Source organism: Bombina bombina, chromosome 5, assembly GCF_027579735.1.
Source record: "Bombina bombina isolate aBomBom1 chromosome 5, aBomBom1.pri, whole genome shotgun sequence".
Lineage (NCBI taxonomy): Eukaryota > Metazoa > Chordata > Amphibia > Anura > Bombinatoridae > Bombina > Bombina bombina.
This window is the reverse complement of record NC_069503.1, coordinates 1,128,225,981-1,128,298,069: the sequence shown is the minus strand read 5'-3', so window position 1 is coordinate 1,128,298,069 and position 72,089 is coordinate 1,128,225,981. Positions and strand designations below refer to the sequence as shown.

Below are 72,089 nucleotides of genomic sequence, written 5' to 3'. Positions count from 1 at the left end.
CTGAAGGCTTTACAGGCTCCTCCATTTGAGCCTATGCATTCTTTGGACATTAAACTACTTTCTTGGAAAGTGTTGTTCCTTTTGGCTATCTCTTCTGCTAGAAGAGTTTCTGAGCTATCTGCTATCTTTCTTGTGAGTCTCCTTTTCTGATTTTTCATCAGGATAAGGCAGATTTGCGGACTTCTTTTCAATTTTTACCTAAGGTTGTGAATTCTAACAACATTAGTAGAGAAATTGTTGTCCCTTCTTTATGTCCTAATCCTAAGAATTCTTTGGAGAGATCCTTACATTCTTTGGATGTGGTAAGAGCTTTGAAATATTATGTGGAAGCTACTAAAGATTTCAGAAAGACTTCCAGTCTGTTTTATTTTCTGGTCCTAGGAAAGGTCAGAAGGCTTCTGCTATTTCCTTGGCTTCTTGGTTGAAACTTTTGATTCATCAAGCTTATTTGGAGTCAGGTCAAGCCCCGCCTCAGAGAATTACAGCTCATTCTAATAGATCAGTCTCCACTTTGTGGGCTTTTAAGAATGAAGCTTCAGTTGATCAGATTTGTAAAGCGGCAACTTGGTCCTCTTTGCATAAATTTAATAAATTCTACCATTTTGATGTATTTGCTTCTTCGGAAGCAGTTTTTGGTAGTAAAGTTCTTCAGGCAGCTGTTTCAGTTTGATTCTTCTGCTTTTGATTTAAGTTTTTTTCTTTCAAAAGTGAAAATAAACTTATTTTTTTGGGTTGTGGATTATTTTTTCAGCGGAATATGGCTGTTTTTATTCCCTCCCTCTCTAGTGACTCTTGAGTGGAAGACCCACATCTTGGGTATTGATATCCCATATGTCACTAGCTCGTGGACTCTTGCCAATTACATGAAAGAAAACATAATTTATGTAAGAACTTACCTGATAAATTCATTTCTTTCATATTGGCAAGAGTCCATGAGGCCCACCCTTTTTATGGTGGTTATGATATTTTGTATAAAGCACAATTATTTCCAAATTTCCTTTGTTGATGCTTTCTACTCTTTTTTTTTTTTATCACCCCACTGCTTGGCTATTCGTTAAACTGAATTGTGGGTGTGGTGAGGGGTGTATTTATAGGCATTTTGAGGAAACTTTGCCCCTCCTGGTAGGTTTGTATATCTCATATATCATTAGCTCATGGTCTCTTGCCAATATGAAAGAAATGAATTTATCAGGTAAATTCTTACATAAATTATGTTATATAACATATAAATATTACCTGTCTGATTACAGTACTGTACTGTCTGTCTGAGGGTGCTGTGTATAAACATGATATAAAATTACCTTTAGGTTACATGTGTAAGCTGTATTATATAACATATAAATATTACCTGTCTGATTACTGTACTGTCTGTCTGTCTGAGGGTGCTGTGTATAAACATGATATAAAACTACCTTTAGGTTACATGTATAAGCTGTATTATATAACATATAAATATTACCTGTCTGATTACAGTACTGTCTGTCTGAGGGTACGGTGTATAAACATGAAATATAACTACCTTTAGGTTACATGTATAAGCTGTATTATATAACATATAAATATTACCTGTCTGACTGAGGGTGCTGTGTATAAACATGATAGAAAACTACCTTTAGGTTACATGTATAATCTGTATTATATAACATATAAGTATTACTGTCAGATTACAGTACTGTCTGTCTGTCTGAGGGTGATGTGTATAAACATGATTTCTTTCATGTAATTAGCAAGAGTCCATGAGCTAGTGACGTATGGGATAAACATTCCTACCAGGAGGGGCAAAGTTTCCCAAACCTCAAAATGCCTATAAATACACCCCTCACCACACCCACAAATCAGTTTTACAAACTTTGCCTCCTATGGAGGTGGTGAAGTAAGTTTGTGCTAGATTCTACGTTGATATGCGCTCTGCAGCAGGTTGGAGCCCGGTTTTCCTCTCAGCGTGCAGTGAATGTCAGAGGGATGTGAGGAGAGTATTGCCTATTTGAATTCAATGATCTCCTTCTACGGGGTCTATTTCATAGGTTCTCTGTTCTCGGTCGTAGAGATTCATCTCTTACCTCCCTTTTCAGATCGACGATATACTCATATATTTACCATTACCTCTGCTGATTTTCGTTTCAGTACTGGTTTGGCTTTCTACAACATGTAGATGAGTGTCCTGGGGAAAGTAAGTCTTATTTTCTGTGACACTCTAAGCTATGGTTGGGCACTTTTTTTTTAAAGTTCTAAATATATGTATTCAAACATTTATTTGCCTTGACTCAGGATGTTCAACATTCCTTATTTTCAGACAGTCAGTTTCATATTTGGGATAATGCATTTGAATAAAACAATTTTTTTCTTACCTTAAAAAATTTGACTTTTCCCTGTGGGCTGTTAGGCTCGCGGGGGCTGAAAATGCTTCATTTTATTGCGTCATTCTTGGCGTGGACTTTTTTGGCGCAAACTTTTTTTATGTTTCCGGCGTCATACGTGTCGCCAGGAGTTGCGTCATTTTTTACGTTCTTTTGCGCCATAAATGTCGGCTTCCGGATGTGGCGTCATTTTTGGCGCCAAAAGCATTTAGGTGCCAAATAATGTGGGCGTCTTATTTGGCGCTAAAAAAATATGGGCGTCACTTTTGTCTCCACATTATTTAAGTCTCACTTTTTATTGCTTCTGGTTGCTAGAAGCTTGTTCACTGGCATTTTTTCCCATTCCTGAAACTGTCATTTAAGGAATTTGTTCAATTTTGCTTTATATGTTGTTTTTTCTATTACATATTGCAAGATGTCCCATGTTGAAGCTGAGTCAGAAGATACTTCTGGAAAATCGCTGCCTGGTGCTGGAGCTACCAAAGCTAAGTGTATCTGCTGTAAATTTTTGGTAGCTGTTCCTCCAGCTGTTGTTTGTATTGAATGTCATGACAAACTTGTTAATGCAGATAATATTTCCTTTAGTAAAGTTACATTACCTGTTGCTGTTCCATCAACATCTAATACTCAGAGTGTTCCTGATAACATAAGAGATTTTGTTTCTAAATCCATTAAGAAGGCTATGTCTGTTATTCCTCCTTCTAGTAAACGTAAAAAGTCTTTTAAAACTTCTCATTTTTCAGATGAATTTTTAAATGAACATCATCATTCTGATTCTGATAATGGCTCTTCTGGTTCAGAGGATTCTGTCTCAGAGGTTGATGTTGATAAATCTTCATATTTATTTATTTTGAAAAGATTTTATTAAGTTTTCGTAACAATTATAGGCATGAATAATCAAACCAACAATACAGTTAGTAAAATTTCAGTAGTGTTCGCTTAAAGTAACAAGATCATAGGCATTAATAAAACAAAAATAAAAATAAAGATATGTATCCTCTAAATGGTAAAGGTGATGGCTAATTGGCAATCAGCAATCCTTCATATTTATTTAAAATGAAATTTATTCGTTCATTACTTAAAGAAGTCCTAATTGCATTAGAAATTGAGGTTTCTGGTCCTCTTGATACTAAATCTAAACGTTTAGATAAGGTTTTTAAATCTCCTGTAGTTATTCCAGAAGTTTTTCCTGTTCCTGGTGCTATTTCTGAAGTAATTTCCAGGGAATGGAATAATTTGGGTAATTCATTTACTCCTTCTAACCGTTTTAAGCAATTATATCCTGTGCCATCTGACAGATTAGAGTTTTGGGACAAAATCCCTAAAGTTGATGGGGCTGTCTCTACTCTTGCTAATAATTTTATTTGTGATGCCATCTTTGATATCATTAGAGTTGATGTCAGGTATATGTCTCTAGCTATTTTAGCTAGAAGAGCTTTATGGCTTAAAACTTGGAATGCTGATATGTCTTCTAAGTCTACTCTGCTTTCCCTTTCTTTCCAGGGTAATAAATTATTTGGTTCTCAGTTGGATTCTATTATCTCAACTGTTACTGGAGGAAAAGGAACTTTTTTACCACAGGATAAAAAATCTAAAGGTAAATTTAGGTCTAATAATCGTTTTCGTTCCTTTCGTCACAACAAGGAACAAAAGCCTGATCCTTAATCCTCGGGAGCGGTATCAGTTTGGAAACCATCTCCAGTCTGGAATAAATCCAAGCCTTTTAGAAAATCAAAGCCAGCTCCTAAGTCCACATGAAGGTGCGGCCCTCATTCCAGCTCAGCTGGTAGGGGGCAGATTACGTTTTTTCAAAGAAATTTGGATCAATTCCGTTCACAATCTTTGGATTCAGAATATTGTTTCAGAAGGGTACAGAATTGGCTTCAAGATAAGGCCTCCTGCAAAGAGATTTTTTCTTTCCCGTGTCCCAGTAAATCCAGCGAAGGCTCAAGCATTTCTGAAATGTGTTTCAGATCTAGAGTTGGCTGGAGTAATTATGCCAGTTCCAGTTCTGGAACAGGGGCTGGGGTTTTATTCAAATCTCTTCATTGTACCAAAGAAGGAGAATTCCTTCAGACCAGTTCTGGATCTAAAAATATTGAATCGTTATGTAAGGATACCAACATTCAAAATGGTAACTGTAAGGACTATCCTGCCTTTTGTTCAGCAAGGGCATTATATGTCTACAATAGATTTACAGGATGCATATCTGCATATTCCGATTCATCCAGATCATTATCAGTTTCTGAGATTCTCGTTCCTAGACAAGCATTACCAGTTTGTGGCTCTGCCATTTGGCCTAGCAACAGCTCCAAGAATTTTTACAAAGGTTCTCGGTGCCCTTCTGTCTGTAATCAGAGAACAGGGTATTGTGGTATTTCCTTATTTGGACGATATCTTGGTACTTGCTCAGTCTTCACATTTAGCAGAATCTCATACGAATCGACTTGTGTTGTTTCTTCAAGATCATGGTTGGAGGATCAATTTACTAAAAAGTTCATTGATTCCTCAGACAAGGGTAACCTTTTTGGGTTTCCAGATAGATTCAGTGTCCATGACTCTATCTTTGACAGACAAGAGACGTCTAAAATTGATATCAGCTTGTCGAAACCTTCAGTCACAATCATTCCCTTCGGTAGCCTTATGCATGGAAATTCTAGGTCTTATGACTGCTGCATAGGACGCGATCCCCTTTGCTCGTTTTCACATGCGACCTCTTCAGCTCTGTATGCTGAACCAGTGGTGCAGGGATTACACAAAGATATCTCAATTAATATCTTTAAAACCGATTGTACGACACTCTCTGACGTGGTGGACAGATCACCATCGTTTAGTTCAGGGGGCTTCTTTTGTTCTTCCGACCTGGACTATAATCTCAACAGATGCAAGTCTTACAGGTTGGGGAGCTGTGTGGGGGTCTCTGACAGCACAAGGGGTTTGGGAATCTCAGGAGGTGAGATTACCGATCAATATTTTGGAACTCCGTGCAATTTTCAGAGCTCTTCAGTCTTGGCCTCTTTTAAAGAGAGAATCGTTCATTTGTTTTCAGACAGACAATGTCACATCTGTGGCATACATCAATCATCAAGGAGGGACTCACAGCCCTCTGGCTATGAAAGAAGTATCTCGAATTCTGGTTTGGGCGGAATCCAGCTCCTGTCTAGTTTCTGCGGTTCATATCCCAGGTATAGACAATTGGGAAGTGGATTATCTCAGTCGCCAAACATTGCATCCGGGCGAATGGTCTCTTCACCCAGAGGTATTTCTTCAGATTGTCCAAATGTGGGGTCTTCCAGAAATAGATCTGATGGCCTCTCATCTAAACAAGAAACTTCCCAGGTATCTGTCCAGATCCAGGGATCCTCAAGCGGAAGCAGTGGATGCATTGTCACTTCCTTGGAAGTATCATCCTGCTTATATCTTTCCGCCTCTAGTTCTTCTTCCAAGAGTGATCTCCAAGATTCTGAAGGAATGCTCGTTTGTTCTGCTGGTAGCCCCAGCATGGCCTCACAGGTTTTGGTATGCGGATCTTGTCCGTATGGCCTCTTGCCAACCGTGGACTCTTCCGTTAAGACCAGACCTTCTGTCGCAAGGTCCTTTTTTCCATCAGGATCTCAAATCCTTAAATTTAAAGGTATGGAGATTGAACGCTTGATTCTTAGTCAAAGAGGTTTCTCTGACTCTGTGATTAATACTATGTTACAGGCTCGTAAATCTGTATCTAGGGAGATATATTATAGAGTCTGGAAGACTTATATTTCTTGGTGTCTTTCTCATCATTTTTCCTGGCATTCTTTTAGAATCCCGAGAATTTTACAGTTTCTTCAGGATGGTTTGGAGAAAGGTTTGTCTGCAAGTTCCTTGAAAGGACAAATCTCTGCTCGTTCTGTTCTTTTTCACAGAAAGATTGCTAATCTTCCTGATATTCATTGTTTTGTACAAGCTTTGGTTCGTATAAAACCTGTCATTAAGTCAATTTCTCCTCCTTGGAGTTTGAATTTGGTTCTGGGGGCTCTTCAAGCTCCTCCGTTTGAACCTATGCATTCATTGGACATTAAATTACTTTCTTGGAAAGTTTTGTTTCTTTTGGCCATCTCTTCTGCTAGAAGAGTTTCTGAATTATCTGCTCTTTCTTGTGAGTCTCCTTTTCTGATTTTTCATCAGGATAAGGCGGTGTTGCGAACTTCTTTTAAATTTTTACCTAAGATTGTGAATTCTAACAACATTAGTAGAGAAATTGTGGTTCCTTCATTATGTCCTAATCCTAAGAATTCTAAGGAGAGATCATTGCATTCTTTGGATGTAGTTAGAGCTTTGAAATATTATGTTGAAGCTACTAAGACTTTCCGAAAGACTTCTAGTCTATTTGTTATCTTTTCCGGTTCTAGGAAAGGTCAGAAGGCCTCTGCCATTTCTTTGGCATCTTGGTTGAAATCTTTAATTCATCATGCTTATGTCGAGTCGGGTAAAACTCTGCCTCAAAGGATTACAGCTCATTCTACTAGGTCAGTTTCTACTTCCTGGGCGTTTAGGAATGAAGCTTCGGTTGATCAGATTTGCAAAGCAGCAACTTGGTCTTCTTTGCATACTTTTACTAAATTCTACCATTTTGATGTGTTTTCTTCTTCTGAAGCTGTTTTTGGTAGAAAAGTACTCCAGGCAGCTGTTTCAATTTGAATCTTCTGCTTATGTTTTCAGTTTTTTTCATTATAAAATTTAAACTTTGTTTTGGGTGTGGATTATTTTTCAGCGGAATTGGCTGTCTTTATTTTATCCCTCCCTCTCTAGTGACTCTTGCGTGGAAAGATCCACATCTTGGGTAGTCATTATCCCATACGTCACTAGCTCATGGACTCTTGCTAATTACATGAAAGAAAACATAATTTATGTAAGAACTTACCTGATAAATTAATTTCTTTCATATTAGCAAGAGTCCATGAGGCCCACCCTTTTGTGGTGGTTATGATTTTTTTGTATAAAGCACAATTATTCCAATTCCTCTTTTTTTATGCTTTCGCACTTTTTTTCTTGTCACCCCACTTCTTGGCTATTCGTTAAACTGATTTGTGGGTGTGGTGAGGGGTGTATTTATAGGCATTTTGAGGTTTGGGAAACTTTGCCCCTCCTGGTAGGAATGTATATCCCATACGTCACTAGCTCATGGACTCTTGCTAATATGAAAGAAATGAATTTATCAGGTAAGTTCTTACATAAATTATGTTATAAAACTACCTTTACGTTACATGTATAAGCTGTATTATATAACATATAAATATTACATGTCTGATTACAGTATTGTACTGTCTGTCTGAGGGTGCTGTGTATAAACATGATATAAAACTACCTTTAGGTTACATGTATAAGCTGTATTATATTACATATACATATTACCTGTCTGATTACAGTACTTTACTGTCTGTCTGAGGGTGCTGTGTATACACATGATATAAAACTACCTTTAGTTTACATGTATGAGCTGTATTATATAACATATAAATATTACATGTCTGACTGAGGGTGCTGTGTATAAACATGATATAAAACTACCTTTAGGATACATGTAACTATAAGCTGTATTATATAACATATAAGTATTACTGTCAGATTACAGTACTGTCTGTCTGAGGGTGCTGTGTATAAACATGATATAAAACTACCTTTAGGTTACATGTATAAGCTGTATTATATAGCATATAAATATTACATGTCTGATTACAGTATTGTACTGTCTGTCTGAGGGTGCTGTGTATAAACATGATATAAAACTACCTTTAGGTTACATGTATAAGCTGTATTATATAACATATGAATATTACTGTCTGATTACAGTACTGTACTGTCTGTCTGAGGGTGCTGTGTATAAACATGATATAAAACTACCTTTAGGTTACATGTATAAGCTGTATTATATAACATATAAATATTACCTGTCTGATTACAGTACTGTCTGTCTGAGGGTGCTGTGTATAAATATGATATAAAACTACCTTTAGGTTACATGTATAAACTGTATTATATAACATATAAATATTACCTGTCTGATTACTGTACTGTCTGTCTGAGGGTGCTGTGTATAAACATGATATAAAACTACCTTTAGGTTACATGTATAAGCTGTATTATATAACATATAAATATTACCTGTGTGATTACTGTACTGTCTGTCTGAGGGTGCTGTGTATAAACATGATATAAAACTACCTTTAGGTTACATGTATAAGCTGTATTATATAACATATAAATATTACCTGTCTGATTACTGTACTGTCTGTCTGAGGGTGCTGTGTATAAACATAATATAAAACTACCTGTATGTTACATGTATAAGCTGTATTATATACAGGGCCGGATTTACATCTCCGGTGCCTGTAGGAACAAAAACCTGAAGCGCCCCCGCCCCCTCAAAAAAAAAAGTGAGGGTTTTTTTTTTTATTATTATTTTTTAGGACAACTAAAAATAAATATTAGATGTAAAACATTAAACTTAAGGTAATTACATTTTTCCTTTTATGGAGATACACAATAAATACACAATTGCAATATTTGTTGTAATGGAAGCTACACCAAAAATCAATATTCCCTTAACTCAAATGGCCATACAATTTGTATTATGTATAACCAAAACAAATCATGTTAAGCTTTTAATGCAAAACAGTTTGTAGGGCATTTTGTTATTACACTAGTGCTTGCACAGAAGTGTGTTAGCCTCTTGCAAAAGAGTTAAACACATGGTTGCTGCTCCATAACCTGTCCGCCTGCTTTGAGGAGGCAGACAGACATTGCCACAATTCTACCCGATCGAATACGATCGGGTTGATTGATACCCCCTGCTAGCGGCCAATCTGCAGGGGGCGGCGTTGCACCAGCAGTGCTGGTGCAATGCTGAACGTGGAGAGCATATTGCTCTCTGCATCCAGCCTTTCATAAATAGACCCCATAGTCAATGTCAGTTCTGAGACAGCAATACACATCTGTGCAAACCCAGCTGGGCTCATAGGACATGATTACTGACAAGCCATTAGTGTATTGCTTTTCTGGAGATGACTTTGACAATGTGCTTAAAGGGACACTGTACCCAAATTTTTCCTTTCGTAATTCAGATTGAGCATGACATTTTAAGCAACTTTCTAATTTACTCCTTTTATCAAATTTTCATCATTCTCTTGGTATCTTTATTTGAAATGCAAAAATGTACGTTTAGATGCCGGCCCATTTTTGGTGAACAACCTGGGTTGTCCTTGCTGATTGGTGGATAAATTCATTCACCAATAAAAATGTGCTGTCCAGAGTACTGAACCCAAAACATGCTTAGATGCCTTCTTTTTCAAATAAAGATAGCAAGAGAACAAAGAAAAATTGATAATAGGAGTAAATTAGAAAGTTGCTTAAAATTGCATGTTCTTTCTGAATTACAAAAGAAAAATTTTGGGTACAGTGTCCCTTTAATATTTTATTGGAGTTAAACACAGTTTTATGTAAACAATAGCAATATTAAAACTAGCAGCATGCAAGCTCATCAACAACCTGTGCAGCCATTGGAAGAAAATATAAAATGTAGGTCTTTTATCCACTACATGAAAAAAACTCTGATATTTTTGGTACAAATACACACAGATGTTACATTTATTTTGTTCTGTAATATAAATATAATATGATGTTACTCTCAAAGGAAAAAATGGAGTGTCAACAAATATGTTTAAAATTAGATGGCAGTAAGAATATTTAGGAGCTCTACTTTTAGGACCCAGACAGTGGTATTTGTATATAGATCTATAGTAAATAATGCAGAAAATTCAGGGGTAAGATTCAACTTACCACAAAACACAAACACACCACACTCACTTGATAAAAGAACAGATGAACAATTTTTAATGTGATGTGTATGTATATATTGTGTATATATATATATATATATATATATATATATATATATATATTACACACACACACACACACATATATATATATATATATATATTGCACACACACACATATATATAATTTATATTTTATTTTTGTTGTCAAAGTGCCCTAAAGGCTGTAAATCACAATCAGCAACTTTTAATAAAGAGCAGAACAGCTAGTCCACATAACCTGGTGGGTGTGCCTAGCGTCATAGGGACACCTCTCAGACCTAATCACATGATTGAAATTTTGAGATCACGTGCACGATTGCGGGATTTCAAACGTTGTTCCAATGTAGACAAATTAACCCTGTTATCAAAAGGTTAAAGGTAGTAAAATAAATAATGAAAGTATGTTACAAAGTTATTTTATACTAATCATTTATATTAAAATTACAAAGTGTAAACTGTCCTTTCTTTCATGTAATTGGCAAGAGTCCATGAGCTAGTGACGTATGGGATATACATTCCTACCAGGAGGGGCAAAGTTTCCCAAACCTCAAAATGCCTATAAATACACCCCTCACCACACCCACAATTCAGTTTTACAAACTTTGCCTCCCATGGAGGTGGTGAAGTAAGTTTGTGCTAGATTTCTACGTTAATATGCGCTTCGCAGCAGGCTGAAGCCCGGTTTTCCTCTCAGAGTGTAGTGAATGTCAGAGGAATGTGAAGGGAGTATTGCCTATTGAATACCATGGTCTTCCTCTAGGGGATCTATTTCATATGTTCTCTGTTGTCGGTCGTAGAGATTTCTTCTCCTACCTCCCTTTTCAGATTGACGATATACTCTTATATACCATTACCTCTACTGATTCTCGTTTCAGTACTGGTTTGGCTATCTACTTTATGTAGATGAGTGTCTTTGGGTAAGTAAGTCTTATTTTTATTTATGACACTCTCAGCTATGGTTTGGCACTTTATATGTAAAGTTCTAAATATATGTTTTATACTATATTTGCCATGATTCAGGTCAATCAGTTTATTTTCCTTCTTTCAGACTGTCAGTTTAATTTTTTGGGAAAATGCATATGAATAAATATTTTTCTTACCTAAAATTTTCATTTAATTTTTTCCTCTAAATTGCGGGCTGTTAGGCTCGCGGGTGCAAAAAATGCTAGAATTTATTGCGTCATTTTTGGCGCGAGATTGACGTTTGTCTGACGTCAATAACGTTATTTCCGGCGTCATAGTTGATGCCGGAAGTTTTCACGTAGTTGCATAATTTTTTACTCTCGTGTTTGTTACAGACGTTTTTGCCGCCAAAAAATATGTGGGCGTCATACTTGGCGCCAGTTTTTTTTACATTATTTAAGTCTCACTTTTTAGTTGCTTCTGGTTTCTAGAGGCTTGTTCTGGCATTTTTTCCCATTCCTGAAACTGTCATTTAAGGAATTTGATAATTTTGCTTTATATGTTTTTTTTTTCTATTACATATTGCAAGATGTCACAACCTGACCGTGGATCAGAATCTACTTCTGGAAAGACGCTGCCTGATGTCGGTTCTACCAAAGCTAAGTGCATTTGTTGTAAACTTATGCTAACTGTTCCTCCGGCTGTAGTTTGTGTTAGTTGTCATGATAAACTATCAAACGCAGATAATATTTCCATTAGTAATAATCCATTACCTGTTGTTGCTCCGTCAACATCTAATGTTCAGGATGTTCCTGTTAATGTAAAATAATTTGTTTCTAATTCTATTCGGAAGGCTCTGTCTGTTATACCTCCTTCTAGTAAACTTAAAACGTCTTTTAAAAATTCTCATAAATCAGATGAATTTTTAAATGACCGCTATCATTTTGAATTATCTATCTCTGATGAGGATCTTTCTGGATCAGAAGATTCTGCCTCAGATATTGACACTGATAAATCTTCATATTTGTTTAAGATGGAGTTTATTCGTTTTTTACTGAAAGAAGTGTTGATTGCATTAGATATGGAGGAGTCTAGTCCTCTTGATATTAAAACTAGTAAGCGTTTAAATTAGGTTTTTAAACCTCATGTAGTTATTCCAGAAGTTTTTCCAGTTCCTGATGCTATTTCAGATGTAATTTCTAGGGAATGGAATAGTCTGGGAACTTCATTTACTCCTTCTCCAAGGTTTAAGAAATTGTACCCTTTGCCATCTGATAGATTAGAGTTTTGGGAGAAAATCCCCAAATTTGATGGGGCTATTTCTACTCTTGCTAAACGTACTACTATTACTACGGCAGATAGTAATTCTTTTAAGGATCCTTTAGATAGGAAGCTTGAATCGTTTCTAAGGAAGGCTTATTTATGTTCAGGTAATCTTCTTAGGCCTGCTATTTCTTTGGCTGATTTTGCTGCAACTTCCACTTTCTGATTGGAGGCTTTAGCACAACAAGTGTCGGACCATGAGGCTTATAGCATTGTTAAACTTCTTCAACATGCTAATAACTTTGTTTGTGATGCCATTTTTGATATCATTAGGATTGATGTCAGGTATATGTCTTTAGCTGTTTTAGCTAGAAGAGCTTTATGGCTTAAATCTTGGAATGCAGATATGACTTCTAAGTCAACGTTGCTTTCTCTTTCTTTCCAAGGTAAAAAGTTATTTGGTTCTCAGTTGGATTCAATAATTTCAACTGTCACTGGGGGGAAAGGAGCTTTTTTGCCTCAGGATAAAAAATCTAAGGGTAAATATAGGGCTGCTAATAGTTTTCGTTCCTTTCGTCAGAATAAGGAACAGAAGCCTGACCTTTCCCCTAAAGGAACGGTCTCCGTTTGGAAACCTTCTCCAGTCTGGAATAAATCCAAGCCTTTTAGGAAATCAAAACCAGCTCCCAAGTCCGCATGAAGGTGCGGCCCTCATTCCAGCACAGCTGGTAGTGGGCAGGTTCCGATTTTTCAAAGATGTTTGGATCAATTCGATTTAAAATCATTGGATTCAGAACATTGTTTCTCAAGGGTACAGAATAGGTTTCAAGATAAGACCACCTGTGAGAAGATTCTTTCTCTCATGCATTCCAGTAAACCCAGTAAAGGCTCAGGCTTTTCTGAAATGTGTTTCAGACCTGGAGTCAGCTGGGGTAATTGTGCCAGTTCCAGATCTGGAACGGGCTCTGGGGTTTTATTCAAATCTGTTCATTGTACCGAAGAAAGAGAATTCTTTCAGACCAGTTCTGGATCTAAAAATATTGAATCGTTATGTAAGGATACCAACATTCAAAATGGTGACTATAAGGACTATTCTGCCTTTTGTTCAGCAAGGGCATTATATGTCCACAATAGACTTACAGGATGCATATCTTCATATTCCTATTCATCCGGATCACTATCAGTTCCTGAGATTCTCTTTTCTAGACAAGCATTACCAATTTGTTGCTCTTACTTTTGGCCTAGCAACAGCTCCAAGGATCTTTTCAAAGGTTCTCGGTGCCCTTCTCTCTGTAATCAGAGAGCAGGGTATTGCGGTATTTCCTTATTTGGACGATATCTTGGTACTTGCTCAGTCTTTACATTCTGCAGAATCTCACACGAATCAACTCATGTTGTTTCTTCAAAGACATGGTTGGAAGATCAATTTACCAAAGAGTTCCTTGATTCCTCGGACAAGGGTAACCTTTTTGGGTTTCCAAATAGATTCAGTATCCATGACTTTGTCTCTAACAGACAAGAGACGTCTGAAATTGGTTTCAGCTTGTCGAAACCTTCAGTCTCAATCATTCCCTTCGGTAGCTTTGTGCATGGAAATTTTAGGTCTGATGACTGCAGCATCGGACGCGATCCCCTTTGCTCGTTTTTACATGAGACCTCTCCAGCTTTGTATGCTGAACCAATGGTGCAGGGATTATACAAAGATATCACAATTAATATCCTTAAATCCCAATGTTCATTTTTCTCTGACTTGGTGGTTTGATCACCATTGTTTAGTTCAAGGGGCCTCATTTGTTCGTCCAACCTGGACTGTAATCACAACATATGCAAGTCTTTCAGGTTGGGGAGCTGTATGGGGATCTCTGACAGTGCAGAGGGTTTGGGAATCTCAGGAGGCGAGATTACCAATCAACATTTTGGAACTCCGTGCGATTTTCAGAGTTCTGGCCTCTTCTGAAGAGAGAATCATTTATTTGTTTTCAGACAGACAATGTCACAACCGTCGCGTATGTCAATCATCAAGGTGGGACTCACAGTCCTCAGGCTATGAAAGAAGTATCTCGGATACTTGTATGGGCGGAATCCAGTTCCTGTCTAATCTCTGCGGTTCACATCCCAGGTATAGACAATTGGGATGCGGATTATCTCAGTCGCCAGACGTTACATCCGGGTGAATGGTCTCTTCATCCAGAGGTATTTCTTCAGATTGTTCAGATATGGGGACTTCCAGAAATAGATCTGATGGCTTCTCATCTAAACAGGAAACTTCCTAGGTATCTGTCCAGATCCAGGGATCCTCAGGCGGAAGCGGTGGATGCGTTGTCACTTCCTTGGAATTATCAACCGGCTTATATCTTTCCGCCTCTAGTTCTTCTTCCAAAAGTGATTTCCAAAATCATAATGGAATGTTCGTTTGTGCTGCTGGTGGCTCCAGCATGGCCACACAGGTTTTGGTATGCAGATCTTGTTTGGATGGCCAGTTGCCAACCTTGGACACTTCCGTTAAGGCCAGACCTTCTATCTCAAGGCCCATTTTTCCATCAGGATCTCAAATCATTAAATTTGAAGGTATGGAAATTGAACGCTTAATACTTAATACTATAGAGGTTTCTCTGACTCAGTGATTAATATTATGTTACAGGCTCGTAAATCTGTGTCTAGAAAGGCTTATTACAGAGTTTGGAAGACTTACATTTCTTGGTGTTCTTCTCATAAATTCTCTTGGCATTCTTTTAGAATTCCTAGAATTTTACAGTTTCTTCAGGATGGTTTGCATAAGGGTTTGTCTGCAAGTTCCTTGAAAGGACACATCTCTGCTCTTTCTGTTCTGTTTCACATAAAAATTGCTAATCTTCCTGATATTCATTGTTATGTACAGGCTTTGGTTCGTATCAAACCTGTCATTAAGTCAATTTCTCCTCCTTGGAGTCTTAATTTGGTTTTGAGGGCTTTACAGGCTCCTCCGTTTGAGCCTATGCATTCTCTGGACATTAAATTACTTTCTTGGAAAGTCTTGTTCCTTTTGGCCATCTCTTCTGCTAGAAGAGTTTCTGAGTTATCTGCTCTTTCTTGTGAGTCTCCTTTTCGGATTTTTCATCAGGATAAGGCCGTTTTGCGGACTTCATTTAAAGTTGTGAATTCTAACAACATTAGTAGAGAAATTGTTGTCCCTTCGTTGTGTCCTAATCCTAAGAATTATCTGGAGAGATCTTTACATTCTTTGGATGTAGTAAGAGCTTTGAAATATTATGTTGAAGCTACTAAAGATTTCAGAAAGACCTCTAGTCTATTTGTTATCTTTTCTGGTTCTAGGAAAGGTCAGAAGGCTTCTGCTATTTCTTTGGCGTCTTGGTTAAAGCTTTTGATTCATCATGCTTATGTGGAGTCGGGTAAATCCCTGCCTCAAAGGATTACGGCTCATTCTACTAGGTCAGTTTCTACTTCCTGGGCTTTTAAGAATGAAGCTTCTGTTGATCAGATTTGCAAAGCAGCAACTTGGTCCTCTTTGCATACTTTTACTAAATTCTACCATTTTGATGTTTTTTCTTCTTCAGAAGCAGTTTTTGGTAGAAAAGTACTTCAGGCAGCTGTTTCAGTTTGATTCTTATGCTTATAATTTCAGTTTTTTTCATTATAAAGATTAAAACTTTTTGATTTGGGTTGTGGATTGTTTTTTCAGCGTAATTGGCTGTCTTTATTTTATCCCTCCCTCTCTACTGACTCTTGCGTGGAAGTTCCACTTCTTGGGTATCTGCTATCCCATACGTCACTAGCTCATGGACTCTTGCCAATTACATGAAAGAAAACATAATTTATGTAAGAACTTACCTGATAAATTTGTTTCTTTCATATTGGTCCATGAGGCCCACCCTTTTTTGTGGTGGTTATGATTTTTTTGTATAAAACACAATTATTCCAATTCCTTGTTTGATGCTTTCGCTCATTTCTTATCACCCCACTTCTTGGCTATTCGTTAAACTGAATTGTGGGTGTGGTGAGGGGTGTATTTATAGGCATTTTGAGGTTTGGGAAACTTTGCCCCTCCTGGTAGGAATGTATATCCCATACGTCACTAGCTCATGGACTCTTGCCAATATGAAAGAAATGAATTTATCAGGTAAGTTCTTACATAAATTATGTTTTAGCCTTTTCACTGTCAAATGTAATTCATAATTAAATAAAACAGATTGATAAGCCAATTAATGGGGAACAATGCAGTAAGGAATCCAGCAACACTGTGCTCGCTGCCAGGAAGGAGACACCTGCACAGGTAATCCAAATAGCAAAATAAGTGCTGCAGCACCAGAAATATAAATTTATTGAGGACAAGAGAAAAAAATCACAACGTTTCAGGACTGAGCTCTTAGTTTCTTTACAAGACTAAGGGCTGAGTCCCGAGACGTTGTCATTTTTTTTCTCTTGTCCTTAATAAATGTATATTTCTGGTGCTGCTGCTCTTCTTTTGCTGTTTCCGATTCCTGGTGAGCAAAGTGGTGGTCGTCTAACAGTGAACGGTATAGATTTACAGACAAGAATTTTATAGTTCACACATTTATTTATGTTTTAATTATATTTTTATTGATTAAAACCAATAGATAATATAATCTAAATGATATCTGACAACTTGTTGGAGAACTAAATGCTGGATCCTCGGGGCCGTTGTCCTGCACATCAGAGAGAGGATTTCCCCAGCAGAGCCAGGAAGAGCCCCACAGACAGAGCGAGGATGCCAGAGCTGGATTTCACACTGGAGGCACCACTGGTGTTGCACAAATTCGTGTTACAGCAGGAGACTGAAGTAGAAGCCAATGAAAGATCCACATTGAGTGCTGTGCAGGCTGAGGCACATTCCTTAGTGATGGAGGTTTTAGAATAGCTACCTGCTGATCATGAAAGAAAATTACAAAATAAAAATCAACCTCTCTGTGGACTTGTGACATGGTGTCTGTCATTATAAGGTGCCCCTCCTCCTCCTTATTTCACAAGCAAGCTACAAAACGTGCTGCACTATACACATGGTGTAGGGCTGGAGCTGTGGTGGCATATCACTAACATGAGAAGATGGCTCCGTTTACATATAGTTTGTCTGCTAGTCCGGTGAGGTAGCTCAGTTAGTAAATGCCCTGACTACAAAAAAAGCCTGTTTAAAAGATCCAAGGTCACAGGTTTAAATCACGGCAGGGCCGACTCAGCCCTTCATCCTTCCGAGGTCGATAAAATGAGTACCATTAAATTGGGTAATAATAACAACTATTACTATTCAGCTGCTGAATTTGGTTAATTCTGAGAGTGAGTGCTGAAAAAGCGCTTTGAGTCCCAGTGGGAGAAAGGCGCTATATAAATACTAGTTATTATTAGTCTTATAGACAAGATTATAAAACCACATCACACATATTGTCTGAACACATATTGTCTAATGGGATAGTAAACCACTAGTAATTATTATATAACATGTTTAGTTATATGTAGTAAAACAACTTTGCAATATACATTAATTTCTTTCATGTAATTGGCAAGAGTCCATGAGCTAGTGACATATGGGATATACAATCCTACCAGGAGGGGCAAAGTTTCCCAAACCTCAAAATGCCTATAAATACACCCCTCACCACACCCACAATTCAGTTTTACAAACTTTGCCTCCTATGGAGGTGGTGAAGTAAGTTTGTGCTAAGATTTCTACGTTGATATGCGCTTCTCAGCATTGTTGAAGCCCGATTCCTCTCAGAGTACAGCGAATGTCAGAGGGACGTGAAGGGAGTATCACTTATTTAAATACAATGATTTCCCTAACGGGGATCTATTTCATAAGTTCTCTGTTATTGGTCGTAGAGATTCATCTCCTACCTCAGATCGACGATATACTCTCAATTTACCATTACCTCTACTAATAACTGTTTTAGTACTGGTTTGGCTATCTGCTATATGTGGATGGGTGTCTTTTGGTAAGTATGTTTTCATTACTTAAGACACTCTCAGCTATGGTTTGGCACTTTATGCATTTATATAAAGTTCTAAATATATGTATTGTACTTATATTTGCCATGAGTCAGGTTCATGTATTTCCTTCTACAGACTGTCAGTTTCATATTTGGGAATGTAAACATTTTAAGAAATTTATTTCTTACCTGGGGTTTAGTCTTTTTTCAAATTGACTACTTCTTGCAATTGCGGGTATTAGGCCCGCGGGTGCGTCAAATGCTAAACTTTATTGCGTCATTTTTGGATCGAACATTTTTTGACACGAAAAAAAAGTACGTTTTAGGCAACTTCGTAATTTCCGGTGTCATACGTGACGCCAAGCCCTTCACGTGACGCAAGTGTGTAATTTCCAGTCATTTTTGGCAACAAAAAAGTTTACGTTACATTGTGCGTCATACTTGGTGCCAAATTTTTTCATTATTTCAATACCCCATTGATGTTTGCCTCTTGCTTTCTTCTCTATCAGAGGCCTATGCTTTTGCATTTTTTCCCATTCCTGAAACTGTCATTTAAGGAAATAGATAATTTTGCTTTATATGTTGTTTTTTCTCTTACATTGAGCAAGATGTCCCAATCTGATCCTGTCTCAGAAGTTTCTGCTGGAACATTGCTGCGTGACATCGGTTCTACCAAAGCTAAGTGCATTTGTTGTAAAATTGTAGAAATTATTCCACCGAATGTCATTTGTAATAGTTGTCATGATAAACTTTTACATGCAGATAGTGTTTCTATCAGTAATAGTACATTGCCAGTTGCAGTTCCTTCAACTTCTAAAGTGCATGATTTACCTGTAAATTTTAAAGAATTTATTTCTGATTCTATTATGAAGGCTTTGTCTGCATTTCCACCTTCTAATAAACGTAAAAGGTCTTTTAAAACTTCTCATTTAGCTGATGAAATTTCAAATGACCAACAACATAATAATTCATCCTCTTCTGATGAGGATCTATCTGAAACAGAAGATCTTTCCTCAGATATTGACACTGACAAATCTACTTATTTATTTAAAATAGAGTATATGCGTTCTTTATTAAAAGAAGTGTTAATTACTTTGGATATTGAGGTAACCAGTCCTATTGACATTCAGTCTAATAAACGTTTAAATGCTGTTTTTAAACCTCCTGTGGTTTCCCCAGGGGTTTTTCCCATTCCTGAGGCTATTTCTGATATGATTTCTAGGGAATGGAATAAGCCAGGTACTTCTTTTATTCCTTCTTCAAGGTTTAAAAAAGTGTATCCTTTACCAGCAAAATCTATAGAGTTTTGGGAAAAAATCCCCAAAGTTGATGGGGCTATTTCTACTCTTGCTAAACGTACCACTATTCCTATGGAAGATAGCACTTCCTTTAAGGATCCTTTAGATAGGAAGCTTGAATCTTATCTAAGGAAGGCCTATTTATATTCAGGTCATCTTCTCAGACCTGCTATTTCTTTGGGTGATGTTGCAGCTGCATCAACTTTCTGGTTGGAAAATTTAGCGCAACATGAATTGGATTCTGACATATCTAGCATTGTTCGCTTACTGCAACATGCTAATCATTTTATTTGTGATGCCATTTTTGATATTATCAAAACTGATGTTAGATCCATGTCTTTAGCTGTATTAGCTAGAAGAGCTTTGTGGCTTAAATCTTGGAATGCTGATATGACATCTAAATCTAGATTACTATCTCTTTCTTTCCAAGGTAATAATTTATTTGGTTCTCAGTTGGATTCTATTATTTCAACTATTACTGGGGGAAAAGGAATTTTTTTGCCTCAGGATAAAAAACCTAAGGGTAAATCTAAGGCTTCAAACCGTTTTTTTTCCTTTCGTCAGAATAAGGAACAAAAACTCAATCCTCCCCCAAGGATTCTGCTTCCAATTGGAAGCCTTCCTCAAATTGGAATAAATCCAAGCCATTTAGGAAACCAAAGTCAGCCCCTAAGTCCGCATGAATGTGCGGCCCTCATTCCAGCTCAGCTGGTAGGGGGCAGATTAAGGTTTTTTCAAGGATTTTTGGATAAATTCTGTCAAAAATCTTTGGATTCAGAGCATTGTCTCTCAAGGGTATTGAATAGGATTCAGAGTAAGACCTCCTGTGAGAAGATTTTTTCTCTCACGCATCCCTGTAAATCCAGTAAAAGCTCAGGCTTTTCTGAAATGTGTTTCAGACCTGGAGTCTTCAGGGGTAATCATGCCAGTTCCTCCTCAGGAACAAGATTTGGGGTTTTATTCAAACCTATTCATTGTACCAAAGAAAGAAGATTTATTCAGACCAGTTCTGGATCTAAAAATTTTGAATCGTTATGTAAGAGTACCAACTTTCAAGATGGTGACTATAAGGACTATTCTGCCTTTTGTTCAGCAATAGACTTGCAGGATGCATACCTTCATATTCTGATTCATCCAGAACACTTTCAGTTTCTGAGATTCTCTTTTCTAGACAAGCATTACCAATTTGTTGCTCTTCCATTTGGCCTAGCAACAGCTCCAAGAATCTTTTCAAAGGTTCTGGGTGCCCTACTATCTGTAATCAGAGAACATGGTATTGCGGTGTTTCCTTATTTGGATGATATCTTGGTACTAGCTCAGTCTTTACGTTCTGCAGAATCTCACACGAATCAACTAGTGTTGTTTCTTCGGAAACATGGTTGGAGGATCAATTTACCAAAACGTTTCTTGATTCCTCAGACAAGGGTCACCTTTTTAGGCTTCCGGATAGATTCAGTGTCCATGACTCTGTCTCTAACAGACAAGAGACGTTTAAATTGGTTGCAGCATACCAGCACCTTCAGTCTCAGTTTTTCTCTTCAGTGGCTATGTGCATGGAAGTTTTAGTTCTCATGACTGCAGCTTCGGAGGCAATCCCCTTTGCTCGTTTTCACATGAGACCTCTACAGCTTTGTATGCTGAATCAATGGTGCAGGGATTATACAAAGATATCACAATTATTATCCTTGAATCCCAATGTACGACACTCTCTGATATGGTGGATAGATTACCATCGTTTGGTTCAAGGGACTTCTTTTGTTCACCCAACCTGGACTGTGATCTCAACAGATGCGAGTCTTTCAGGTTGGGGAGCTGTTTGGGGATCTCTGACAGCACAAGGGGTTTGGAAATCTCAAGAGGCGAGATTACCAATAAATATTTTAGAACTCTGTGCAATTTTCAGGGCTCTTCAGTTCTGGCCTCTTTGTTTTCAGACAGACAATATCACAACTGTGGCTTATGTCAATCATCAGGGTGGGACTCACAGTCTTCAAGCTATGAAAGAAGTATCTCGGATACTTGCTTGGGCGGAATCCAGCTCCTGTCTAATCGCTGCGGTGCATATTCCAGGTGTAGACAATTGGGAGGTGGATTATCTCAGCAGTCACACTTTACATCCAGGGGAGTGGTCTCTCCATCCAGATGTGTTTTCTCAGATTGTTCAGATGTTGGGTCTTCCAGAGATAGATCTCATGGCCTCTCATCTAAACAAGAAACTTCCCAGATACCTGTCCAGGTCCAGGGATGTTCAGGCGGAAGCAGTGGATGCGCTGACACTTCCTTGGCGTTATCATCCTGCTTACATCTTTCCGCCTCTAGTTCTCCTTCCAAGAGTGATCTCCAAAATCATCATGGAACAGTCTTTTGTGTTGCTGGTGGCTCCAGCATGGCCACACAGGTTTTGGTATGCGGATCTGGTTCGGATGTCCAGTTGCCCGCCTTGGCCACTTCCGTTACGGCCGGATCTACTATCTCAAGGTCTGTTTTTCCATCAGGATCTCAAATCATTAAATTTGAAGGTATGGAAATTGAACGCTTAGTTTTAAGTCATAGAGGTTTCTCTGACTCAGTGATTAATACTATGTTACAAGCTCGTAAATCTGTTTCTAGAAAGATTTATTATAGAGTTTGGAAGACTTACATTTCATGGTGTTCTTCTCATAAATTCTCCTGGCATTCTTTTAGAATTCCTAGAATTTTGCAGTTTCTTCAGGATGGTTTGGATAAGGGTTTGTCTGCAAGTTCCTTGAAAGGACAAATCTCTGCTCTTTCTGTTTTATTTCACAGAAAGATTGCTATACTTCCTGATATACACTGTTTTGTACAGGCTTTAGTTTGTATTAAGCCTGTCATTAAGTCAATTTCTCCTCCTTGGAGTCTTAATTTGGTTCTGAAGGCTTTACAGGCTCCTCCATTTGAACCTATGCATTCTTTGGACATTAAACTACTTTCTTGGAAAGTGTTTTTCATTTTGGCTATCTCTTCTGCTAGAAGATTTTCTTAGCTATCTGCTCTTTCTTCTGAGTCTCCTTTTCTGATTTTTCATCAGGATAAGGCAGTTTTGCAGACTTATTTTCAATTTTTACCTAAGGTTGTGAATTCTAACAACATTAGTAGAGAAATTGTTGTCCCTTCTTTATATCCTAATCCTAAGAATTCTTTGGAGAGATCCTTACATTCTTTGGATGTGGTAAGAGCTTTGAAATATTATGTGGAAGCTACTAAAGATTTCAGGAAGACTTCCAGTCTATTTGTTTTATTTTCTGGTACTAGGAAAGGTCAGAAGGCTTCTGCTATTTCCTTGGCTTCTTGGTTGAAACTTTTGATTCATCAAGCTTATTTGGAGTCGGGTCAAGCCCCACCTCAGAGAATTACAGCTCATTCTACTAGATCAGACTCCACTTTGTGGGCTTTTAAGAATGAAGCTTCAGTTGATCAGATTTGCAAAGCGGCAACTTGGTCCTCTTTGCATACATTTACTAAATTCTACCATTTTGATGTATTTGCTTCTTCGGAAGCAGTTTTTGGTAGAAAAGTTCTTCAGGCAGCTATTTGTTTGATTCTTCTGCTTTTGATTTAAGTTTTTTTCTTTCAAAAGTGAAAAGAAACTTATTTTTTTGGGTTGCGGATTATTTTTTCAGCGGAATATGGCTGTTTTTATTTTATTCCCTCCCTCTCTAGTGACTCTTGAGTGGAAGACTCCACATCTTGGGTATTGATATCCCATATGTCACTAGCTCATGGACTCTTGCCAATTACATGAAAGAAAACATAATTTATTTAAGAATTTACCTGATAAAATAATTTCTTTCATATTGGAAAGAGTCCATGAGGCCCACCCTTTTTATGGTGGTTATGATTTTTTGTATAAAGCACAATTATTTCCAAATTTCCTTTGTTGATGCTTTCTACTCCTTTCTTTGTTACCCCACTGCTTTGCTATTCGTTAAACTGAATTGTGGGTGTGGTGAGGGGTGTATTTATAGGCATTTTGAGGTTTGGGAAACTTTGCCCCTCCTGGTAGGATTGTATATCCCATATGTCACTAGCTCATGGACTCTTGCCAATATGAAAGAAATGAATTTATCAGGTAAATTCTTACGTAAATTATGTTTTATTTTGCCCCTTTTCCATGTAATTTAGCTCTGAGCTGGAAATGCGTGCTGCAGATAAAAACAGAAAAACAATGCATTTTGTACTAACACTATGACCATGTCTAGCCTTGCAGTCTGTAAACGCAAGCCCCGATTGCCTCCTGCAAATAAGATAAGGAGTGGCTGGAGTTTGGATTTTTGTAAAACAATTGCAGCTAACAGAATGTTAATTTGTTTTAAAAATGTTTAAATTTGGCTGATGTTATTTTAAACAAATACAACATAAATGTCTTCATTTACTAATGTTTACCTTTATTATTGTTTATTTTTTTGTCTTCCCCATAGCCAGGGCTGGATTGGCCTACCAGGAGATTTCCCGGTGGGCTGCAGCAGCTTGGCATTGAAATCTACGATTTAAAGGGGTGATTAATTGATACAATTGGTTTGTAGTTTTAAGCAGACTAGTACTCTGGTGACAAATAGTGTCACTATAGTACTTATATGAGGCGCCTAGGAGTAACAAACAGGAACTGGTAAAAGAATTTGATATGTTAGTCTATAAATGGCTATAGGCAGTAATATACAATATAGTATCTATGATATACAAACAATCAGTCCAGTATGGAATGGCATAAGAAGGGAAAGTCCTTAATATCCGTTATGTGAAGTCCCAGAAGAGATATTTTCAGATAGAAGGGCCGCTCCTCTAGGGTGTCACGCCACGACACAAGTGAAAAGAATCTAGACAAATCAGAATAGAGGGCGCCACATGGTGCAGATCAGATGGTAAATGATATAACAAGCAAAGAGGACATAAGAATCCTACTCACGAGATGTAAAGCACAGATGTGCAAAACCAGCAATCCGGAACCACTAGTCGTCCGGTAGACCAATGGATGTTATCACAAGGGCGAATCCTCGTCTCACCAGGGAGAGTCCAGGGATGCCTTAAGCAGGAGTCAATCAGCAGTGAGGGAATCCAACGGTGACCAGTCCCACACCTCAAGCAGCTGTAAAGGTGACTTAAGACAGCTCCAAAAGAGGTCAACAATTCAAGGATAAAAAAGGTCGGCAGCAAGTGAGGAGATAAATAAATCTTAAAATGTTATTAAAATAGTAAAAACAAAAGCAGGCTGTATAACAAACAAACTCACAGCTGCCATATTTAAACCCTAAACAACCAATCAAATTGAAGAGAAAAAGCACACCCTTACCAGGTTGTACCAAGTACACATAGGGGGAGTGGTAAAAAATAATAAAATATAAATATACAACATATAAAAATCTAAACATAACATATGATATAATAAACAATTAATGAACAATATACTTGCTCCATAAGACAACTAATCACCAATAATATGTATGATATGACAAATTAGTTCTTGCAATCAAAAAATAAATAACACCAGACAAAACATACTGGTAATGGTACATCCCAATGGTTAGTAAGAATGAATGATAAAAACGTATCTGTCCTATCAAAATAAAAATTCATATTAATATTGCTACTATAAGCTATTAGTAAGGGAAGATAAATAAATAATTATATAACCATGTGTGATTAAAATAAAGAGTGTTCTACATGTCCACTTTGATGTGGTGTCAAGTGTAAAGAGAGGAGGGGGGCGTGTACTAAGCATACGTGATGTTAGGAAAAAAACAGAACTAAAAAAACTAAACTAAGCTAACTAAACGTCTTTACTAAAATGCATAAGTAAATATATTTACAGATATTGTTATGCAAGTAGAACAATGATAAAAGTACTCCGCTGGGCCAATTCTATAGAATATACGAGAACTAAGTTGTCTATGCAACAAGGGGAGTGGAAACACATCATCGGTGTCAGTGTGATGGGGCGTGGTAGAATAAACATAACATAAATAGAAAAATCGGGTTTTCTATTAATGTTATGTTTATTCTACCACGCCCCATCACACTGACACCGATGATGTGTTTCCACTCCCCTTGTTGCATAGACAACTTAGTTCTCGTATATTCTATAGAATTGGCCCAGCGGAGTACTTTTATCATTGTTCTACTTGCATAACAATATCTGTAAATATATTTACTTATGCATTTTAGTAAAGACGTTTAGTTAGCTTAGTTTAGTTTTTTTAGTTCTGTTTTTTCCTAACATAACGTATGCTTAGTACACGCCCCCTCCTCTCTTTACACTTGACACCACATCAAAGTGGACATGTAGAACACTCTTTATTTTAATCACACATGGTTATATAATTATTTATTTATCTTCCCTTACTAATAGCTTATAGTAGCAATATTAATATGAATTTTTATTTTGATAGGACAGATACGTTTTTATCATTCATTCTTACTAACCATTGGGATGTACCATTACCAGTATGTTTTGTCTGGTGTTATTTATTTTTTGATTGCAAGAACTAATTTGTCATATCATACATATTAATGGTGATTAGTTGTCTTATGGAGCAAGTATATTGTTCATTAATTGTTTATTATATCATATGTTATGTTTAGATTTTTATATGTTGTATATTTATATTTGATTATTTTTTACCACTCCCCCTATGTGTACTTGGTACGACCTGGTAAGGGTGTGCTTTTTCTCTTCAATTTGATTGGTTGTTTAGGGTTTAAATATGGCAGCTGTGAGTTTGTTTGTTATACAGCCTGCTTTTGTTTTTACTATTTTAATAACATTTTAAGATTTATTTATCTCCTCACTTGCTGCCGACCTTTTTTATCCTTGAATTGTTGACCTCTTTTGGAGCTGTCTTAAGTCACCTTTCCAGCTGCTTGAGGTGTGGGACTGGTCACCGTTTGATTCCCTCACTGCTGATTGACTCCTGCTTAAGGCATCCCTGGACTCTCCCTGGTGAGACGAGGATTCGCCCTTGTGATAACATCCATTGGTCTACCGGACGACGAGTGGTTCCGGATTGCTGGTTTTGCACATCTGTGCTTTACATCTCGTGAGTAGGATTCTTATGTCCTCTTTGCTTGTTATATCATTTACCATCTGATCTGCACCATGTGGCGCCCTCTATTCTGATTTGTCTGGTTTGTAGTTTTGCTATATAACACCAATCTGGCATTTTTGTTTAATACAAAGTAATATAATGTTATTATGAAATAATATTAGGGGTGGAGTATCCCAGAAATGTCCTTTGAGAAATATGGGGCTTGTGCATTCTACTGACTCAACATAAAATAAGGCTGGTCTTCATATTTTTCCATGGCTGCTTTTTATTCCCATTCCGGCCCTGCCCATAGCACACGACTAATAACAGTCATAACACCCTATACCATGTCTTGCTAGTTACCAGGTCTCGCTAGTAAAAGTAAGGTTCTTACGAGACTTAACACTCAGAACAGATGTCTTGCAGTAGGAGTCAGTTCCAGCAGTACAGTTAACGGCCGTCATGCAGTTACTGTTGCTGCCCTCGTTGGTGCATGTGTAACATGATAAGGAATATGCTGCAAATAGATAATAAAGAAGTGTTGGTAAAAAAATAAGTGTTTTTTGTACATTATTATTATAAGACACCAACATATTCTAAATATAAATTAGCATTCCCATACAGTCATCCTGTTCCATCTAGGTATTTACAATCTGGGTAATTAAAGGGACAATCTACTCCATAATGTTTATTGTTTAAAAAGATAGATCCCTTTGTTACCCATTCCCCAATTTTGCATAACCAACACGGTTATATCAATTTACTTTTTACCTCTGTTATAACCTTGTATTTAAGCCTCTGCAAACTGCCCCTTATCTCAGTTCATTTGACAGACTTGCATTTTAGACAATCAGTGCTGACTTATAAATAACTCCTCCGGAGTGAGCGCAATGTTATCTATATGACACACATGAACTAGCACCGTCCAGCAGTGAAAAACTGTTGAAATGCACTGAGATAAGAGGTAGTACAACGGTTTACAAATTAGCATATGAGCCTACATAGGTTTAGCTTTCTACAAAGAATACCTAGAGAACAAAGTAAGTTGGAAAGTTGTTTAAAATTGCATGCCCTGACTGAGTCATGAAAGTTTAATTTTGTCTTGACTGTCTCTTTAATCTGATAAAGAAAAGATGGAAGAGAATTACTTGTTTGTTGGTCCTGAACATAGAGACCATGAAATTAATATTATTATGGAGTTGAGTGATGTGTCTTGTATTTCTGAAAGATTAGGACAAACCAGTAAAAAGTTAGTAATTAAAAAAATATTCTTTCATGATTCAGATAGATTATGCATTTTTAAACGACTGTCCAATTTACTCCTGTTATCAATTTTGCTTCATTATCTTGTTATCTTTTATTGAAGAAGCAGCAATGCACTCCTGGGAGCTAGCTGAACACATTTTTTAAGCCAATGGAAATGGGAATACAAGTTAAGCCACCAATCAGAAGCTTGCCCCTGAGCCTATATAGATATGCTTTTCATTAAATGATACCAAGAGAATGAAGCAAATTAGATAATAGAAGTAAATGTAAACATTGTTTAAAATTGTATGTTCTATCCAAATCATGAAAGAAACAAATTTGGGTTTCATGTCCCAAACATGGGTTTTAGCCTTGTAATTAAAAACTGCTTAGATTTGCTCGAATTTGTATACAATTTCTTTGTTTTAAATGACATGATTTCCAAATACAGACAATTTCATTAATTTACTGCTGCGTATTATTTTGTTTAAAGGACATTAAACAGTAGAGAAATGCTAGACAGAATAATGCATTTAAACAAAATTAGCCTGGGGGATGATATTCAGATGTAAATTATATTATAAAAATGTAAGTGTAAAGTTTGTGTCCGTAAAGTAATGGCCACTGCCTAAGTATTGCCAGGTGTCCAGTATTCAGCTGCACAGTACAGTATCTCACCAGGCTGTCCAGTAAAATATCAACAGATATACTAAACATGGGTTAAAGTGAATGTAAAGTTTAATGAGAAAGTTCCCAGATTTTAAAAATAATCTTAAAAACAGGGGCACTTTAATTCATTAACATTAAATTTATGCGTTTTTTTTTAAATACTTATCTTTTTCCTTATGGCAGCAGACCGGCGATCTTCCTCCTGCAGCTCCTGGTATGAATTTAATTCATACCAGAAAAGGTTTTTTTTACTAAGGAAAATATCCAGACATTTAATTTGGTTTACTTCTTTGAAAGGGTGATTAACTATACCTTGAACTGGTCTAATGATCCAAAGCAATTCAGATTTTTCTAAAATGATTTTATAGCATAAAAAGGTGCTATATGTCTCAATACTCTGATGTAGATATGGGATATTCTGTTAAGTATTGCTTAGAAATAATAAAATGGCATCCGCAAATAGCAACAAAACCAATTTCTTACCTCCTAAGTGAATCATTTTCAACTCTTGTCTTAAAAAAATTGCAAGCAATTACAAAGATACATTACAAAGATAAAGTAAAGGAGAGAGAGGGCAGCCTTGTCAGATGCCTCTCCGTAAAATAAATCTAACTGAGGTATCTCCATTAACTATAATAGTGGTAGATGGATTTCAAAAAACAAATAAACAAAATGTTTAAAATGCTGTAGGCACTTCACTTTTCTCACATAAACATTCAAAATTCTTGCTTAATCTCCTGCCCTTAATGGTAAACATTTAAGAATACTATGTTAAAATCAAGTCTAGCCATTGTATTAAGGGACATTAAAATGTCCTTATCAGTCAGTAAACTCTCCAGCGCTACAGAATTTTGCAGCTTAATACAGATAAATGATAATAATGATAATAAATAGATACCTTGGCATTAGTGATGTCGCGAACTTAATAATTTTGGTTCGCGAACGGCGGACTCGAACTTCCGTTATTGTTCGCGAACCGCCATTGACTTCAATAGGCAGGCAAACTTTAAAACCTACAAGCACTTTTTCTGGCCACAATAGTCATGGAAAAGTTGTTTCAAGGGGACTAACACCGGGACTGTGGCATGCTGGAGGGGGATCCCTGGCAAAACTCCCATGGAAAATTACATAGTTGATGCAGAGTCTGCTTTTAACCCATAAAGGGCCTAAATCACATAACATCCCCAAATTGTTTGCAATAACGTGCTTTAAAACATCAGTTATGATGTTGTATCTATCAGGTAGTGTAAGTGTTACAGCCGCTTCACTGTGACAGAGCAAACTCCAAGTGTAACGCACCGCAAACAACCGCAAACAGTCCATTTGCACAATCACGAGATAGATTTGATAGATAGATACATAGATTACATAGCTCGATCGATGCAATATACATATGATCGATACAAATTACATAGATCAATAGATGCAATATACATTTAATAGATACGAATTACATCGATCAATAGATGCAATATCCATTTGATAGATACGAATGTTATCGATCCAAAGATGCAATATACATTTGATAGATACGAATTACATCAATGAAAAGATGCAATATACATTCTATAGATACGAATTACATCGATCAATAGATGCAATATACATTTGATAGATACGTTTGATAGTTCGATCGATTTGATAGATAAATAGATTTGAAATATATATAATTTCCCTGACAGAGTATAACAATAAGACATGCGGTCTGTGAGTGACCCGTGGTGTGTTAATTAGTACTATTCTTAGCAGTTTACTACAACCTGTTACTCCCCCTATCGGGGGAGGTCTATATGGCCTTCATTTTTGGAACCGGGAGATGGAAGAAGATGATTGGTCTGTCCTCCTACTTCAAATTTGTCAAAAACACAAGTGGCTGTCTCAAAACAGTCTGGACACAAGATAGATAGGATAGATAGATATACATAGATTGATAGTTAGATAGAATTGACAGAAGAGAAATAGATAGATTTGTTAGATATATAATTACCCTGACAAAGTATAATAATTAAACATGCGGTCTTGGACCCATGGTAACTAGGTTGTGTTAAGTAGTACTATTCTTAGCACTTTCATCCCTGTAACTCCCCCGGGGGAGGTCTATATGGTATGCATGATTACCCTGACAAACTATAATAACAAAACATGCGGTCTGGGACCCATGGTGGTTCTGGTATAACTAGGTTTTCTTAACTATTACTATTCTTCCCAGTTTAATCCCTGTGATTGATCTGTCCTCCTACTGCAAATTTTTCCAAAACACAAGTGGCTGTCTCAAAGCAGTCCAGACATAAGATAGATAGATATACATAGATTGATAGTTAGATAGAATCGACAGAAGAGAAATAGATAGATTTTTTAGATATATAATACCCTGACAAAGTATAATAATTAAACATGCGGTCTGGGACCCATGGTATATAGGTCTATATGGCCTGCATGATTACCCTGACAAAGTATAACAACAAGACATGCGGTGTTGGACCAATGGTAACTAGCTTGTGTTAATTAGTACTTTTCTTAGCACTTTAATCCCTGTTACCCCCCACCCTATCGGGAGAGGTCTATATGGCCTGCCTGATTACCCTTACAAAATATAATAATAAGACATGTGGTCTGGGACCCATGGTAACTAGGTTGTGTTTTAAGTAGTACTATTCTTAGCACTTTAATCTCTGTAACTCCCCCTATCGGGGGAGGTCTATACGGCCTGCATGATTACCCATACAAAATATAATAATAAGACATCTGCTCTGGGTCTGGGACCCATGGTAAGGTTGTTTTAAGTAGTACTCTTCTTAGCATTTTAATACCTGTTACTCACCCTATCGGGGGAGGTCTATATGGCCTGCATGATTACCCTAACAAAATATAATAATAAGACATATGCTCTGGGACCCATGGTAAGTTTGTCTTAAGTAGTACTGTTCTTAGCATTTCAATACCTGTTACTCACCCTATCGGGGGAGGTCTATATGGCCTGCATGATTACCCTTACAAAATATAATAATAAAACATATGCTCTGGGACCCATGGTAACTAGGTTGTGTTAAGTAGTACTGTTGTTATTAGTTTAATACCTGTTACAACAGCGAATGGTGGGAGGTCTATATGGCCTGCATGATTAGCCGCACCCAACCCAAAAAAAAGCCAAGCGGTCTTGGACTAAGACCCATGGCTAACTCGGTTGTTTCAAGTAGTACTATTCTTAGCACTTTTATCCCTGTTACTTCCAGGCCTCTCGGGGGTGGTCTACATGGCCATCATGTTTAGCCGAACAAAATACAACAATCAAACCTTGGCTCAGTCTTGCTAGGCCGTTAATTGGCTGTATTTTAGTAGTACTGTTCTTATTAGTTTAATACCTGATACAACACCGAATGGTGGCAGGTCTATATGGCCTGCATGATTAGCCGCACCCAAACCAAAAAAAAGCCAAGCGGTCTTGGACTAACACCCATGGCTAACTCGGTTGTTTCAAGTAGTACTATTCTTAGCACTTTCATCCCTGTTACTTCCAGGCCTCTCGGGGGTGGTCTACATGGCCATCATTATAAGCCTAACAAAATACAACAATAAAACCTTGTCTCAGTCTTGCTAGGCCGTTAATTGGCTGTATTTCGGTAGTACTGTTCTTATTAGTTTAATACCTGATACAACACCGAATGGTGGCAGGTCTATATGGCCTGCATGATTAGCCGCACCCAAACCCAAAAAAAGCCAAGCGGTCTTGGACTAACACCCATGGCTAACCCGGTTGTTTCAAGTAGTACTATTCTTAGCACTTTTATCCCTGTTACTTCCAGGCCTCTCGGGGCTGGTCTACATGGCCATCATGATAAGCCTAACAAAATACAACAATCAAACCTTGTCTCAGTCTTGCTAGGCCGTTAATTGGTTGTATTTCGGTAGTACTGTTCTTATTAGTTTAATACCTGATACAACACCGAATGGTGGCAGGTCTATATGGCCTGCATGATTAGCCGCACCCAAACCCAAAAAAAGCCAAGCGGTCTTGGACTAACACCCATGGCTAACCCGGTTGTTTCAAGTAGTACTATTCTTAGCACTTTTATCCCTTTTACTTCCAGGCCTCTCGGGGGTGGTCTACATGGCCATCATTATAAGCCTAACAAAATACAACAATCAAACCTTGGCTCAGTCTTACTAGGCCGTTAATTGGCTGTATTTTGGTAGTACTGTTCTTATTAGTTTAATACCTGATACAACACCGAATGGTGGCAGGTCTATATGGCCTGCATGATTAGCCGCACCCAAACCAAAAAAAAGCCAAGCGGTCTTGGACTAACACCCATGGCTAACTCGGTTGTTTCAAGTAGTACTATTCTTAGCACTTTCATCCCTGTTACTTCTAGGCCTCTCGGGGGTGGTCTACATGGCCATCATGATTACCCTCAACAAAATATAACAACAAGACGTGCGGTCAGGGAACCATGGTAAGGTTACTTCCTTTCGCAAAATCGAGTATAACAGTTGCAGGCAGAGGTTCTGAGCCTGCATTATGGCTGCACCTCTCCCTAAAAGAGGCATCCGTTACAGAGTCTGTGGGCATGTATGCAAAGAGATGGCCTGCCTAAAAGGAGCAGCAAGGCACTACAGGTTGTTCTCCTTCAGCCGTTTTATACGATGGCCCACGACCCTCAACAGCCACTACAGAATGAAACACCACATATGCCATCCTTTTGAACAATAGAGTACAGGTAATTGATTTTAGTTACACAGAGATATTTTTTAGGAACCATAAAATTTAACAAAAAACCATGCTTGGACATCCAGTACAGTACAGGTCGTTCTCCTTCGGCCTTTTTAGAAGAGTGTCCCGGACCCTCAACAAAAACAACAGCAGGAAAGAGGACATATGGCATCCTTTTGAACAATAGAGTACAGGTACAGCATTGATTTTAGAAACCCAGAGATAATTTTTAGGAAACGTGAAATAAAAAAAAACATTGATTGGACAGGACACCCAGTACACTTCTTTCTCCTTTGGCCTTTTTATAAGAGGGTCCAGGACACTCAACCAAAACAACAGCAGGAAAGAGGACATATGGCATCCTTTTGAACAATAGATTACAGGTAAGGCATTGATTTTAGAAACCCTGAGATAATTTTTATGAACAGGGAAATAGAAAAAAACATTGATTGGACACCCAGTACACTTATTTCTCCTTAGGCCTTTTTATAAGAGGGTCCAGGACCCTCAACAGAAACAACAGCAGGGAAGAGGACATATGGCATCCTTTTGAACAATAAATTACAGGTAAGGCATTGATTTTAGAAAACCAAAGATAATTTTAATGAAACGTGAAATAGAAAAAAACATTGATTGGACACCCAGTACACTTCTTTCTCCTTCGGCCTTTTTATAAGAGGGTCCCGGACCCTCAAAAGAAACAACAGCATGAAAGAGGACTTATGGCATCCTTTTGAACAATAGATTACAGGTAAGGCATTGATTTTAGAAACCCTGAAATAATTTTTATGAATAGGGAAATAGAAAAAAAACATTGATTGGACACCCAGTACACTTCTTTATCCTTCGGCCTTTTTATAAGAGGGTCCAGGACCCTCAAAAGAAACAACAGCATGAAAGAGGACATATGGCATCCTTTTGAACAATAGATTACAGGTAAGGCATTGATTTTAGAAACCCTGAAATAATTTTTATGAACAGGGAAATAGAGAAAAACATTGATTGAACACCCAGTACACTTCTTTATCCTTAGGCCTTTTTATAAGAGGGTCCAGGACCCTCAACCGAAACAACAGCAGGAAAGAGTACATATGGCATCCTTTTGAACAATAGATTACAGGTAAGGCATTGATTTTAGAAACCCGGAGAAAATTTTTAGGAAACGTGAAATAGAAAAAAACATTGATTGGACAGGACACCCAGTACACTTCTTTCTCCTTCAGCCTTTTTATAAGAGGGTCCCGGACCCTCAACAGAAACAACAGCAGGAAAGAGGACAGATGGCATCCTTTTGAACAATAGAGTACAGGTACAGCATTGATTTAAGAAACCCAGAGATAATTAGGCATTCATTTTAGAAACCCTGAAATAATTTTTATGAACAGGGAAATAGAAAAAAACATTGATTGGACACCCAGTACACTTCTTTCTCCTTAGGCCTTTTTATAAGAGGGTCCAGGACCCTCAACAGAAACAACAGCAGTGAAGAGGACATATGGCATCCTTTTGAACAATAAATTACAGGTAAGGCATTGATTTTAGAAAACCAAAGATAATTTTAATGAAACGTGAAATAGAAAAAAACATTGATTGGACACCCAGTACACTTCTTTCTCCTTCGGCCTTTTTATAAGAGGGTCCCGGAACCCTCAAAAGAAACAACAGCATGAAAGAGGACATATGGCATCCTTTTGAACAATAGATTACAGGTAAGGCATTGATTTTAGAAACCCTGAAATAATTTTTATGAATAGGGAAATAGAAAAAAACATTGATTGGACACCCAGTACACTTCTTTATCCTTAGGCCTTTTTATAAGAGGGTCCAGGACCCTCAAAAGAAACAACAGCATGAAAGAGGACATATGGCATCCTTTTGAACAATATATTACAGGTAAGGCATTGATTTTAGAAACCCTGAAATAATTTTTATGAACAGGGAAATAGAGAAAAACATTGATTGGACACCCAGTACACTTCTTTATCCTTAGGCCTTTTTATAAGAGGGTCCAGGACCCTCAACCGAAACAACAGCATGAAAGAGGACATATGGCATCCTTTTGAACAATAGATTACAAGTAAGGCATTGATTTTAGAAACCCGGAGATAATTTTTAGGAAACGTGAAATAGAAAAAAACATTGATTGGACAGGACACCCAGTACACTTCTTTCTCCTTCTGCCTTTTTTTTTTTTTTTTAAATGAATTTTTATTCAGTTTTAGAATGTAAGGTAACATTTGGGGACACGCAGGACCCCTGTTCAAACATAAACAGACAAAAAGGAACGGACACGCAGGTCCGGATGCAATAGCTGTCAAAACATTGATACATCATAAGTAAATTGCAGGAATTTGTGGTGAAAATAATTCACCAAGATTGAACCCTAGTGTGGGCTCAGAATATGGGGGGGGGGGAGGTGATGCTTATAAATTAAATATACCAAAGAGCAAGTCCGGAGAAAATTACTGTACTATGAAGTAATGGGTATGTCCATATAGATTAAGAGCAGGTTCTGCCGACAGCCAGAGATGTGGGTAACAAGAAAAAATCCCAGAGACAAGTGCGATGCAATTTGTACCCAGTACACACTGCACGCAGCACCCACTGTACCGAGCACTCATTGCGCTCGTTGTACCTTGCATACGCCATACCCAACCCACACCGTACCCAGCACACGTTATACCTAGCACACACTGTACTAGGCACAAGCCTTACCCAGCACACACCATGCCCAGCACACATAGTGCATAACACTCATTGTACCCAACATACTTTATACCCAGCACACACAGCAACCAGCACACATGGCACCTAGCACACACGGCACCTAGCACACATGGCATCTAGCACACACGGCACCTAGCTCACACTGTACCCAGCACACGCCGTACCCAGCATCCGCCTTGCCTAGCACACGCGGTACCCGGCACACACTGCACCCGGCACACACCGTACCTGGCACACACCATGCCTAGCACTCATTGTGCCTAGCACACGTCGAACCTAGCACACATTGTACCCAGCACACATTGTTCCCAGCACACATTGTACCCAGCACTCATTGTACCCAGCGCTCGTACCCAGCACTCATTCTACCTAGCTCACACTGTACCTAGCGCCCGCCGTGCCCGGCACCCGCCTTGCCTGGCACACGCGGTACCTAGCACACATTGTACCAAGCACTCATTGTACCCAGCTCATACTGTACCTAGCACACGCCGTACCCAGCACCCGCCTTGCCTGGCACACGCGGTACCTAGCACACATTGTACCTAGCACACATTGTACCTAGCACACATTGTACCTAGCACACATTGTACCCAGCTCATACTGTACCTAGCACCCGCCGTACCCAGCACCCACCTTGCCTGGCACACGCGGTACCTAGCACACATTGAACCTAGCACACATTGTACCTAGCACACATTGTACCTAGCACTCATTGTACCTATCACACGTGGTATTTAACACCCACTGTACCTAGCCTATGCTGTACCTAGCACACACCGTACCCGGCACCCACCCGCCTTGCCTGGCACACGCGGTACCTAGCACACATTGAACCTAGCACACATTGTACCAAGCACTCATTGTACCCAGCTCATACTGTACCTAGCACACGCCGTACCCAGCACCCGCCTTGCCTGGCACACACGGTACCTAGCACACATTGAACCTAGCACACATTGTACCTAGCACACATTGTACCTAGCACACATTGTACCTAGCACACATTGTACCTAGCACACATTGTAGCAAGCACTCATTGTACCCAGCTCATACTGTGCCTAGCACCTGCCGTACCCAGCACCCGCCTTGCCTGGCACACGCGGTACCTAGCACACATTGAACCTAGCACACATTGAACCTAGCACACATTGAACCTAGCACACATTGTACCTAGCACACATTGTACCTAGCACACATTGTACCTAGCACACATTGTACCTAGCACTCATTGTACCTAGCACTCATTGTACCTAGCACTCATTGTACCTAGCACACGCGGTATTTAACACCCACTGTACCTAGCCTATACTGTACCTAGCACACACCGTACCCGGCACCCACCTTGCCGAGCACACGCAGTACCTAGCACACATTGTACCTAGCACACATTGTAGCAAGCACTCATTGTACCCAGCTCATACTGTACCTAGCACACGCCGTACCCAGCACCCGCCTTGCCTGGCACACGCGGTACCTAGCACACGCGGTACCTAGCACACATTGTACCTAGCACACATTGTACCTAGCACACATTGTACCTAGCACACATTGTACCTAGCACACGCGGTATTTAACACCCACTGTACCTAGCCTACGCTGTACCTAGCACACACCGTACCCGGCACCCACCTTGCCGAGCACACGCAGTACCTAGCACGCATTGAACCTAGCACACATTGTACAGCGAACAAAGTGCCTAGCACACCCAGCATCTAGCACACACAACACCAAGCAGAAACAATGTCCAGCATACGCAGTACCAAACAGACACAGTCCCCAGCTCAAACAGTATCTATCACACACAGTTCAAAGCACATACAGTACCTAGCACTCCTAGGAACCCACACTGTATTAGAGTATACAAATAACAAAGTATGATTGTGCTACACTTTAACCCTTTGGATACAGCACCTATCACATACAGCACCTAGCGCACACAGTACCTAGCACACATAGCGCCTAGCACATACAGTACCTAGCACACACAGCACCTAACACATACCTTACCTAGTACACACAGCACCTAGCACATACATTACCTAGCGCACACATTACCTAACTCAAGCAGTACATTGATCAAATAGTACCTAACACAAACATTACCCAGCCTAAACAGTACCTATAGACAGCAGGCAAATTGCAAGGTGCTGGAGTTATATGTCACTAGAATTAAATCCAACTTATAGAGTATAAAGAACCTTAGCAACCGATAGCTTAAGTTAAAATAGAACTATATAGTAATACAATGGGTCTATAACATTACGTTGGAATAAGTAGTCGCTCTTGATCCTTTAAACAAACAGCATTGAAACAAAATATAGTACATCTATACCCCATAGTATGGAGAGTTGGGAATTCACTGGAGATATAAAATGTATATACCTGAAGGACTGCCTATTGGAAATCTAATACAACATTTCACCTTGATGTACACATATCACATGAATAAGCCATTAGAGATCCCTCTAAGCTAGATTAAATAACACTGCTCTTAAAGACTGGGGGGCTAAGAAAAAGAAATGATATGTCTTGTTCAAATGACACAACACCTGAAGGGGTATTTTTGTATCTTCCAAAAATTAGTCTCAGAAGAAATCAGTTAGAGTACTACATAGAGCCTAAACCCTTACTATATCATCATGATGTTATAGAGTCTCAACCTTATGGTTTAGTTGCAATGTGAATTGTATGGTATTTAGCATGAATGACTTTAATTAAAGTGGGTTAGGGTGTCAGACTGGGAATACATGGGCATGTTACTCAAAAGGTAATATGTGGCATAGTGAATGTTCCTTCAAACCGGAGCTTTAGTCCTATCAGGGTTGCCTTTATACCCTCTCGGCATTGCCATGTGTAGTTGAAGGATCGCAGCCATCGGCCTTTTTATAAGAGGGTCCCAGACCCTCAACAGAAACAACAGCAGGAAAGAGGACAGATGGCATCCTTTTGAACAATAGAGTACAGGTACAGCTTTGATTTTAGAAACCCGGAGATAATTTGTTGGAACTGGGAATTTGAACCATAAAAATGATTGAATGGACATCCAGTACACTTCTTTCTACTTCAGCCTTTTTATAAGAGGCTCCAGGACACTCAACAAAAACAACAGCAGCAAAGAGGACATATGGCATCCTTTTGAACAATAAATTACAGGTAAGGCATTGATTTTAGAAACCCGGAGATAAGTGTTGGAACCGGGAATTTGAAACAAAACAAAAAAATTATTGGATGGACACCCAGTACAATTCTTTCTACGTCAGCCTTTTTATAAGAGGGTCCAGGACCCTCAACAAAAACAGCAGCAGGAAAGAGGACATATGGCATCCTTTTGAACAGTAGAGTACAGTAACAGGTACAGCATTGATTTTAGAAACCCGGAGATAATTTGTTGGAACCGGGAATTTGAACCAAAAAAATGATTGGATGGACACCCAGTACACTTCTTTCTACTTCAACCTTTTTATAGGAGGCTCCAGTACCCTCATATGAAACAACAGCAGGAAAGAGGACATATGGCATCCTTTTGAACAATAGAGTACAGGTACAGCTTTGATTTTAGAAACCCAGAGATAATTTGTTGGAACTGGGAATTTGAACCATAAAAATGATTGAATGGACATCCAGTACACTTCTTTCTACTTCAGCCTTTTTATAAGAGGCTCCAGGACACTCAACAAAAACAACAGCAGCAAAGAGGACATATGGCATCCTTTTGAACAATAAATTACAGGTAAGGCATTGATTTTAGAAACCCGGAGATAAGTGTTGGAACCGGGAATTTGAAACAAAACAAAAAAATGATTGGATGGACACCCAGTACAATTCTTTCTACGTCAGCCTTTTTATAAGAGGGTCCAGGACCCTCAACAAAAACAGCAGCAGGAAAGAGGACATATGGCATCCTTTTGAACAGTAGAGTACAGTAACAGGTACAGCATTGATTTTAGAAACCCGGAGATAATTTGTTGGAACCGGGAATTTGAACCAAAAAAATTATTGGATGGACACCCAGTACACTTCTTTCTACTTCAGCCTTTTTATAAGAGGCTCCAGTACCCTCAACAAAAACAATAGCAGGAAAGAGGACATATGGCATCCTTTTGAACAACAGAGTACAGGTACAGCATTGATTTTAGAAACCCAGAGATAATTAGTTGCAACCGGGAATTTGAACCAAACAAATGATTGGATGGACACCCAGTACACTTCTTTCTACTTCAGCCTTTTTATAGGAGGCTCCAGGACCCTCATATGAAACAACAGCAGGAAAGAGGACATATGGCATCCTTTTGAACAATAGAGTACAGGTACAGCTTTGATTTTAGAAACCTGGAGATAATTTGTTGGAACCGGGAATGGAACCGGGAATTTGAACCAAAAAAATGATTGGATGGACACCCAGTACCCTTCTTTCTATGTCAGCCTTTTTATAAGAGGGTCCAGGACCCTCAACAAAAACAACAGCAGCAAAGAGGACATATGGCATCCTTTTGAACAGTAGAGTACAGTAACAGGTACAGCATTGATTTTAGAAACCCGGAGATAATTTGTTGGAACCGGGAATTTGAACCAAAAAAATTATTGGATGGACACCCAGTACACGTCTTTCTACTTCAGCCTTTTTATAAGAGGCTCCAGTACCCTCAACAAAAACAATAGCAGGAAAGAGGACATATGGCATCCTTTTGAACAACAGAGTACAGGTACAGCATTGATTTTAGAAACCCAGAGATAATTAGTTGCAACCGGGAATTTGAACCAAACAAATGATTGGATGGACACCCAGTACACTTCTTTCTATGTCAGCCTTTTTATAAGAGGGTCCAGGACCCTCAGCAAAAACAACAGCAGCAAAGAGGACATATGGCATCCTTTTGAACAATAGAGTACAGGTACAGCATTGATTTTAGAAACCCGGAGATAATTTGTTGGAACCGGGAAATTGAACCAAAAAAATGATTGGACACCCAGGACACTTTTTTCTACTTCAGCCTTTTTGTTAGAGGGTCCAGGACCCTCAACAAAAACAACAGCAGGAAAGAGGACATATGTCATCCTTTTGAACAATAGAGTACAGGTACAGCATTGATTTTAGAAAGCCAGAGATAATTTTTGGGAAACGTGAAATTGGCCAAAAAACCATGTTTGGACACCCAGTACAGGTCGTTCTCCTTCAGCCTTTTTATAAGAGGGTCCAGCACCCTCAACAGAAACAACTGCAGGAAACACCACATATGCCATCCTTTTGCACAATCGAGTACATGTATGGCATTGATTTTAGGAACCCGGAGATAATTGAGAGGAACCGGGAACATTTTTCAAAAAATGTGCTTGGACACCCATTACAGGTCGTTCTCCTTCAGCCTTTTTATACCATGGGCCACGACCCTCAACAGGCACAACAGCATGAAACACCACATATGCCACCCTTTTGCACAATAGAGTACAGGTATGGCATAGATGGAACCCAGAGATAATTTAGAGCAAGCAAGAGACGGATAAAGATGCTTGGTCGGTCCTCCTCCTTCACATTTGGGGCACTGCGCGTGCAATTTAATGGTCCACCAGATATGAGTGGTGTGTTAAGTTGTACTATTCTTAACAGTTTAATCACTGTGAGTGCCTTATTTTTGTATTTGAGTTTTGTACACACAGAGCAGCAGCAGAGGCCAGAAAAATTAGGCATGTACAAATGACTGAAAAATTGGGTATTGTTGTAGCAGCGGCCAGAAAAATTGCTGTTTGTAAAACATTTAGAAAGTGCCCTAAAAGCTTGCGGCTTGAACACTAGTTGTTGGCGGATAAGTCAAGCAAGTCATCCTGCATTATAAGAAAAAAAAAAAGCCAGCGTGTGTACAAGTTGTAGGCCAAGCCAGCTCATCTCATCATCAGGCCTTTTTTACTCAAATGTATCGCCCAATGTCAGTCCCTTCGGGATCCATCCCTCATTCATTTTAATAAAGGTGAGATAGTCAAGGCTTTTTTGAACTAGGCGACTTCTCTTCCCAGTGACAAAACCTCCTGCTGCACTGAAGGTCCTTTCGGACAGGACACTTGAAGCGGGGCAGGCCAGAAGTTCCATTGCAAATTGGGATAGCTCAGGCCACAGGTCAAGCCTGCACACCCAGTAGTGAAGGGGTCCATCGCTCCTCAGAGTGTCGAGATCTGCAGTTAATGCTAGGTAGTCTGCTACCTGTCGGTTGAGTCCTTCTCTGAGGCTGGATCCTGAAAGGCTCTGGCGATGCATAGGAGTTAAAAAGGTACGCATGTCCTCCATCAACAAGATGTCAGGAAAGCGTCCTGTCCTTGCCGCCGTGGTCGTGGGAGGAGGAGGATTACTTTCATCTCTTCCCCTGTTACATTCCCATTGTGCTGTGACATCACCCTTATATGCTGTGTAAAGCATAGTTTTTAATTTATTTTTAAAATGCTCCATCCTTTCCGACTTGCGTGAATTTGGTAACATTTCAGGCACTTTATGCTTATACCGGGGGTCTAGGAGCGTGGGCACCCAGTACAGGTCGTTCTCCTTCAGCTTTTTTATACGAGGGTCCCTCAACAGGCACGACAGCATGAAAGACCCCATTTGCACAAGGTTGGATGCCGAGCTAATCATGTCCCATTCCTCGTCCTCACTGATCTCACTGAGGGTATCTTCTTCCCCCCAGCCACGTACAACACCACGGGTACCAGAGAGGTGACAACAACGAGCACCCAGGGATGCCTGTTGTGCTCGGTCTTCCTCCTCCTCCTCCTCAAAGCCACATTCCTCCTCTGACTCCTCTTCCTCACAATCCTTTTCCTGCGTTGCCGCAGGTCCAGCAAGCGATGCATGGTATGATGTCGCTGATGGTGCCTTCAGTGCGACTGACAAGGTTTGTCACCTCCTCAAAAGGACGCATGAGCCTACAGGCATTGCGCATGAGCGTCCAGTAATTTGGCAAAAAAATCCCCAGCTCCCCAGAGGCTGTCCTAGCACCCCGGTCATACAAATACTCATTAACAGCTTTTTCTTGTTGGAGCAGGCGGTCGAACATTAGGAGTGTTGAATTCCACCGTGTCGGGCTGTCGCAAATCAAGCGCCTCACTGGCAGGTTGTTTCGACGCTGGATATCGGACAAGTGCACCATGGCCGTGTAGGAACGCCTGAAATGGCCACACACCTTCCTGGCCTGCTTCAGGATGTCCTGTAAGCCTGGGTACTTATGGACAAATCGTTGTACAATCAGATTACACACATGTGCCATGCACGGCACATGTGTCAACTTGCCCAATTTCAATGCTGCCACCAAATTACTTCCATTGTCAGAAACAACCTTGCCAATCTCCAGTTGGTGCGGAGTCAGCCACTGATCCACCTGTGCGTTCAGGGCGGTCAGGAGTGCTGGTGCGGTGTGACTCTCCTCTTTCAGGCAAGTCAACCCCAAGACGGCGTGACACTGCCGTACCCGGGATGTAGCATAGTACCTGGGGAGCTGGGGGGGTGCCATAGATGTGGAGCAAGAAGCAGAAGAGGACTCAGCCGAGGAAGAGGTTATGGAAGAGGATGGAGTAGGAGGAGTAGAGGAGGTAGCAGCAGGCCTGCCTGCAAGTCGTGGCGGTGTCACCAACTCTTCTGCAGAGCCACGCATTCCATGCTTGTCAGACGTCAGCAGGTTTACTTAATGACCAGCTATCCGTGGTCATATGGACCCTTGCCCCAACGCTGTGTGCCAGACATGCCATAACTTCCTTTCGAACAACAGAGTACAGGTTTGGGATTGCCTTTTGTCAAAAGAAATTTCTGCCAGGTACCTTCCACTGCGGTGTCCCAATAGATACAAATTTTTTGAAAGCATCAGACTCCACCAGCTTGTATGGTAAAAGCTGACGGGCTAAGAGTTCAGACAAGCCAGCTGTCAGACGCCGGGCAAGGGGGTGACTTTGAGAAATTGTCTTCTTACGCTCAAACATGTCCTTGACAGACACCTGACTGTGGGCAAATGACTAGGAACTGCTACGTAAGAGAGACTCAGTGGAGGATGGTTGAGAGGGGGCAAGGAGGACAGCAGTGGTTGACGTGGCTGAAGATACAGGAGGAGGAGGGTGGCTTTCAGTTTGTGTGCTGCTTCTACTCATGTGTTCTTCCCATCGGCGTTTGTGATGGGAGACCATGTGCCTTCGCAAAGCAGTTGTACCTAGGTGGCTGTTGGACTTCACACGACTCAGTTTCTTTTGGCACAGGTTGCAAATGGCTTTGCTGTTGTCAGAGGCAGACACACAAAAAAATGCCACACTGCTGAGCTCTGCAATGACGGCATTCTGGTGGTGGCAACAGCATGTGTTGATGGGCGTCGGCGTGCTGTCTGGCTGACCCCGGGTGCCGATACATGCTGTCTGACTGTGCCACTATCTCCTTGCGACGACCTCCCCCTGCTTCCAACTCGTCTCCTCCTCTCTGTCTCCCCATCTGAACTTTTCCCCTCTTCTTCTTCTCTTCTAGCAGGCACCCATGTGACATCCACCAACACGTCATCATCATCAACTGCTTCACTTGTATCTGACACATCAAGAAAGGAAGCAGCAGCTGGTACAACATCATCATCATCGCACCGTACCTCCATGTCTGTAATGCTGCCTGACTGAGACATATCACTGTTATCTACATCCTCTGTCAATGATGGTTGCGCATCACTCATTTCTTCAAACTGATGTGTCAATAACTCCTGTGACAGATCAAGTGAAGCGGCTGTGGTGCTAGTGTTGGTGGTGGTGACAGGTGGGCAAGTGGCACTGGTCACTTGAGACCTGCCCAAAGCACAGCTGGACGTAGATGGTGCGTCAAGGTTAGGAGGTCTAGGAGCGGAAGCTGTAGAAGATTGGGTTTCCTGTGTTAGCCATTCAACTAGGTCCTCCTCAGAACTTTTCGCGTCCCCCCTGGCACCCGGCGTCTGAACAATGTGCATATTTGTAGGGTCTAAAGGAATCACAGCACCACGACCACGGAACCTGCTGGGTGGCCTGCCTCTGCCTGTCATTTTTTTTTAAATGGACACTTACAATACTATTACACAAATTATGAGTGGTGGCACTGGGCAAGTGGGCACAGTATACGCTGTGAGACTGACAACAAAAAAAGACAGATTTTTAAAAGTCAAAAATGTTAATTTTTTAAATATTAGAAGTACTGTGACAACAAATATGATTCTTGGCACTAGTTGGCAAATGGGCCTGTCTGGCACACACGCTGGGAGAAAGGCAACTGCAATTAGATTAAACTAGCTGAGTCATGCTTCTTAGTCAAAAAAATGTATTTTTAAAAAAAATTGACAATACTGTTAGAACAAATATGATTGGTGGCACAAGTTGGAAATGGCAAGTGGGCCTGGCACACACGCTGGCAGGCAACTGCAATTCAATGGCACTAGGAGACTGAAGATTCACAGTCAAGACAGTTATGATTTAAAAAAAATTAAATACTGTTACAAGAAATATGATTGGTGGCACTAATTGGCTAGTTGGGCCTGGCACACAGGCTAGCAGGCAGGAGGAAAGTGCAATTCAATGGCACGAGCAAACTGATGATTCACAATCACAATCTAACATTTTTTAATTTTAAATATTAATAATACTGTTACAACAAATATGATTGGTGTAACTAGTTGGCAAGTCGGCCTGGCACACAGGCTAGCAGGCAGGAGGGAACTGCAATTCAATGGCACTACTAGACTGCAGTTTCACAGTCCAAAAAGTGATGATTTACAATTTTTTCAATACTGCTACAAGAAATATGATTGGTGGCACTAATTGGCTAGTTGGGCCTGGCACACAGGCAGGAGGAAAGTGCAATTCAATGGCACTAGTAGACTGTTTTGACTGTGAATCTGCAGTGATGATTTACAATTTTTTCTATATTATTACTAGAAATATGATTGGTGGCACTAATTGGCTAGTTGGGCCTGGCACACAAGCTGGCAGGCAGGCAGGAGGAAAGTGCAATTCAATGGCACGAGCAAAATGATGATTCAAAATCACAATCGAACAATTTAAAATTTTAAATATTAACAATACTGTGACAGCAAATATGATTGGTGTAATAGTTGGCAAGTCGGCCTGGCACACAGGCTGGCAGGCAGGAGGAAAATGCAATTCAAGGGCACTAGTAGACTGCAGATTCACAGTCAAAAAAAGTGATGATTTACAATTTTTTTCTATACTGTTACAAGAAATATGATTGGTGGCACTAATTGGCTAGTTGGGCCTGGCACACAGGCTGGAAGGCAGGAGGAAAGTGCAATTCAATGGCACGAGCAAACTGATGATTCAGAATCACAATCTAACAATTTTTTATTTTAAATATTAACAATACTGTTACAACAAATATGATTGATGTAACTAGTTGGCAAGTCGGACTGGCACACAGGCTGGCAGGCAGGAGGGAACTGCAATTCAATGGCACTACTAGACTGCAGATTCACAGTCCAAAAAGTGATGATTTACAATTTTTTCAATACTGTTACAAGAAATATGATTGGTGGCACTAATTGGCTAGTTGGGCCTGGCACACAGGCTGGCAGGCAGGAGGAAAGTGCAATTCAATGGCACTAGTAGACTGCAGATTCACAGTCAAAACAGTGATGATTTACAATTTTTTCTATATTGTTACTAGAAATATGATTGGTGGCACTAATTGGCTAGTTGGGCCTAGAACACAAGCTGGCAGGCAGGAGGAAAGTGCAATTCAATGGAACGAGCAAACTGATGATTCAAAATCACAATCTAACAATTTTTAATTTTAAATATTAACAATACTGTGACAACAAATATGATTGGTGTAACTAGTTGGCAAGTCGGCCTGGCACACAGGCTGGCATGCAGGAGGAAAATGCATTTCAAGGGCACTAGTAGACTGCAGATTCACAGTCCAAAAAAGTGATGATTTACAATTTTTTCTATACTGTTACAAGAAATATGATTGCTGGCACTAATTGGCTAGTTGGGACTGGCACACAGGCTGGCAGGCAGGAGGAAAGTGCAATTCAATGACAGGAGCAAACTGATGATTCACAATCGAACAATTTTTAATTTTAAATATTAACAATACTGTTACAACTGTGATTGGTGTAACTAGTTGGCAAGTGGGCCTGGCACACAGGCTGGAACTAGTGGTGGCAGGCTGGCCTGTGAACTAATATTAAATAACACTCGAAGAGTGATGTTAAACTTTTTTTTTAAAACATTTGCGCCTAGATTTAGAGTTTTGTCGGTAACGACCCGCGTAGCTAACGCTGGCTTTATTCTGGCTGCACCTTTAAAATAACTCTGGTATTGAGAGTCCACAGAATGGCTGCGTTAGGCTCCAAAAAGGGAGCGTACAGGCATATTTAACGCCACTGCAACTCTCGATACCAGAGTTGCTTACGGAAGCGGCCAGCTTCAAAAACGTGCTCGTGCACGATTCCCCCATAGAAAACAATGGGGCTGTTTGAGCTGAAAAAAAACCTAACAGCTGCAAAAAAGCCGCGTTCAGCTCCTAACGCAGCCCCATTGTTTCCTATGGGGAAACACTTCCTACGTCTGCACCTAACACTCTAACATGTACCCCGAGTCTAAACACCCCTAACCTTAAACTTATCAACCCCTAATCTGCCGCCCCCGCTATCGCTGACCCCTGCATATTATTATTAACCCCTAATCTGCCGCTCCGTAAACCGCCGCTACTTACATTATCCCTATGTACCCCTAATCTGCTGCCCTAACATCGCCGACCCCTATATTATATTTATTAACCCCTAATCTGCCCCCCACAACGTCGCCTCCACCTGCCTACACTTATTAACCCCTAATCTGCCGAGCGGAGCGCACCGCTATTATAATAAAGTTATTAACCCCTAATCCGCCTCACTAACCCTATAATAAATAGTATTAAACCCTAATCTGCCCTCCCTAACATCGCCGACACCTAACTTCAAACATTAACCCCTAATCTGCCGACTGCAGCTCACCGCTACTGTAATAAATGTATTAACCCCTAAAGCTAAGTCTAACCCTAACACTAACACCCCCTAAATTAAATATAATTTAAATCTAACGAAATTAATTAACTCTTATTAAATAACTTATTCCTATTTAAAGCTAAATATTACCTGTAAAATAAACCCTAATATAGCTACAATATAACGAATAATTATATTGTAGCTATTTTAGGATTAATATTTATTTTACAGGCAACTTTGTAATTATTTTAACCAGGTACAATAGCTATTAAATAGTTATTAACTATTTAATAGCTACCTAGTTAAAATAATTTCAAAATTACCTGTAAAATAAATCCTAACCTAAGTTACAATTAAACCTAACACTACACTATCAATAAATTAATTAAATAAAATACCTACAATTGCCTACAATTAAACCTAACACTACACTATCAATAAAATAATTAAATACAATATCTACAAATAAATACAATTAAATAAACTAACTAAAGTACAAAAAATAAAAAAGAACTAAGTTACAAAAAATAAAAAAATATTTACAAACATTAGAAAAATATTACAACAATTTTAAACTAATTACACCTACTCTAAGCCCCCTAATAAAATAACAAAGCCCCCCAAAATAAAAAAATGCCCTACCCTATTCTAAATTACAAAAGTTCAAAGCTCTTTTACCTTACCAGCCCTGAACAGGGCCCTTTGCGGGGCATGCCCCAAAGAATTCAGCTCTTTTGCCTGTAAAAAAAACACATACAATACCCCCCCAACATTACAACCCACCACCCACATACCCCTAATCTAACCCAAACCCCCCTTAAATAAACCTAACCCTAAGCCCCTGAAGATCTTCCTACCTTGTCTTCACCATACCAGGTTCACCGATCCGTCCTGGCTCCGATATCTTCATCCAACCCAAGAGGGGGCTAGACATCCATCGTCCGACGGCTGAAGAAGTCCAGAAGAGGGTCCAAAGTCTTCATCCTATCCGGGAAGAAGAGTAGATCCGGACCGGCAACCATCTTCTTCCAAGCGGCATCTTCTATCTTCATCCGATGAGGACCGGCTCCATCTTGAAGACCTCCACCGCGGACCCATCTTCTTCCGACGACGACTTCCCGACGAATGACGGTTCCTTTAAGGGACGTCATCCAAGATGGCGTCCCTCGAATTCCGATTGAGGTAGGAAAATTCTGATTGGCTGATGGAATCAGCCAATCAGAATCAAGTTCAATCCGATTGGCTGATTCAATCAGCCAATCAGATTGAGCTCGCATTCTATTGGCTGTTCCGATCAGCCAATAGAATGCGAGCTCAATCTGATTGGCTGATCGGATCAGCCAATCGGATTGAACTTGATTCTGATTGGCTGATTCCATCAGCCAATCAGAATTTTCCTACCTTAGTTCCGATTGGCTGATAGAATCCTATCAGCCAATCGGAATTCGAGGGACGCCATCTTGGATGACGTCCCTTAAAGGAACCGTCATTCGTCGGGAAGTCGTCATCGGAAGAAGATGGGTCCGCGGTGGAGGTCTTCAAGATGGAGCCGGTCCTCATCGGATGAAGATAGAATATGTATCATAAACGCCCTGTGAAAGATAGTTAACTTAATGATTATGAGGATCACAGTTGCAGATCTCATTCCTAGCAAAACAATATGTATGTTTGTAATAACTCCTGCAGATTGGCGGAGACTGAACATATAAGTACTTTATACTTCGCAGAAGATTATACAATTTTATTCTATGGCATCTGAAATGCATCTGTATATTACCTCATATACAGATGGATATTCCTGCCAATTTCTCATATGAGGGTAAATGTTAGACATATATATATATGGCAAGGAAAAAATAAGTAAGGACAAAAATATAGCAACTTGCAATAATAACTTTCAAAAGATAATACTGAATCAAAGATGGAGATGAGGTAGCTGAACTAAGTAAGGATAATATCATATGTTCAAGGAGACTCCGGTAAACATAATAAGATGGCATGAATATGGAGTAACGATATTCACAAGTTTGCAAACAATGGTATTCAATGTCAGAGATAAGGCTTATGAACATTAAGAGTCAAATAGAAATCAAACCTGCACGAAAATAAGTTTGAGTAGGGAGAGCGCGGCAGTAGCAGCTGCAGCCGTGAGGACAAGTCGGCGTGTGACGTCACCGCAATGAAGCCGGAAGTTGCAAGTTGTTAGAGCAAAGGATGAGGAGTCAGTCAGAATAGCAAACGATTGAGACCGGTAATTCACCCAGAGGAGGGGCTTGATACAGAGCTTGATTGAAGACAGAATAACAAGCAATGATGAGAGTTGTAAGGTGAGCTTTATAGCAAAAGCGATGATCCAATTACAGGTGTGAAAGAGTTTGCTTGAGAAAGGGTAAGAGTCCACAACTGTAACATGACAGGACACCCCCTCTAAAGATCACCTCCGGAGATCAGGCGTGGGTCGGTCAGGATGTCTTCTATGGAATAAAGCAACCAAACGAGGTGCAGAAACTTGTGTAGCAGGCTCCCAAGAGTCATCCTCATCAGGATAGTCTTTCCAATGTATCAGATATTGGAGTTCTCCTCCAACTTTTCTTGAATCAAGTATCTTTTGAACCTCATATTCACTTGAAGGAACTAAAAGTTGAGGAATACTGGGTATAATAGGATTGTGGTCTCTGAGCTTTTTATATGGTTTTAACAGAGATACATGGAAGGTTGGATGTATTCTCATATTAGTGGGTAATTTTAGAGTAACTGCATTTTGTTTTATAACTCTGGTAATTGGGAATGGTCCTATGAAAACTGATGAAAGTTTTTTAGAAGGATAGTGGAGTTTGAGATTACGGGTCGAAAGCCAAACAAAATCACCTACAGCGTAATTTGGAGAGATAGATCTACGTGTATCATAGTAGAACTTTTGTTTCTTCTTAGCTAACGAAATGTTATCCTTAATTGAAGTGAAAGTTTCGGCAATGGTGTTAATCATTTGATTAACCATTGGGCATTTACTTTGAATACTGTTATCCCAGTGATAATTTGGGTGGAAGCCATAATTTACATAAAATGGTGTATTCTTTATTGAATTGTGGTAAGTATTATTGAAGGCAAATTCAGCATGTATCAGAAGATCAGACCAATTATCCTGTTGAGCAGTGGTAAAACATCTTAGGTACTGTTCTACCCACTGATTGTTTTTTTCTGTCTGTCCGTTACTTTGAGGATGGTAAGCACTAGACAACCTTCTTGTGATTCCAAGTTTTGTACAAAGTTCTTGCCAGAATTTACTGGTAAATTGTGTACCACGATCCGAGGTAATTGAGTTAGGTAATCCGTGCAATTTGAAGATGTTGTTGTAAACTATAGTGGCTGTTTCATAAGCGGTTGGTAGCTTATGGTATGGTACAAAATGAACCATTTTACTAAACAAATCAACTATAACAGCTATGGTGTTAAATTTGTTAGCTGGAGGTAAGTCCACTATAAAATCTATGGCGATATCCTGCCATGGCCGATCTGGAGTTGGCAAAGGTAAAAGCTGTCCGAATGGTGCTTTCTTCCCTTTTTTGGAGATTACACAAATCTTACATGACTGAACATATTCAGCCACATCTTGTGCTACTGATGGCCACCAGAAGAATCTTTTAACAAGTTCTTGTGTTTTAGTGATACCTGGATGTCCAGAAAGAGCTGAATCATGTAAAGTCTGAAGCACCATTTTACGGAGAGATTCCGGTACATATATTTGATGATCATGGTAATACAACCCATCATCTTGAAGTTGAAGTTCTGTTTTTGGTATATTGGTATCAGTTGACTGTTTATCAGAAAATAGTTGTTTTTGATCAAGAGTAAGACCTAGGAAATGGTCTAAAGAGATAATTGTTCCCTCTTTGTTAGAATCATGAGAAATGTCGAATTGTCGGGAGAGAGCATCTGCCTTACGATTTTTAGAAGCTGGTCTGTATGTTATGAGGAAGTTAAACCTGTTAAAGAAGAGATTCCATCGTACCTGTCTGGATGTTAAAGTCCTGTTAGTTTTAAGGTACTGGAGGTTCCTATGATCTGTGTAAATCAGTATAGGGGTTAAAGTGGCCTCAAGAAGATGTCTCCAGTGTTCCATAGAACTTTTAATAGCGAGAAGTTCCTTTTCTCCTATTGGATAGTTTTCTTCAGCCGATGTTAAGGTTCGTGAGTAATAAGCTACTGGATGTAATGGCTTTTCCAAACTCTCTCTTTGTGAGAGAATAGCTCCAATTGCTACATTGGAGGCATCTACCTCAAGAATGTATTGAAGTTTTGGGTTTGGAAAGTGCAAAATAGGTGCACTGGTGAAAGATTTCTTTAAATTATCGAAGACTGTTTGTGCTTCAATTCCCCACTGAAAGGGTGTGTTCTTCTTTGTAAGATTAGTTAAAGGTTTTGTTATATGTGCGAAGTTCCGTATAAATTTCCGATAAAAATTAGCAAAGCCCATGAATCTTTGGACTTGTTTCTTGTTAGTGGGTCTCGGCCAACGTAAGATCGCTGAGATCTTATCCTCTTCCATGTTTATTCCTTCAGAACTAATAGTATAACCTAAGAAGGTTATCTTGTTAGTGTGAAATTCACATTTTTCAAGTTTTACGTAGAGGTGGTTTTCACGTAACCTAGTGAGTACCACTTTCACATGTTGAATATGTTCATCGAAAGACTTTGAGTAGATGAGAATGTCATCCAAATAAATCACTATAAATATATCGAGTAGATCTTTAAAAATATCATTAATCAGAAACTGGAAAGTCGCTGGGGCGTTACATAGCCCGAAGGGCATGACCGTATATTCGTATAGCCCATATCGGGTACGGAAGGCAGTCAGCCATTCATGCCCTGATTTGATTCGAACTAAATTGTAAGCACCCCTCAAGTCCAGTTTTGTGAAGAATTTTGCACCTTGTAACCTTTCAATCAGGTCAGGAATTAGAGGTAAAGGGTATCGTTTTTTAACAGTGCGCTTGTTAAGTTCGCGATAATCAACAATAGGTCTTAAGCTATGATCTTTATTCCGAACGAAGAAAATTCCTGCTCCTGCAGGTGAAGTAGAAGGTTTAATAAACCCTTTTTTTAAGTTGTCCTCCAAATATGTTTTCAGGAATTCTAATTCTGAATCTGATAAAGGGAATATATGCCCGTATGGAATGTCCACTCCAGGTAGTAAGTCAATTGGACAATCGTATTTTCTATGAGGAGGCAAATTTTCTGCCTCCTTTTTGTCAAAAACATCAGAGAATGTCTGATATTGTGGGGGTATTAAGGATGTGTCAGTTAAGAGAACATGAGAGTGAAAACAAGTCTTTTTACAATAATCTGAAGTGAACTCAGTTGTAGAGTTTGACCAAATAATATTAGGGTCATGTAAGGATAACCAGGTAATACCAAGTATTACAGGATAAAGAGGTGAAGGTATAACATCAAATGTTATATATTCTGTGTGGTTCTGTTTGGAAATAACTCTTAGCGGAATAGTTTGGTATTGTATAGGACCTGAGGAAATAGATTTTCCATCAATAAAACGTAACACAGTGGGATTTGCTTTTTTAATTAATGGAATTTTATTTTGGTTAACAAAATCAGCATAAATATAATTCAAACTAGCCCCAGAATCAAGGATAGCCTGGGTTTGTAGTTGATGTTGGTCCCACTGTAAGAGAATAGATAGTAGACAGTGAGTTGATAGTTTACTATATGTTGATAAACAGTTAGCAGTAGTTATTTGCTTACCCTTCCTTGTGCGCAATTGGGAGCAGTCTTTAACTGTGTGATCTGGCGCTCCACAGTACATACACAGGTTGTTGCTGCGTCTTCTTTGTTTCTCTTGTTGGTTCAAGGGTCCTCTAATAAATCCTAGGTCCATTGGCTCAGGTGGGTCTTTATTAGTAACTTTAATGCTATGTTCTGAGTAGTTTGGAGTGTATGTTTTTCTTATTGAGTGATCTGACTGAAACCTCTCTACTCTCCTTTCTCTAATTCTTCTGTCAAGAACTATACAGAGGTTAATTAAATCTTCAAGAGATTCAGGTAGCTGAACTCTCGCCAGTTCATCTTTTAATGCATCAGACAACCCTAACCGGAATTGATTTCTGAGTGACAGGTCATTCCAGAGTGTATCCTTTGACCATTTTTTAAAGTCTGTAATATATTCTTCCACCTGTCGTTTATTTTGTCTCAATGACCTCATAGTGTTTTCTGCTGTGAGTTGTTTATTTGGGTCGTCATATAATTGACTCATAGCTTTAAAGAAATTTTCTAAAGAGTACAGGATAGGGTCATCAGTCTCAAAAAATGTGTTAGCCCAGCTACGGGGCTCTCCTCTCAGATAAGAAATTGTAGTTAACACCTTAGAGTGATCGTTAGGATATGATCTTGGTTTTAGTGCATAGTACAAAAGGCAAGCATTTTTAAATTCTCTGTATTGCCTTCTATCTCCAGAGAATTTCTCTGGTGGACTGGGTTGTGGATCTGATGCTAAGTTTGAGGAGCTCATTGATTGTAATTTTTCATTTATATACAATTTTAAATTTGTATTTTCCTGGTGTAAACTATTATAACCTTGTGTGAGTGTCTCTACTCTATCTGTGAGAACCTGAACATGTTTAACAAGGTCTGCTGGATCCATGTTGTGGCTTGTTATTTCTATCATAAACGCCCTGTGAAAGATAGTTAACTTAATGATTATGAGGATCACAGTTGCAGATCTCATTCCTAGCAAAACAATATGTATGTTTGTAATAACTCCTGCAGATTGGCGGAGACTGAACATATAAGTACTTTATACTTCGCAGAAGATTATACAATTTTATTCTATGGCATCTGAAATGCATCTGTATATTACCTCATATACAGATGGATATTCCTGCCAATTTCTCATATGAGGGTAAATGTTAGACATATATATATATGGCAAGGAAAAAATAAGTAAGGACAAAAATATAGCAACTTGCAATAATAACTTTCAAAAGATAATACTGAATCAAAGATGGAGATGAGGTAGCTGAACTAAGTAAGGATAATATCATATGTTCAAGGAGACTCCGGTAAACATAATAAGATGGCATGAATATGGAGTAACGATATTCACAAGTTTGCAAACAATGGTATTCAATGTCAGAGATAAGGCTTATGAACATTAAGAGTCAAATAGAAATCAAACCTGCACGAAAATAAGTTTGAGTAGGGAGAGCGCGGCAGTAGCAGCTGCAGCCGTGAGGACAAGTCGGCGTGTGACGTCACCGCAATGAAGCCGGAAGTTGCAAGTTGTTAGAGCAAAGGATGAGGAGTCAGTCAGAATAGCAAACGATTGAGACCGGTAATTCACCCAGAGGAGGGGCTTGATACAGAGCTTGATTGAAGACAGAATAACAAGCAATGATGAGAGTTGTAAGGTGAGCTTTATAGCAAAAGCGATGATCCACTTACAGGTGTGAAAGAGTTTGCTTGAGAAAGGGTAAGAGTCCACAACTGTAACATGACAATATGCCGCTTGGAAGAAGATGGTTGCCGGTCCGGATCTACTCTTCTTCCCGGATAGGATGAAGACTTTGGACCCTCTTCTGGACTTCTTCAGCCGTCGGATGATGGATGTCTAGCCCCCTCTTGGGTTGGATGAAGATATCGGAGCCAGGACGGATCGGTGTGATACCCGGTGAGGTGAAGACAAGGTAGGAAGATCTTCAGGGGCTTAGTGTTAGGTTTATTTAAAGGGACATTATACACTCAAAAAATATAGCCTATTTAAATAAAGAATTCAAAGAAGATAAAGTTTGTAATTGGAATGTATTAGCAATTTTGCTGCTAAAGCTTCTAAAACTGATGATAAAGTTTTACTACCTAAGAATACGTTCGTAGGACACACTAGCTACAAAGCAAGACTTTTCTCCTCTCTCCCTTTTGTCCTTACAGCCAGCCCCCATGCTGGAGCAGCTAATACATGTAAATTTACGGAAGATCTATCTGTGAGCTTGTTATTACTTTATAGCAATGTACAGGCTGTTGCATATTTTTTTTTAAATATATAAACATTTTTATTCTTGGTCCGTTTGTTGTCAGCAGTTCAGCTGACATGAGCACAATGCAGCCAATCAGGGCCGCCACTAGAAATTTTGGGGCCCCTGACTCAACCATTGATCAGGGCCCCCCCCCCTCCTTTGACATGTGCAATTTTTGACCAAGTGACTAAAACGTATATGCACTTTATTCTTAATTCTCTATTTAAACTTGGAAATGTTGTAAAGGTAGTAACATACACACACACACACAGACACACTCATACACTGAAACACACAAACACACTCACACATAAGGATTCACATATAGACACTCTAGCAGACACGCAAAGAAACACACTCAGACACAGAAACCCAAACAGACACTTAGCACTTGTTTACATTGACCTGACAAGTAATGAGGTAAACTACAGTTTTGTAAAAAAAGGAGATTTAGAAAACAAAATATGGAGTTCTGATTATCTTTTTGTAAAGGAAGATGACAACTAAATAATGACAACAGCATGCAGTGGCTGAAAGGAAGGGCCCTGAACTGCCTAAACAATAATTTAAAGGTTAAATGGTGGAGTGGTTACTTCCGGAAAGGTCTTGTTAGTCTCAAAGTCTGTAGAAAGATGTGAATAATTAGTAGTAAGGTCAAAATGTCCTAAAAAGGAACAGACAATGGACACACACACACAAACTCAAACTTGCACATACACCCAAGGAAACACCGACAGAGACAGCCTCAGAAAACACACAAAGACATATACACACATACACACACAGAGACACCCACAGAAAACACACAAAGACATACACACACACACAGAGACAACCACATGAAAAACACAGAAAGACATACATACACACACCCTCACTGAGACATCCACAGAAAACACACAAAGACATACACACACCCTCACAGAGACACCCACAGAAAACACAGACATACATACATACATACACACAAACACCCTCACAGACACACCCATAGAAAAAGCTCAAAGACATATGCACACACCCTCACATTCATCCACAGAAAATGCACAAAGACATACACACCCACCCTCACAGAGAGACCCACAGATAAAAAAATACATACACATAGAGACACAAACCAAAGCACAAAGACATAAACACATACACCCACAGAAACACTCACAGGAGGAAACATTTATGCACCTTGCATCCCCTAAATCAACAGTGTGTGACATGCATGATAAAAAAAAATGCAGAAATTAAGAGATCACTTTTTAAAGAATCATATTTGTAAATGTGCAAACAAAAATAATTCTGTGAATTCAAAATTGTACATTAATGAGCTGGGTAGATGGCTAGATGAAGAAAAGTACCTTTAAAAGGTTGACATATGTTTGTTTGTTTTTTTCCCATTTTCCCCAACCAAGAGCACCACTTCAAATATAGTGTACAAATTTTCCCATCTGTCAGCTGTACTTATGGATTTTGAAAATGCTGTACTCTATATGGTCTTGGTGGGACCATAAGCTGTGGTACTCATACCATTAGATCTGGTTAAATGCAGGATTTAGGCTTGTTGGTATGTATTTCAAAACTAAGTCAGCTGTAGTGTAAACTGAACTGTTTTAAATTAACCTGTCTCATTTCAAACACTGAGCAATCTTAGTCTGAGAGTATAAAATTTTATGCAGATGTAAAAATCTTAGATAAAATGCCTCCTTGCATCTGGAAAGTCCTTGCATAAAGGGGCAGTAAATTAATGTCAATAGTATCTCGCAGCCCTCATAATATCCCAATAGTGCTTAGTGATATGCAATGACGTCACTTCCGGTTTTCCGTATAGGTACAAACATCCGGTTTGCTGATGGTAAGAAGAAAAGCAGTTTTCCACATAGGCACTAATATCAAGTTCGCTGATGACATTAACACAAACTAATACAACACTAAGACGAAGGGGGTAAATAGGAAAATACATAGAAAAAAGAGCCTTAGTGAAAACGGAAAGAGAGGTAGAAATAGCACTTCAGGGTCACGCTTGAATAGCGTTTTTTGGCGCCAAACTCACGACCCTTTGATTGGCACAAAGTACCATAAATAGCCACCACAACTCACCAGAAACTATAGTCTTGAGAAAGGCCTAACTGAGAGGCCGAAACGCGTTGACAGTCATTGGTGAGCAATTTTTCATTATTTCTAATACATTTGTAGCATTATTGCACTATGTTATTTTGTTGTTTACAGGTTTTATAAGGATAGAGTCTTTTATCACAGACCGAACACCTTAGAAACAATACACCAACAACAAACCATTTGTTAAGGAGAAGGAGGATTCACACCAGCTATAATTTTCTACACTTATTTTAATCACAGACTTATTATTGGATAATGATTTGGATTTAATTCATTATTTAAATTTTTCCACATACTTTTTCACAAATTTGGTATCTCACAATCACCAAAACCACAACTTTGGACTTAAAACACGGAAGAACTTTATTATTATTTTTAACTTTTTGATTTTTGATTTTACCTAATTTTTAATATTTTGGAATTTTTTATTACACATTTTTTCATCATTATTTTTTCATCACTGTTTTAACACCTAAAACATTCTTTGTTTCACGTCTTACTGAAGAAGACACACCCAATAAGAGACTAAAAACTGTTTTGGAATATTACATTACCTTAACCGGTTGGTGACTACAATGAACCATACCTAAACCATATGTTTTAAGAAATTTTGTAAGAATTTTAGGAGAATTTTAAGAGAATAGTTTAGAAACTATCATGTTAACATTGTGTTTTTTATAAATCAAGATTGTCACTTATAATTGTATGTTCTTACATGGATCCATGTTTTTAACTGTATGTTTTAATTATATGTTCTAATCAATTGTATGAGGAAATAAATTTGTTAATTTGTATACATTTTAACCCAGTATTCCTGAACACATTCCAATTCATATGAGAATTAATCATATTTGAAATTTAGACATACACGATATTACCCATTTCCCATAGCCTCCAGTTAGGCGCTTTCTGATATACAACCACCATAAAGGGGCAGTAAACTGGAATGTAATATATATATATATATATATATATATATATATATATATATATATATAAAATGCATATCTGCCAAAAGGGCATCTACCATTTGTGTATTGAGGAGGAAACATTTCTGCATGGTTTTAAATATAGAATTTCTACAGCATTGTCAAATAATCATAAATATACTGCTGCTAAAAAAATGTGTTTTTATAGACCCCTGGCCCCACCATACAACTACTACCACACTGAAGTTACAATCCAAAATTGCACAAAGAAATAAAAAACATTTGCTAAGTAAGTCCTACCTCCTCTTCAAATGAAAGTGATCTGTCGTCTGACTCAGACACACACTGTACAAAGTGCCAAGTCTGTCTCACACTGAGCATAGTGGTTTAGTGCACACTTAGAAATCCTCTCAAATGCTAATACTTTACTCCTTGTAATAACATTTCCCATGCCCAATTAGCACTCTGCTGTAGTACCCACTGGTGGCTGCCAAAATTAAAAAAAAAAAAAAAAAATTTTGTTTTTAGTTCTTGCCTCATGGGGCCCCCCTGGCTCATTGGGCCCCTGACAGGAGTCACCCCTGTCACCCCCTGATGGCGGCCCTGCAGCCAATCGTTTTACATTTTGTTTTCAAAGTTTGACTGACTTCACCAGCTCTAACACTTCTGAACCGGGAGGGGGGTGGAATTCCTGCAGAGACACAACGGAAGGCAGAGAGGAGAATTAGCTGTGAGTTTAACTGCTTCTCTGTATCTCTGCATCGTCTGCCTTCTGTTGTATTTCTGCAGGAATTCCACCCCCCTTCCCCCCTCCCGGTTACCACGGCATTTAACTATGTTGTCCTGACACCGGAGCAACCTCTAACACTGCTGAACCGGGAGGGAGGAAGGGGGGTGGAATTCCTGCAGAGACACAACGGAAGGCAGAGAGGAGAATTAGCTGTGCGTTTACCGGCTACTGTTTATCTTTGTATCGTTTTTGAAGTTTGTATAGAGCAACCCCCTAAAATCATTTAGTGTTCATAACATATTCTACTGTTTTAGACATTTACTAGTAACCCACATTTTTAGCTGTGCATTAAACTAGTTTTCTGAGTTAAATGGACAAAGTATTTTTCTCAGATTTATTCAGTTGTTTTTATGCTTGTACTTTGTGCAGTGTTATGTGCAAAGTAACTACATTACACAGATAGCTCCAGCAGGAGGGCTGTCAGTAAACACACTAGTTAGGGACTGAGGTAAAAACTCTCTCTCTCTCCAAGTAGTGTGTAGGATGATTGTCTCCATATGCAGTAAAAACACTGCAAGTTTCTTCCCCATTTTTAACTATTTAGAAGTAAAAAAAATAATGCATGTCAATTGCAAACTTTTTATACATCAAGAGTTTTATTAAATTAGCCCAAATTTTTTTGTGTGTTTACTGGACCTTTAAGGGGGGTTTGGGTTACATTAGGGGTATGTGGGTGGTGGGTTGTAATGTTGGGGGGGGGTATTGTATGTGTTTTTTTTACAGGCAAAAGAGCTGAATTCTTTGGGGCATGCCCCGCAAAGGGCCCTGTTCAGGGCTGGTAAGGTAAAAGAGCTTTGAACTTTTGTAATTTAGAATAGGGTAGGGCATTTTGTTATTTTGGGGGGCTTTGTTATTTTATTAGGGGGCTTAGAGTAGGTGTAATTAGTTTAAAATTGTTGTAATATTTTTCTGATGTTTGTAAATATTTTTTTATTTTTTGTAACTTAGTTCTTTTTTATTTTTTGTACTTTAGTTAGTTTATTTCATTGTATTTATTTGTAGATATTGTATTTAATTATTTTATTGATAGTGTAGTGTTAGGTTTAATTGTAGGCAATTGTAGGTATTTTATTTAATTAATTTATTGATAGTGTAGTGTTAGGTTTAATTGTAACTTAGGTTAGGATTTATTTTACAGGTAATTTTGAAATTATTTTAACTAGGTAGCTATTAAATAGTTAATAACTATTTAATAGATATTGTACCTGGTTAAAATAATTACAAAGTTGCCTGTAAAATAAATATTAATCCTAAAATAGCTACAATATAATTATTCGTTATATTGTAGCTATATTAGGGTTTATTTTACAGGTAAGTATTTAGCTTTAAATAGGAATAAGTTATTTAATAAGAGTTAATTAATTTCGTTAGATTTAAATTATATTTAACTTAGGGGGGTGTTAGTGTTAGGGTTAGACTTAGCTTTAGGGGTTAATACATTTATTATAGTAGCGATGAGATCCGCTCGGCAGATTAGGGGTTAATAAGTGTAGGCAGGTGGAGGAGACGTTGAGGGGGGCAGATTAGGGGTTAATAAATATAATATAGGGGTCGGCGGTGTTAGGGGCAGCAGATTAGGGGTACATAGCTATAATGTAGGTGGCGGCTCTTTGCGGTCGGCAGATTAGGGGCTAATTATTGTAGGTAGCTGGCGGCGACGTTGTGGGGGGCAGATTAGGGGTTAATAAATATAATATAGGGGTCGGCGGTGTTAGGGGCAGCAGATTAGGGGTACATAAGTATAACGTAGGTGGCGGTCAGCAGATTAGGAGTTAAAAAAATTTAATCGAGTGGCGGCGATGTGGGGGGACCTCGGTTTAGGGGTACATAGGTAGTTTATGGGTGTTAGTATACTTTAGAGCACAGTAGTTAAGAGCTTTATAAACCGGCGTTAGCCCAAAAAGCTCTAAACTACTGACTTTTTTCTGCGGCTGGAGTTTTGTCGTTAGATTTCTAACGCTCACTTCAGCCACAACTCTAAATACCGGAGTTAGGAAGATCCCATTGAAAAGATAGGATACGCAATTGACGTAAGGGGATCTGCGGTATGGAAAAGTCGCGGCTGAAAAGTGAGCGTTAGACCCTTTCCTGACTGACTCCAAATACCGGCGGTAGCCTAAAACCAGCGTTAGGAGCCTCTAACGCTGGTTTTGACGGCTACCGCAAAACTCTAAATCTAGGCCTTAGTGTTATGTTACAACAGATAGGAGTGGTGGACTGGCACTGAGGATGGAAGTAGGCACAGTATATGCTGGCAGCCTGACAAACAGGCTGGCACTAATGGCACACAGGCCTGATGGAAAAAGAAATTAAATTACACTAGCAAAATGATTTACAAATTTTGTTTTACTTTTAAATAATGTAAAGCAGATATGAGTCGTGGCTGGTAGGTAGGGCAGCAATTTAACACAGTATGCTGTGTAAGTGAGAAAAACACAGGCCTGATAGAAAATTAAGTTAGATTACACTAGCAAAATAATTTAAAAGTTTATATTTTAATATTAAAATAATGTTAAGCAGATATGAGTGGTGGCACTGGCTGGCAGTGGCTGCTATGTAGGGCAGCAATTAACAACAGTATGCTCTGTAAGTCAGACAGTTAGACACAGGCCTGATAGAAAATAAAATTAGATTACACTAGCATAATGATTTAAAGATTTTTTTGGGGAATTTAAAAAAAAAGGTTAAGCACATATGAGTCGTGGCTAATAGCCTTGGAAGGGCAGCAATTAAAAACAGTAGGCTCTGTAAGTCAGATACACACAGGCCTGATAGAAAATACAATTAGATTACACTAGCAAAATTATTTAAAGTTTTGGGGGGGGGGGGGGGGATTTAAAAAAAGGTTAAACACATATGAGTCGTGGCTCATAGACTAGGGAGGGCAGCAATTAAACACAGTATGCTCTGTAAGTCAGCAAAACACACAGGCCTGATAGAAAATATTAGATTACACTAAAAAAATAATTTAAAAGATTTTTTTTTAAAATAAGGTGAAGCAGATATGAGTGGTGGCTGGCACAGAGCAATTAACCAAAAGACTGAAAAAAACAGAAGTATAAAACGTGTGAGCCTGACAGACACAGGCCTGATAGAAAATGAATTTAGATTACACTAGCAAAATGATTTAAAAGATTTTTTTTAAATTTAAAATAATGTTATAAGCGGATATGACCACTGGTGGCTGGCACAGAGTAATGAAACAGAGTTACAAAATTCCCATCTTCGCATCAAAACAAAATCCAATTGCACGCTGACCGCAGTCCACTCTTTTAAATACTTAGGTATGTTGTTAGACCCCAATCTATCTTTTGGACTCCACATAGAAAAAATTGCCTCTAAACTTTATCCAAAACTAGGTGCCCTGTACAGAAACAAATCTTGCCTCAGCCCTACAGTAAAGGAAAAGATTGTACAGCAAATGCTGATGCCTATCTTGGATTATGGGGATGTAGTATATGCACCTGCTCCGCAAACTCACCTTAATAAACTAAATACGTTATATAACTCGCTCTGCCGCTTTGTGCTACAATGTAACTACAGGACCCACCATTGTGACATGCTAAAAGAACTAAACTGGCTGTCGCTGGAATCCAGACGCACCCTCCATCTTTCCTGCCTTGTCTTTAAGAGCCTTTCTGGGAAGCTCCCACCCTACCTGAGCAGAATGCTCTCCCCTGCTATTCCCAACTCCTATAACCTCCGATCCAATAACAGCACATTATTTAGCTTGCCTCAATACAAAAAAAAAGCAGCTCGATCCTCCTTTTCCTACAGAGCGCCACAATTATGGAATGACCTCCCTCACACTTTAAAAACTTCCCCAAGCCTAAAATCCTTTAAGAGATCCCTCTCTACATATCTCAAAACAGAATGCACCTGTCATGGTTGATTAACCCCTTAACGACACATGTCGTACAGGGTACGTCGCACACAACCTGGTCTTTAAAGACCAGCGACGTACCCTGTACGACATCAGGGTTTAAAGCGGCTGGAAGCGATCCTGATCGCTTCCAGCCGCTTTCAAGGTATTGCTGTGATGCCTCAACATTGAGGCATCACTGCAATACCTTTTTTCCCAAACCGATGCAGAGAGAGCCACTCTGTGGCCCTCTCTGCACCGGTTGCGATGGGCCCGATCGTTGGTGGGTGGGAGCAGCTTCAGGGAGGCGGGTGGGCGGCCCATCGCTACCCGGCATCCGGTTCCTGAATGTGCAATGTGCACGCCGGGTGCCGGGAGCGTGCGGGGGCCTGCAGGGAGCGCGCGTGCGCGCGCATATGTGCGCGCGATCGCGTAACAGCCACTGCCACCAATGAATTTATGAATGGGAGAGAGGGAGAGGGAGGGGGGGAGAGAGGGAGAGGGAGGGGGGGAAATAATTTTCAAAAGGATCTGGGAGGGGGAGAGGGAGGAGGGTATTAGGGGGGGCAGCTACACTACAGAAAACATTTAATTACATGAAAAAAAATAAAAATAAACATTTTTTGGAGGCAAATTGGGTACTGGCAGACAGCTGCCAGTACCCAAGATGGCAGCAAATAGGATGTGGGCAAGTGTTATAGAGCTGTTTGGGGGGGATCAGAGAGGTTAGGGGCTAAGGGGGGGGTCCATCACAGCTAAACATATATTTTTTTTTAAAAAAAAATTCATAAAAAAAAAAAAAGCCTTTTATTTTAGTACTGGCAGAGTTTCTGCCAGTACTTAAGATGGCGGGGACAATTGTGGGGTGGGGGAGGGAAGAGAGATGTTTGGGAGGGATCAGGGGGTGGGATCTTTCAGGTGGGAGGCTGATCTCTACACTAAAGCTAAAATTAACCCTGCAAGCTCCCTACAAGCTATCTAATTAACCCCTGCACTGCTGGGCATAATACACGTGTGATGCGCAGCAGCATTTAGCAGCCTTCTAATTACCAAAAAGCAACACAAAAGCCATATATGTCTGCTATTTCTGAACAAAGGGGATCCCAGAGAAGCATTTACAACCATTTATGTCATAATTGCACAAGTTGTTTGTAAATAATTTCAGTGAGAAACCTAAAATTGTAAAAAAATTTAACATTTTTTTTTATTTGATCGCATTTGGCGGTGACATGGTGGCATGAAATATACCAAGATGGGCCTAGATCAATACTTGGGGTTGTCTACTACACTACACTAAAGCTAAAATTAACCCTAGAAGCTCCCTACATGCTCCCTAATTAACCCCTTCACTGCTGGGCATAATACATGTGTGGTGCGCAGAGGCATTTAGCGGCCTTCTAATTACCAAAAAGCAATGCCAAAGCCATATATGTCTGCTATTTATGAACAAAGGGGATCCCAGAGAAGCGTTTACAACCATTTATGCCATAATTGCACAAGTTGTTTGCAAATAATTTCAGTGAGAAACCTAAAGTTTGTGAAAAAAAATTATGAAAAAGTGAATTTTTTCTTTATTTGATCTCATTTGGCGGTGAAATGGTGGCATGAAATATACCAAAATGGGCCTAGATCATTACTTTGGGATGTCTTCTAAAAAAATATATATACATGTCAAGGGATATTCAGGGATTCCTGAAAAATATCAGTGTCCCAATGTAACTAGCGCTAATTTTGAAAAAAAGTGGTTTGGAAATAGCAAAGTGCTACTTGTACTTATTGCCCTATAACTTGCGAAAAACGCAAAGAACATGTAAATATTGGGTATTTCTAAACTCAGGACAAAATTTAGAAACTATTTAGCATGGGTGTTTTTTGGTGGTTGTAGATGTGTAACAGATTTTGGGGGTCAAAGTTAGAAAAAGTGTGTTTTTTTCCATTTTTTCCTCATATTTTATAAATTTTTTTATAGTAAATTATAAGATATGATGAAAATAATGGTATCTTTAGAAAGTCCATTTAATGGCGAGAAAAACGGTATATAATATGTGTGGGTACAGTAAATGAGTAAGAGGAAAATTACAGCTAAACACAAACACCGCAGAAATGTAAAAATAGCCCTGGTCCTTAAGGGAAAGAAATTGAAAAATGGCTGTGTCCTTAAGGGGTTAAATATTTCGTACCTGCTCTATGTTAAATGTTTGCATATATTGTGTATTATTATTGTTTTTGTATTTTATTGTACCCTATTGTATCAATGCAATGTTTTGTGATCCCAGGACATACTTGAAAACGAGAGAAATCTCAATGTATCCTTCCTGGTAAAATATTTTATAAATAAATAAATAAATAAATAAATAAATATGCTGTTTGCCACAGGCCTGATAGAAAATGAAAATAAATTACACTAGCAAAATAATTTCAAATTTTTGTTGGTTAAATTTAAACTAATGTTGTTAGGCAGATATCAGTGGTGGCAGTAATCACAGCATATGCTGTGAGCCTCACACACAGGCTGAAAGCCAGGCAAATGCTAATAAAAATACTAAGAAAAAAAACAAAAAAAAACGGCTGAAGTTATAGCCCTTAAAAGGGCTTTTTGGGGGTGCTGTCCTTTCAGCAGAGATGAGATGAGTCCTTCAGGACTGTAGTGGACACTAAATACACTAAACTAGCCTAGCTATCTATTTCCCTATAATGTCAGCAGCAGCAAAACAAAACGTCCTCTCACTAACAAAGCAAGGTCGTTATGAGTCTAAAATGGCTGCTGGCAAGAAAATGGGAGGGTCTGTGAGGGAGTGTCTGATGCTGATTGGCTCAAATGTGTCACAAGGCTGTGACATACAGGGTCAAAGTTTCCTCAATGATGACACATAGGGGGCGGATCGAACATCGCATATGTTCGCCCGTATCGGCGAACGCGAACAAGCAATGTTCGCAGTGAACCGTTCGCGGGCGAACAGTTCGGGACATCACTACTTGGCATCAGTTACACATAAGCAAGCACAATGTCTCTTTAAATGTAAACAGCTTTAACATTTTGTTTTATGCAAAACTATGTTTAACATGTTAAACAACTGCACATGATTATGAATAATTAAAATCTTTGTATGTTTAGCACCACATTTCTAATACATTTATTTTGGATACAAAAGTCTACAAAATAAAAAATATAATGCATGACCATAACAATTTAAATAAATACAATATCAAGCACACATTATTTCCAATAGATGCCACTGATTATATTATATAAAAGAAATATCACATCTCACCTGTCCCTATACAGAGAGTCATAACCAGGGCAAGCACCTGAGCTGATTCCATCTTTAGCCAGTGGAGTACAGAGCATCTACTGAACCCTACAGCCCTTTCTATATATATATATAGTTCTACATGGAATGTATGACAGACAGTATTCGTGACAACAACTTTTTCACTTTCGCTTTTCTTCCAAAAATGAATAGAATGCACAATGCCCTCAAAGAACAACCGGCAATTATCTATTGATTATTCCTTGTCTTTCAATAGCAACTCAACAAATATATTACATAAACAGAAGTCAAGTTTGTTATAGTTAGTTTCTGTCTATCTGCAGTTAATCTATCTATCTAGTAACTATCTATATAACATATAAATATTATCTGTCTGATTACTGTACTGTCTGTCTGAGGGTGCTGTGTATAAACATGATATAAAACTACCTTTAGGTTACATGTATAAGCTGTATTATATAACATATAAATATTACCTGTCTGATTACAGTACTGTCTGTCTGAGGGTGCTGTGTATAAACATGATATAAAATTACCTTTAGGTTACATGTATAAGCAGTATTATATAACATATAAATATTACTGTCTGATTACTGTACTGACTGTCTGAGGGTGCTGTGTATAAACATGATATAAAACTACCTTTAGGTTACATGTATAAGCTGTATTATATAACATATAAATATTACCTGTCTGATTGCAGTACTGTACTGTGAGGGTGCTGTGTATAAACATGATATAAAACTACCTTTAGGTTACATGTATAAGCTGTATTATATATCATATAAATATTACCTGTCTGATTGCAGTACTGTACTGTGAGGGTGCTGTGTATAAACATGATATAAAACTACCTTTAGGTTACATGTATAAGCTGTATTATATAACATATAAATATTACTGTCTGATTACTGTACTGTCTGTCTGAGGGTGCTATGTATAAACATGATATAAAACTACCTTTAGGTTACATGTATAAGCTGTATTATATAACATATAAATATTACCTGTCTCATTACTGTACTGTCTGTCTGTCTGTCTGAGGGTGCTGTGTATAAACATGATATAAAACTACCTTTAGGTTACATGTATAAGCTGTATTATATAACATATAAATATTACCTGTCTGATTACAGTACTGTCTGTCTGAGGGTGCTTTGTATAAACATGATATAAAACTACCTTTAGGTTACATATATAAGCTGTATTATATAACATATAAATATTACCTGTCTGATTACAGTACTTTCTGTCTGAGGGTGCTGTGTATAAACATGATATAAAACTACCTTTAGGTTACATGTATAAGCTGTATTATATAACATATAAATATTACCTGTCTCATTACTGTACTGTCTGTCTGTCTGAGGGTGCTGTGTATAAACATGATATAAAACTACCTTTAGGTTACATGTATAAGCTGTATTATATAACATATAAATATTACTGTCTGATTACTGTACAGTACTGTCTGTCTGAGGGTGCTGTGTATAAACATGATATAAACCTACCTTTAGGTTACATGTATAAGCTGTATTATATAACATATAAATATTACTGTCTGATTACTGTACTGTCTGTCTGAGGGTGCTGTGTATAAACTGATATAAAACTACCTTTAGGTTACATGTATAAGCTGTATTATATAACATATAAATATTACTGTCTGATTACAGTACTGTCTGTCTGAGGGTGCTGTGTATAAACATGATATAAAACTACCTTTAGGATACATGTATAAGTTGTATTATATAACATATAAATATTACCTGTCTGATTACTATACTGTCTGTCTGAGGGTGCTGTGTATAAACATGATATAAAACTACCTTTAGGTTACATGTATAAGCTGTATTATATAACATATAAATATTACTGTCTGATTACTGTGCTGTCTGTCTGAAGGTACTGTGTATAAACATGATATAAAACTACCTTTAGGTTACATGTATAAGCTGTATTATATAACATATAAATATTACCTGTCTGATTACTGTACTGTCTGTCTGAGGGTGCTGTGTATAAACATAATATAAAACTACCTTTAGGTTACATGTATAAGCTGTATTATATAACATATAAATATTACCTGTCTGATTACAGTACTGTACTGTCTGTCTGAGGGTGCTGTGTTTAAACATGATATAAAACTACCTTTAGTTACATGTATAAGCTGTATTATATAACATATAAATATTACCTGTCTGATTACTGTACTGTACTGTCTGTCTGGGGGTGCTGTGTATAAACATGATATAAAACTACATTTAGGTTACATGTATAAGCTGTATTATATAACATATAAATATTACCTGTCTGATTACAGTACTGTCTGTCTGTCTGAGGGTACTGTGTATAAACATGATATAAAACTACCTTTAGGTTACATGTATAAGCTGTATTATATAACATATAAATATTACTGTCTGATTACAGTACTGTCTGTCTGAGGGTGCTGTGTATAAACATGATATAAAACTACCTTTAGGTTACATGTATAAGCTGTATTATATAACATATAAATATTACCTGTCTGATTACTGTACTGTCTGTCTGAGGGTGCTGTGTATAAACATGATATAAAACTACCTTTAGGTTACATGTATAAGCTGTATTATATAACATATAAATATTACCTGTCTGATTACAGTACTGTACTGTCTGAGGGTGCTGTGTATAAACATGATATAAAACTACCTTTAGGTTACATGTATAAGCTGTATTATATAACATATAAATATTACCTGTCTGATAACTGTACTGTCTGACTGAGGGTGCTGTGTATAAACATGATATAAAACTACCTTTAGGTTACATGTATAAGCTGTATTATATAACATATAAATATTACCTGTCTGATTACAGTACTGTACTGTCTGTCTGAGGGTGCTGTGTTTAAACATGATATAAAACTACCTTTAGTTACATGTATAAGCTGTATTATATAACATATAAATATTACCTGTCTGATTACTGTACTGTACTGTCTGTCTGAGGGTGCTGTGTATAAACATGATATCAAACTACATTTAGGTTACATGTATAAGCTGTATTATATAACATATAAATATTACCTGTCTGATTACAGTACTGTCTGTCTGTCTGAGGGTACTGTGTATAAACATGATATAAAACTACCTTTAGGTTACATGTATAAGCTGTATTATATAACATATAAATATTACTGTCTGATTACTGTACTGTCTGTCTGAGGGTGCTGTGTATAAACATGACATAAAACTACCTTTAGGTTACATGTATAAGCTGTATTATATAACATATAAATATTACCTGTCTGATTACTGTGCTGTCTGTCTGAAGGTACTGTGTATAAACATGATATAAAACTACCTTTAGGTTACATGTATAAGCTGTATTATATAACATATAAATATTACCTGTCTGATTACTGTACTGTCTGTCTGAGGGTGCTGTGTATAAACATAATATAAAACTACCTTTAGGTTACATGTATAAGCTGTATTATATAACATATAAATATTACCTGTCTGATTACAGTACTGTACTGTCTGTCTGAGGGTGCTGTGTTTAAACATGATATAAAACTACCTTTAGTTACATGTATAAGCTGTATTATATAACATATAAATATTACCTGTCTGATTACTGTACTGTACTGTCTGTCTGAGGGTGCTGTGTATAAACATGATATAAAACTACATTTAGGTTACATGTATAAGCTGTATTATATAACATATAAATATTACCTGTCTGATTACAGTACTGTCTGTCTGTCTGAGGGTACTGTGTATAAACATGATATAAAACTACCTTTAGGTTACATGTATAAGCTGTATTATATAACATATAAATATTACTGTCTGATTACAGTACTGTCTGTCTGAGGGTGCTGTGTATAAACATGATATAAAACTACCTTTAGGTTACATGTATAAGCTGTATTATATAACATATAAATATTACCTGTCTGATTACTGTACTGTCTGTCTGAGGGTGCTGTGTATAAACATGATATAAAACTACCTTTAGGTTACATGTATAAGCTGTATTATATAACATATAAATATTACCTGTCTGATTACAGTACTGTACTGTCTGAGGGTGCTGTGTATAAACATGATATAAAACTACCTTTAGGTTACATGTATAAGCTGTATTATATAACATATAAATATTACCTGTCTGATAACTGTACTGTACTGTCTGTCTGAGGGTGCTGTGTTTAAACATGATATAAAACTACCTTTAGTTACATGTATAAGCTGTATTATATAACATATAAATAACTGTACTGTCTGACTGAGGGTGCTGTGTATTATATAACATATAAATATTACCTGTCTGATTACTGTACTGTCTGTCTGAGGGTGCTGTGTATAAACATAATATAAAACTACCTTTAGGTTACATGTATAAGCTGTATTATATAACATATAAATATTACCTGTCTGATTACAGTACTGTACTGTCTGTCTGAGGGTGCTGTGTTTAAACATGATATAAAACTACCTTTAGTTACATGTATAAGCTGTATTATATAACATATAAATATTACCTGTCTGATTACTGTACTGTACTGTCTGTCTGAGGGTGCTGTGTATAAACATGATATAAAACTACATTTAGGTTACATGTATAAGCTGTATTATATAACATATAAATATTACCTGTCTGATTACAGTACTGTCTGTCTGTCTGAGGGTACTGTGTATAAACATGATATAAAACTACCTTTAGGTTACATGTATAAGCTGTATTATATAACATATAAATATTACTGTCTGATTACAGTACTGTCTGTCTGAGGGTGCTGTGTATAAACATGATATAAAACTACCTTTAGGTTACATGTATAAGCTGTATTATATAACATATAAATATTACCTGTCTGATTACAGTACTGTACTGTCTGTCTGAGGGTGCTGTGTATAAACATGAGATAAAACTACCTTTAGGTTACATGTATAAGCTGTTTTATATAACATATAAATATTACCTCTCTGATTACTGTACTGTCTGTCTGTCTGTCTGAGGGTGCTGTGTATAAACATGATATAAAACTACCTTTAGGTTACATGTATAAGCTGTATTATATAACATATAAATATTACCTGTCTGATTACAGTACTGTCTGTCTG

At 38.5% G+C, this 72,089-nt stretch overlaps 1 protein-coding gene across 4 annotated transcripts; it reads right to left on the bottom strand.

The window, feature by feature from the left end:
• Positions 1-16,930: 16,930 nt before the first annotated feature.
• LOC128661181 (lymphocyte antigen 6E-like) lies at positions 16,931-67,052 on the bottom strand. Of its 4 annotated transcripts, none has more exons than XR_008402609.1 (3): positions 66,970-67,052; positions 27,020-27,173; positions 16,931-17,262 (listed from the first exon to the last, which is right to left on the bottom strand). XR_008402609.1 is itself a non-coding variant. In XM_053715420.1 (3 exons), the coding sequence occupies exons 1-3, from the start codon at positions 67,019-67,021 to the stop codon at positions 17,051-17,053; spliced, it is 387 nt and encodes a 128-aa protein (XP_053571395.1). In that variant the 5' UTR covers positions 67,022-67,046; the 3' UTR covers positions 16,931-17,050. The 4 variants fall into 4 exon arrangements, 2 of the variants coding, with proteins under 2 accessions (XP_053571395.1, XP_053571396.1); XR_008402608.1 differs by lacking the exon at positions 66,970-67,052 and adding an exon at positions 48,844-48,994 and having other exon boundaries at positions 27,051-27,173; XM_053715420.1 differs by having other exon boundaries at positions 27,051-27,173; positions 66,970-67,046.
• Positions 67,053-72,089: the final 5,037 nt, after the last annotated feature.

Bases quoted from the DNA above. Each gene is read 5' to 3' on its own strand.
- LOC128661181 (XM_053715420.1), bottom strand. From the start codon at position 67,021: ATGGAATCAGCTCAGGTGCTTGCCCTGGTTATGACTCTCTGTATAGGG. The intron at 27,174-66,969 runs GTGAGATGTGAT...ATCTATTTGCAG, and splicing joins GACTCTCTGTATAGGGACAG to CATATTCCTTATCATGTTAC. The intron at 17,263-27,050 runs GTAAGAACCTTA...TTTCATGATCAG, and splicing joins TGTTCTGAGTGTTAAGTCTC to CAGGTAGCTATTCTAAAACC.